At 40.3% G+C, this 60,084-nt stretch overlaps 1 protein-coding gene and 3 pseudogenes across 1 annotated transcript; 3 read left to right on the top strand and 1 right to left on the bottom strand.

The window, feature by feature from the left end:
- The first annotated feature begins 16,369 nt into the window (after positions 1-16,369).
- On the top strand, positions 16,370-17,355 carry LOC133061246 (olfactory receptor 7E178-like; annotated as a pseudogene).
- Positions 17,356-28,881: 11,526 nt separating this feature from the next.
- Positions 28,882-29,826, top strand: LOC133061245 (olfactory receptor 7E178-like). Its single transcript, XM_061149235.1, has one exon. It carries the CDS (start codon positions 28,897-28,899, stop codon positions 29,824-29,826), a length of 930 nt encoding a protein of 309 aa, XP_061005218.1. The 5' UTR covers positions 28,882-28,896.
- A 9,050-nt stretch (positions 29,827-38,876) lies between these two features.
- LOC133061244 (olfactory receptor 7E178-like) lies at positions 38,877-39,807 on the top strand (annotated as a pseudogene).
- A 7,315-nt stretch (positions 39,808-47,122) lies between these two features.
- On the bottom strand, positions 47,123-48,055 carry LOC133062752 (olfactory receptor 7A10-like; annotated as a pseudogene).
- Positions 48,056-60,084: the final 12,029 nt, after the last annotated feature.

Below are 60,084 nucleotides of genomic sequence, written 5' to 3'. Positions count from 1 at the left end.
AGTCATAATTCTTCTTGATTTTGCATGGCATATGAGTATACCATTCTCACATTCCTATGTATTATCCAGGATCATAAAGACAATGTATTGATCACAGACAGTCTTCTTTCTATCAATGCAAAATAATTGTAGCTCTCTTCTTCTTATTATTGATTATTTCTATACTTTGCCTATGATTTTTCCCGTTATTTAATAAGAGTATCTAAACGCTACCTTTAGGTAGATATTCTTTAGGTAGACATTAGTATATTTGGTATATTTTAGTAGACATTTAGTTACATTTAGACATTTTAAATAGACAGTTAGTGTATTTTTGTTTCTTAATGATTGTGGCCAGATTTTTTAACATGTAGGATGAGTAAGATCCTGCTCAAATTTTAAAATTTAAGTGGTACACTATTAATATTGATTTTTCACATTGAACTTTTCTAAGAAAACTGACAAATGCTCCTCAGGAATAGAATGGAGAGTACCTACCACAGCAAAGTTGATCCTCAATGTTTCTGATAATTCCTCTTCCTAGTCCATCAACCTTCTCCCCAATCATACTAAATAACCAGACAGAAAGGGACAAATATTAAATGATTCCATGTGTATTAGATACCAAACGAAGTCCAATTCATACTACTGGAGGGCAGAGTCATGCATAGAGAAGATTTGGGAGGAGGAATGGGTAGTTAGTGTTTAATACAAACAGTTTCAGTTGGGGGAAGATGAAAAATTCCTGGAGATGGTTGATGGTGATGGTTGCAAAACAATATGAAGGCACTTAATGCCACTGAACTGTACACCTAAAAATGGTTAAGATGGTCTACTGACAGATGAATTGATGAAGATGTGGTATACATACACGATAGAATATTAGAGCCATTAAAAATAAAGAAATCAAAGCCACAGTCATCAAGACAGTATGGTACTGGCACAAAGACAGAAATATAGATCAGTGGAACAGAATAGAAAGCCCAGAGATAAATCCACGAACCTATGGACACCTTATCTTTGACAAAGGAGGCAAGGATATACAATGGAAAAAAGACAACCTCTTTAACAAGTGGTGCTGGGAAAGCTGGTCAACCACTTGTAAAAGAATGAAACTAGAACACTTTCTAACACCATACACAAAAATAAACTCAAAATGGATTAAAGATCTAAATGTAAGACCAGAAACTATAAAACTCCTAGAGGAGAACATAGGCAAAACACTCTCCGACATAAACCACAGCAAGATCCTCTATGACCCACCTCCCAGAATATTGGAAATAAAAGCAAAAATAAACAAATGGGACCTAATGAAACTTGAAAGCTTTTGAACTACAAAGGAAACTATAAGTAAGGTGAAAAGACAGCCCTCAGATTGGGAGAAAATAATAGCAAATGAAGAAACAGACAAAGGATTAATCTCAAAAATATACAAGCAACTCCTGCAGCTCAATTCCAGAAAAATAAACGACCCAATCAAAAAATGGGGCAAAGAACTAAACAGACATTTCTCCAAAGAAGACATACAGATGGCTAAGAAACACATGAAAAGATGCTCAACATCACTCATTATTAGAGAAATGCAAATCAAAACCACAATGAGGTACCATTACACGCCAGTCAGGATGGCTGCTATCCAAAAGTCTACAAGCAATAAATGCTGGAGAGGGTGTGGAGAAAAGGGAACCCTCTTACACTGTTGGTGGGAATGCAAACTAGTACAGCCACTATGGAAAACAGTGTGGAGATTTCTTAAAAAACTGGAAATAGAACTGCCATATGACCCAGCAATCCCACTTCTGGGCATACACACTGAGGAAACCAGATCTGAAAGAGACACGTGCACCCCAATGTTCATCGCAGCACTGTTTATAATAGCCAGGACATGGAAGCAACCTAGATGCCCATCAGCAGATGAATGGATAAGGAAGCTGTGGTACATATACACCATGGAATATTACTCAGCCGTTGAAAAGAATTCATTTGAATCAGTCCTAATGAGATGGATGAAACTGGAGCCCCTTATACAGAGTGAAGTAAGCCAGAAAGATAAAGAACATTACAGCATACTAACACATATATATGGAATTTAGAAAGATGGTAACAATAACCCTATATGCAAAACAGAAAAAGAGACACAGAAATACAGAACAGACTTTTGAACTCTGTGGGAGAATGTGAGGGTGGGATATTTCAAAAGAATAGCATGTATACTATCTATGGTGAAACAGATCACCAGCCCAGGTGGGATGCATGAGACAAGCGCTTGGGCCTGGTGCACTGGGAAGACCCAGAGGAATCGGGTGGAGAGGGAGGTGGGAGGGGGGATCGGGATGGGGAATACATGTAAATCCATGGCTGATTCATATCAATGTATGACAAAACCCACTGAAATGTTGTGAAGTAATTAGCCTCCAACTAATAAAAAAAAAACTAGAAATATTATAAAAAAAATAAAGAAAGAAATCATTCCATTTGTAGCAACATGGATGGATCTAGAGATTATCATTCTAAGCAAAGTAAGTCTGAAAGAGAAAGACAAATATAATACAACTTATATGTGACATCTGAACTACAACACACATGAACATATCTAGGAGACAGAAACAGACTCACCAACATAGAGAATAGACTTGTATTTTCCAAGGGGGAGGAGAGGTGAGAGGGAAGATGAGAAGTTTGTGATTAACAGATCCAAACTATCATATAGAGATGGATACACAACAAGGTCCTGCTGTATAGCACAGGGAAATATATTCAATATCCTGTGATAAACCACAATGGAAAAGAATGTGAAAAGTATATATACATATATACAACTGAGTCACTTCGCTACACAGCAGAAATTAAACACAACTAAGTAAAACATCTACACTTCAATAAAGTTTTTTAAAAATGATTAAGACTAAATTTTATATTATTTTACCACAAAAAAAAAAAAAAAAAAAAACTCCTATCAGGGATGAGAACATTTTGCTCCAATGTTGGGTGTTAGCGTTCAGCAATCTCTAGAGGGATCTGCCTCTAGGCAGGCAGCCCACATCCAATTACTATATGATGTGGCGGTGGAAGCATTTATCTTCTTTGCCCCAACTCCAGGATGATCCAAGGGATCATCCTAACTCCAGAGCTCCCTGGAGGTTTTCAGAGGCCTTTGAGGGGCTTCAACTTGGCTTGTTTTTTTCTATTGCCTTTCCTCACTGCAAAGAGTTTGCTAAACCACAAAGCCTAAGGAAACAGTCCTCACAAGCCTGTCCTCATTTCAGATACCAGCACAAGTTCAGGAGTTCCCAGGGCTAGCCTCACTTCAGGCCATGTGTGCATGCTCAGTTGCTAAGTCGTGTCTGACTCTTTGTAATTCCCAGGATTGTAGCCAGCCAGGCTCCTCTGCCCATGTGATTTCCCAGGCAAGAATATTGGAGTGGGTTGCCATTTCCTCCTCCAGGGGATCTTCCTGACCCAGGGATCAAACTTGTGTCTCCTGCATTGGCAGGCAGATTCTTTACCACTGAGTCACTTGTGGACTGTAGAACTGGGGCACTGAATGACTGTGGCTTATTCGAACATTGATGGAAGGACTCTATCGTGAGCCTAGCTGCTCCTCTAGAGCAACTAGAGGAATTTCTGACTACATGGCCAGGAGCACTATGGTGGCATCTGCAAAAAATACCCCAAACAGTGCAAATCCTTCCACATTCCAGTTCTTCTACAGGAAAGTTTTCTAGAAAAGATGAAGTTTTAATGGATTGGAGATGAGGCTGGAAAAAAAAGGAATATCTCTACAGTCTTACCTTTCTCCAAGTCAGCTGTCCTGATAGAGGGTAAGTTCTGTGTGGTGGGTAGCTTCAAAGATGCTCCCAGTGAAACCAGCCACCTGTGCTCATGCTCTTGTAGATACCTGTCTCTTTGAGTGGACTGGAAACAGTGACTTGCTTCAGGGGTGAAACAGATCACCAGCCCAGGCTGGATGCATGAGATAAGTGTTCAGGGCTGGTGCACTGGGAAGACCCAGAGGGATGGGATGGGGAGGGAGGCAGGAAGGGGGATCGGGATGCGGAACACATGTAAATCCATGGCTGATTCATGTCAATGTATGGCAAAAACCACTACAATATTGTAAAGTAATTAGCCTCCAACTAATAAAAATAAATAACAAAAATTAAAAAAATAAAAAATAAAAAAATTGTATCAAAGTAAATATACAATGATGAACTAATGTAAAATAGTAAATGGGCAGCCAAGAAACAATAGTTCATTCATTAAATGATTACTGAAATATTAACAAAAAAACCCCCAGAATTTGGAAAACTATTGGGCTGTCCCTTCAGACCTTAATGTGTAGAAAGACTCAGCTTTTATCTTGCCAACACTCTCTGGCCATCTCACCGCCTTGCTCTGGTGAGATAGAAGCCAGTTGCCATATTGTCAGAGGTCCATTTGGTAAGAAGCTAAGAGAATTCTCTGGACCTCAAAGGGCTGAATCCCAACAGACTTGTAAGTGAGGGAAATCAGATACTTTTCCAGGCAAGCCTTATAAGGACTGTAGCCCTAAAACATTTTGAATGTAAATATCTCTAAGGCCTCTTGAAGAGTTTAAGCAAAGTAGCAAGTTACCAGATAAATATGTCAAATAAAGATTTGTGCAATGTGAAAATGTACTTCAACTGAGTAGTAAAATTAGAGCAAAAATTTTAAATTAATTTCAATTAAAAATTTTAAATTCCACCTAAATTAGAACTTGAACTGTCATTCAAAATAGCAAAAACCATACATCTCCAAGGCATAAAATCTAAAACTTCAAAGCAAGACTACATAAAAAGTAGGAAGTTTTCAGAGACAGAAATCTTAACTAAAGAATTAGAAATATTGTCAGAATCCTGTTATGGAAGACCTAAATCTCTCTAGTTTACATGATGAACTCAATAAATGTGCAGATATGAAAGTCACATATTCCCTTCTCTTATTAAATAGAATGTGTCTGAATTTTATGATGAGGTAAACAACCTGGAAGTCAGAAGTGAGGAGAAGAGATCAGCCTCCTCCTGAGAAGAGGACAGGTCTAGATTCTTCCTAAAACAGTCAGTTTCTCCTCTTCCTCCTCCTTTAAATTAGCAAACCCTCAGAGACTGTGAAACAACGGACCAAGTTGGCTAATTATCTGCTATGTACATCAAGGTCTCAAGGCTGCACCACAATAAATAATCAGCCTGTGCTTCCCAGACCTTCAGTTAGCCAGCTCCAGTCCAATGGGCTCCATACCTGTGTGTCCCATCCCCCCAGAGTTGTTGTCCGCACCAGGAGGCCCACACCTGAGTCTGCCTTGCTGCCAGTCCTGAGGACAAGCCTCAGCCCTCATCCAACACCAGGTGAAAAAGGGGCAGCTAGTCTGTATCCCCTCAGTCCTGCCCCAGCAGAGACGCAGCACAACCCAGTGAGTGCCAAGCGCAGTGGGAGACGCTGAATGCAGGAGGGATTGGGGGAGCCTTGCTTTCTCATCAAAGCAGTGGGGCAGTTGGGTTAGCTAGTGGGAGGGCACAAAAATACATAGATTCAGCTCAGAGGCCTAGGAAATTGATGTTGTTACTGGTGGGGATCTTAGAACTCTTATTTAAGTACTTATTTTCCTCCCTTCTCTCTACCTTGGGCATCTTTTCTACCTGAACAAGAAATAGGAACCTCTAAACTATACCCTAAGTACTCCAGATCATGAAGGGGATGGTCATGAAAATGAACAGTAACCACAAAATTATAAACTTTTACGTAGGGATTCCACATGCCAGGAGCTGAGTTAAGATTTCACATAGCTCATTTCCTTTTACCTGCATTATCACCTCCCAAATATGCTTTAGCATCATTTTACAGTTAAGGATAGGAACACAGGACTTTAATGCAATTTTTTACTAGGCTCTGGGGTAGAAATGGATTAAATTCAGATTTGTATGTAGACAGTGAAATTCCATCCATAAGGCATCTAGACAGCAGTCTTTTCTGCTAACTCAACCTGTATTCAAAGAGCTGAATTTAGAAGAAATGCAGTCCTCCAAAAGGGAAAATTGACCTGAAAATTCTGAAATTGTCATAAAAGGCCAACTTTAGGTTTCAGATGTGGCCGTGGTCCTAAATTTCTCAAGTATTCATAAGAGGGGTGGATCTGATGAGAAATCAACCCTTCACAAATGTTTCGGTTTTGCGACAGCTTTAAGAAGTTTATCAACCCACTACAAAGATAGCAAAAAGCAAACTTTCTTCCTTTCATCCTAGGCAGAGATGTCCTGCTCACTGGACTCTTTCCTTTGGGGGTTCATGGTAGACACAGTGGAAAGAAGGGGTGGTACCTGCTGCATCAACTATAGGAGAGAAGGTTGAGCTGATGGTGGGAATCCCACGAAGATTCCGTTTATAAGGATTCAAGACAGTTCTCTCTCTTGAGCCAGCTCTTGGATTTTTGCTTCTGTATCCACTTATTCCTTCATTCTTAATTTATATCCTCTTGATCTCTAAGGGAGTACAGAGTGAGGGTGTTGGACTTTATTCTTAGGTAAGAAACAAGAAATAGTTTAAAGGTATACCTTAGAACGTTTGGGAGACACCTCTGATCCCCTACTTAAACTCTCTGAAGTGGACACAAACAGTGGCAAAGTTCAGCACACAGGCCTCAGAGACTCACAGTCAATTTTGAGTCATATCTGCTGTATGTATTTAAATGACATTGAGAAAGATCTTAATATCTTTCAGCCTGAACGTTGTCATCTAAATTGATATCAGTCGATAGAACTGTGGTGCATAAGAATGAAACAAAATGAGTATTAAGCATGTGACTAAATGTGTGAAGGATGCATTATAGCAATACCAGAGTAAACTAGGTATCTTTTTTATTTTTTTGAGTTTCACTTAGGTATTTATTTCCAAAGCATACAGATTTTAAAAATATAACCTAATTCTTAATTCACATAAGAATTCACTAGTTCCAAATCAATTAATTTTAGAGAAAAGAATTCAGTATCTTGCCCCAATTAGCCTCCAACTAATAAAAAGAAATGAAAAAAAAAAAAATAAATAAGCTAGGTATCTTTATCATCATCAGCAGCAGCAGCAGCATCAAGGCTAAGTGCCATATGCTGCGATCAGAAGTTTTTTTTTTCTCTAAATCCTGAGAGAATATATTTTTTTTTACAATTTATTTATTTATGGCTACACTGGGTCTTCACGGCTATATGTGCTTTCCCTAGTTGCGGCAAGTAGGGGTAATCTCTGCGGTGCATGGGCTTCTCATTGTGATGACTTCTCTCATTGCAGAGCAGGTGCTCTAGGGTGCGTGGGCTTCAGGAGTTGTGGCTTACTGGCTAAATTACCCCGAGGCATGCGGGAGCTTCCAGGACCAGGGACTGAGCCTGTGTCCCCTGCATTGGTAGACAAATTCTTAACCACCAGACCTCCAGGGAAGTCTGAACATTTTATTTTTGTTCTGCAAGTAGAGTTGAGTGCCTGGTGGGACACATCTGAGTTTCCCTCATTTCTTGAATTCTCAGAGCCTCCCCTTGCTTGGCACAGAACAAGATACAAGAACAAAACTCTCTGTTAAAATATTAAATAGACCTTTCTTTGGTTCTCAAAAAGAGTGTGGGCAACATGACTTCCACACACTGGGCACTTTCCTGCTTGTTTTGACATTCCTTCCAGTGAAGTCTTATAGGACTAGACAATAGATGAATCAGTGTTTGTAACCCTCTGTGTCAATTTCTACAAGAATTATTAGGTTCTATTTAATAGAATTTAAAACATGAGGTTATTTAAAAAAAAAAAAACAACACTGGGTCCTAAAAGAAATTACCATATGTAAGATAGGTAGCTAGTGGGAATTTGCTATATGATGCAGAGAGCTTAAATCAGGTGCTCTGTGATAACCTGGAAGGGTGGGATGGGGTGGGAGGTGGGACAGAGGTTCAAGAGGGAGGCGACATACGTATACCTATGGCTGATTCACACTGATGTGTGGCAGAGGCCAGCACAATATTGTGAGACAATTATCCTCCAATTAAAAATTAAAAAGAAAGAAAAATGAAAAAAAAGAAAAAGAAAATAAACAGCCCTTTTCAGAAAAAAAGGAGAGCCGGAGAGAAAGGGAAAAAAAAGGGAAATTAATCTGATTGTGTGGTCTGAGACATATTTTAGGATCTCCACTCATTTTATGAAAGACTTCCCTGAACCATGATAGTTTTCTGTGCCTCTGCTATAGGATAGAATATAAGATTATTAAGCCTTTATTAGGATTGTACTTCATCAACACCTAACTACTCCAGGGATGTCTCAAATTCTGATTTAAGAATCAGAATTGAATATTTATTAAGCACTGACCTCTGTTAGAGGCCACTATTGGGGATCAGGATGTGGTGTATGCTAAGTCGCTGCAGTCATGTCGGATTCTTTGCAACCCCACGGACTGTAGCCCACCAGGCTCCTCTGTCTATGGGATTCTCCAAGCAATAATACTGGAGTTTGTTGCCATGTCCTCCTCCAGGGGATCAGGATGGGTCACCCAAAAATATACCAAAAAGATGTATTGATTGGTATGAACTGAAGTTGTTTCTGGAGGAGCTGATATGAGAAGGAAACTCTGTCCTTCTCTGTCTCCATGAAAGTAGGAAATGAATCCCTCTTATGAAAGGTGTACTCCCTGCATTTGGAGATAGAAGGGCCCGCTTTATCATCAGAGATGGAGAATTTGGAGCCTAGAAACCTATATATACAATACTGTATATCTGTTTAATTTACTACCCCAAGCCCAAACTATTTAGATTCTTCACTAATTAAGCACCCAAATACTAAGATTCTTTGTCTTGCCAGTTCCTCACCAGTTTATTGTTTCTTCCTCTAAGGAGTATAAACGTTGCCTGCTCTGGACACTTCTTAGGTCCCATTTCTATGAAACCTCCAAGTGCATGAATTCAAATGTGTTTCTTTTTCTCCTATTAATCGGTCTTGTGTTGATGCTATTATTATTCCATGCACAGGAACCCAAGAGGGTAGAAGGGGTAATTTCTCCTTCCTTGATAACCCACATCTCCTACAAGTGGATGTTATTCATCCAACTTCAATGTAAGGAGTACCAGTGCCCAGAGGTGGGGAGATTTCCACACACTCCATGTTTAATGGGTGAAAAATGTGGGACTCAGACAAAGGTCTGTTGATTCCCATCCTAGGGCCCTGTCCCACCAGAGTGCATTGATTGATTACTTTCTTTCCAATCATGCTTTAGTCCCAGATGACCAAATGGAAGCAAATAGAATGATGGATTCATTCTAGTGTGATTTGGTGGGTCCATCTGTGAGTTAGCAGAATGCATCAAATGGTTTTCAGGGGACTTTTTGCATACATATTATGGGTCATAAAATTTTCCATAAATGGTAATGCATTTTCCAGCCCATTTTGAAAATTTGACACATGGAAATAACAGTGGCTATACAAAAAGGGAATTTTCACGTGGCTCTATCATGAAAAACTATTGCTAGTCAGATTTCAGGAATCTTTTTTATTTAATTTTGAAAATCAGAATGTGTACTTGATCTTGTCTGATTTTTCCAATTATAGGTAATTAATAGTAAAATTGCACAGTTTTCAACTTTTACAATTGAAATGATAATGTGTGCATATCTTTTGGAAATTCTCATTTGTGTATTATGAAGGATGGTACACAAATTTCCCTAACTGAAAACTAAGCTTATCCCTCAAGATATACTATGCTCATTTTATGTAGTGAAACAAATGAATGTACTTCAGTTCAGTTTAATTCAGTTCAGTCGATCAGTCGTGTCTGACTCTGCGACCCCATGGACTGCAGCACGCCAGGCTTTCCTGTCCATCACCAACTCCCGGAGCCTACTCAAACTCATATTCATCATGTCGGTGATGCCATCCAACCATCTCATCCTATGTCATCCCCTTCTCCTCCTGCTTTCAATCTTTCCCAGCATCAGGGGCTTTTCCAATGAGTCAGTTCTTCACATCAGATGGCCAAAGTACTGGAGTTTCAGCTTCACCCTCAGTCCTTCAAATGAATACTCAGGACTGATTTACTTTAGGAATGACTGGTTAGATCTCCTTGCAGACCAAGGAACTCTAAAGAGTCTTCTCCAGCACCACAGTTCAAAAGCATCAGTTCTTCAGTGCTCAGCTTTCTTTATAGTTCAACTCTCACATCCATACATGGCCATTAGGAAAACCATAGCTTTGACTAGATGGACTTTGTTGGCAAAGTAATGTCTCTGCATTTTAATATGCTGTCTTGCTTGGTCATAGCTTTTCTTCCAGGAGCAAGTGTCTTTTAATTTCATGGCTACAGTCACCATCTGCAGTGATTTTGGAGCCCCCCAAAATAAAGTCTGTCACTGTTACCACTGTTTCCCTATCTATTTGCCATGAAGTGATAAGACTGGATGCCATGATCTTTGTTTTCTGAAGGTCGAGTTTTAAGCCAACTTTTTTTTTTTCACTCTCCTCTTTCACTTTCATCAAGAGGTTCTTTAGTTCTACTTCACTTTCTGCCATAAGGGTGGTGTCACCTGCATATCTGAGGTTATTGATATTTCCCCCAGCAATCTTGATTCCAGCTTGTGCTTCATCCAGCCCAGCATTTCACATGATATACTCTCCATATAAGTTAAATAAGCAGGGTGACAATATACAGCCTTGACGTACTCTTTTCCCAATTTGGAACCAGTCTGTCATTCCATGTCCAGTTCTAACTATTCATTCCTGACCTAAATATAGGTTTTTCAACAGGCAGGTCAGGTGGCTTGGTATTCCCATCTCTTTCAGAATTTTCCACAGTTCGTTGTGATCCACACAGTCAAAGGCTTTGGTGTAGTCAATAAAACAGAAGTAGATGTTTTTTGGGAACTCTCTTGCTTTTTTGATGACTCAACAGATGTTGGTAATTTGATCTCTGGTTCCTCTGCCTTTTCTAAATCCAGCTTGAACATCTGGAAGTTCACAGTTCACATACTGTTGAAGCCTGGCTTGGAGAATTTTGAGCATTACTTTGCTAACGTGTGAGATGAGTGCAATCATGAGGTGGTTTGAAAATTCTTTGGCATTGACTTTCTTTGGGATTGGAATGAAAACTGACCTTTCCCAGTCCTGTGGCCACTGCTGAGTTTTCCAGATTTGCTGGCATATTGAGTGCAGCACTTTCACAGCATCATCTTTCAGGATTTGAAGTAGCTCAACTGGAATTCCATCACCCCCAACTAGCTTTGTTTGTAGTGATGCTTCCTAAGGCCCACTTGACTTCACATTCCAGGATGTCTGGCTCTAGGTGAGTGTGAGTGATCACACCTTTGTGGTTATCTGGGTCATGAAGATCTTTTTTGTATAGTTCTTCTGTGTGTTTTTGCCACCTCTTCTTAATATCTTCTGCTTCTGTTAGGTCCATACAATTTCTGTGCTTCATTGAACCCATCTTTGCATGAAATGTTCCCTTGGTATCTTTAATTTTCTTGAAGAGATCTCTAGTCATTCCCATTCTATTGTTTGCCTCTATTCCTTTGCATTGATCACTGAGGAAGGCTTTCTTATCTCTCCTTGCTGTTCTTCAGAACTCTGTATTCAAATGGGTATATCTTTCCTTTTCTCCTTTGTCTTTCCCCTCTCTTCTTTTCACAGCTATTTGTAAGGCCTCCTCAGACAGCCATTTTGCTTTTTTGCATTTCTTTTTCTTAGGGATGGTCTTGCTCCCTGTTTCCTGTACAATGTCACGAACCTCCATCCATAGTTCATCAGGCACTCTCTCTATCAGATCTAGTCCCTTAAATCTATTTCTCACTCCCACTGTATAGTCGTAAGGGATTTGATTTAGCAAATGTCAGCAAACTTGGAAAACTCAGCAGTGGCCACAGGGCTGGAAAAGGTCAATTTTCATTCCAATCCCAAGGAAAGGCAATGCCAAAGAATGTTCAAACTACCTCATAACTGCAACTGCACTCATCTCACATGCTAGTAAAGTAATGCTCAAAATTCTCCAAACCAGGCTTCAGCAATACTTGAGTTGTGAACTTCCAGATGTTCAAGTTGTTTTAGAAAAGGCAGAGGAACCAGAGATCAAATTACCAATATCCGCTGGATCATTGAAAAAACAGAGTTTTAGACAAAAAAATCTATTTCTTGTTTACTGACTACACCAAAGCCTTTGACTGTGTGGATCACAACAAACTGTGGAAAATTCTAAAAGAGATGGGAATACCAAGCCACCTGACCTGCCTGTTGAAAAACCTATATTTAGGTCAGGAATGAACAGTTAGAACTGGACATGGAATGACAGACTGGTTCCAAATTGGGAAAGGAGTACGTCAAGGCTGTATATTGTCACCCTGCTTATTTAACTTATATGCAGAGTATATGATGCGAAATGCCGGGCTGGAGGAAGCACAAGCTGGAATCAAGATTGCCTGGAGAAATATCAATAACCTCAGATATGCAGGTGACACCACCCTTATGGCAGAAAGTGAAGTAGAACTAAAGAGCCTCTTGATGAAAGTGAGAGGAGAGTGGAAAAGTTGGCTTAAATCTCAACATTCAGAAAACAAAGATCATGGCATCCAGTCCCATCACTTCATGGCAAGTAGATGGGGAAACAGTGGAAACCGTGGCTGACTTTATTTTTCTGGGCTCCAAAATCACTGCAGATGGTGATTGCAGCCATGAAATTAAAAGACGCTTGCTCCTTGGAAGGGAAGTTATGACCAACCTAGACAGCACATAAAAAAGAAGAGACATTACTTTGTCAACAAAGGTCTGTCTAGTCAAGGCTATGGTTTTCCTAATGGCCATGTATGGATGTGAGAGTTGGACTATAAAGAAAGCTGAGCGCCAAAGAATTGATGCTTTTGAACTGTGGTGTTGGAGAAGACTCTTGATAGTCCCTTGGACTGCAAGGAGATCCAACCGGTCCGTCCTAAAGGAGATCAGTCCTGGGTGTTCATTGGAGGGACTGTTGTTGAAGCTGAAACTCCAATACTTTGGCCACCTGATGCAAAGAGCTGACTCATTGGAAAAGACCCTGATGCTGGGAAAAGATTGAGGGCAGGAGGAGAAAGGGATGACAGGTTGGATGACATTTCCAACACAATGGACACGGGTTTGGGTGAACTCCAGGAGTTGGTGATGGACAGGGAGGCCTGGCGTGCTGTGGTTCATGGGGTCACAGAGAGTCGGACACAACTGAGCAACTGAACTGAACTGAACTGAAAGGAAAATGCATATACCATATTCATGACAATGTTTACCTTTGGGCAATTGAAGTTCAAGGGAATAAGATCATGCAGAAATAGCTAGAAATCCTCAGGTTTTATCAGTAATAAATATGAGTTCTAAAGTGATTATTATTAAATACTGATATTTTAATCTGGTAGTAAAGATAGTAATAATACATAACATTAATGCAACAGTTAATATACTGGTAATGGTTCTTACCCAGGCTAGATGTGTGTGTGTGTGTTTAGGTGCTCAGTCATGTCTGACTCTTTGTGGTCCCATGGGCTGTCACCCACCAGGCTCCTCTGTTCATGGAATTCTCCAGGCATGAACACTATAGTGGATTGCCATTTTCTACTCCATGAGATCTTCTTGACTCAGGGATTCTTGTGTCCCCTGCATTGGCAGGCAGTTTCTTTCCCACTAGTGCCACCTGGTCAGCATGCCCAAAGGGCTACAGGTAGAGATTCTGATCTAATTGGCTCTAGGCTGTGGTCTATCCATAGTTAAATTTTAAAAACTCAAAAGGATCAAAAAGATTAATCAGCTAGCACTGAAAACCACTATTAAAGTACTTTATTTTAATTTAAATTTTACAGCAACCTTGAAAGAAAGTGTAAGTGAAAGTCACTCAATTGTGTCCGACTCTTTGCAACCCCATGGACTATAGAGTCCATGGAATTTGCTAGTCCAGAATACTGGAGTGGGTAGCCTTTCCCTTATCCAGGAGGTCTTCCCAACCCAGGGATCGAACCCAATACTCCTGCATTGCAGACAGATTCTTTACCAGCTGAGCTACAAGGGAAGCCCAAGAACACTGGAGTTTAGCCTATCCCTCCTCCAGTGGATCTTCCCGACCCAAGAATTGAACCAGGATCTCCTGCATTGCAGGTGGATTCTTTACCAACTGAGCTATCAGAGCAACTCTGAGTCCAGTTCAATTAATATATCAACTTTACAAATATACAAACTACTCATGTATTGTTTTTCTTTTCTTATGAAGTCTTTTATTGGTAAATTTCAAGAAGTACATAGTCTCAATCCCAAGAAACAAGGTTAAATATTTTACCACTGTTTATCAGGGGTTGTCAGCTTCCCTGCCCAAGATGGAAAGTATATTTTTACCCTATTTTTCTGATATTAGCATTTAGCTTTTCCCCTTTTGATTTTTCCCAAATTACATCATGTTTTGACCTGTCAGGAGAAATGAAGACCTGAGTTGTCTTCAGGAAGATGAATGTAGGAGAAATGTCATTTCTCAATAAGGAAGAATGACTTGAAAAGCTGGTATGAGAGGACCAATGTAGCATTTGAGAACAGGTTTTGGTCTTAAATTTTTCAACGGTGTGTAAGAGAGTTGGATTTAATGAGAAATCAACCCTTCACAAATGTATAGGAAGAGATACATTGGAGTTTCCCAGGTGGTGCTAGCGGTAAAGAACCTGCCTGCCAATACAGCAGACACAAGATGTGCAGGTTCAATCCCTGGGTCAGGAAGATCCCCTGGTGAAGGAAATGACAACCCACACAAGTATTCTTGTCTGGAAAATCCCACGGAGGAATTTCGCAGACTACAATTCACAGTGTCGCAAAGACTAAAACAATTTAGAGACATATTTAAGAAGCTTTAATTAGCCACTACAAACAAAAACAGCAAAAGGCAAACTCAACTTCAGACCTTTCTATAAGAGTATATAGCACTTCAAAAATGAAAAAAATAAGCATTGATTAAAAGCAAATTATTCTTTAATAATTGGCATATCATATAGAATCAGGATCAGTGATGCTGTATTATTTTATGCTTTCAACAAAAATATATTTATCAAAATATGAAGCTCACCAAAGCCAAATATTTGTATTTGAGTTATATGTGAAGGAAATTTGACCTGACAACCCACCCCTATCTCCATGGAAGATAGATGACATAAAACCAAGTAAATATGGAAAAACCCTTGAAGATAATTTGCATAGAAATGCTCTCTCTGAGGAAATGGCAACCCACTCCAGTATTCTTGCCTGGAGAATCCCAGGGATGGCAGAGCTTGGTGGGCTGCCATCTGTGGGGTCGCACAGAGTCGGACACGACTGAAGTGACTTGGAGGCAGCAGCTATCTCTGAACATTTCATTTTAATTTAGGATCCAATTAACAAGATTCTAGCTCTTTAGGACTAAGATGCACATCAAGGAAACTTCTTGTACTGCATTTTGATAAGATACAGTATATTTGAGTGTTTCTTAGTGTCCTTTAATCAGGTTTTTTTAAAAAAGAGAGAAAAGAATACTTTCAATTTCATACACTTCCTTCAAAAGCAGGGGACAAATATATTACTGTGTTCATTAAGTTCTGTTCTCAAATTGTCATTACCTCTCTCCAATTCTTTGGCCTCATACCTTTAAAGTAGGTGTACAAAAAACTTGCCAGTATTTTGGGTGTCAATAAAGGTGTGTTCCAGCTTTATCATACTGTCCATGGAGTTCTCATAGCAAAAGTACTGGAATGGGTTGCATTTCCTTCTCCAGTGGGCCACATTTTGTCAGAACTCTTCATTATGATGCATCCATCTTGGGTGGCCCTGCACGGCATGTCTTATAGTTTCATTGATTTATGCAAGCCCCTTCACCACAACACGTTCGTGATCCTTCAAAGATTGGATACTTTCGAATTTTGGTGCTGGAGGAGACTCTTGAGAGTTCCTTGGGCTGCAAGGTGATCAAACCAGTCCATCCTAAAGGAAATCAACCCTGAATATTCATTGGAAGGACTGATGCTGAAGCTGAATCTCCAATACTTTGGCCACCTAATGCAAAGAGCTAACTTATTGGAAAAGACCTTGATGCTGGGAAAGATTGAGGGCAGCAGGAGAAGCAGGCAGCAGAGGATGAGATGGTTAGATAGCATAACTGACTCAGTGGACATGAATTTGAGCAAACTCCAGGAGATAGAGGAGGACAGAGGGGCCTGGCATGCTACAGTCCATGGGGTTGCAAAGAGTTGAACATGATTTAGCAACTGAACAACAATAACAAAATATGTGTTCACAGCTAAGAAGTATTGCTGAAGACCGTGGGATGTATGGTCTTCAAGCCTAAACACTTTGAGATCCACTTAAATCCAAAGCATAGACATTTATCTGGGTCCCTCTACAACTGATTCATTTATTCAATATTCTCTTCTTTTTCAAAAGGTGTCCCATCAACATGGAACCACAGAATCTAACAGGTGTCTCAGAATTCCTCCTCCTGGGCCTCTCAGATGATCCAGAACTTCAGCTCCTCCTCTTTGGGCTCTTCCTGTCCATGTACCTGGTCACTGTGCTTGGGAACCTGCTCATCATCCTGGCTGTCACCTCTGATTCCCACCTCCACACTCCCATGTACATCTTCCTCTCTAACCTATCATTGACTGATGTCAGTTTCAGCACCACCACCATCCCCAAGATGCTAGAGAATCTCCAGACACACAGCAAATCCATCACCTACGCAGGGTGCCTAGCTCAGGTGACCGTCTTTTCTCTTTTTGTATGTTTGGAGAGTCTCCTTCTGACAGTGATGGCCTATGACCGGTTGGTGGCCATCTGTCACCCTCTACACTACCTGGTCATCATGAACCCCCACCTCTGTGGCTTGTTGGTCCTGGTGTCATTTTCTGTCAGTCTTTTGACCTCCCTGTTGCACTACTTGGTAATGTCACAGCTTACCTTCTGTGTAGAAGTGGAAATACCTCATTTCTTTTGTGACCTTTCTCAACTCCTCAACCTTGCCTGTTCTGACACCTCCACCAATAACATATTAATCTATTTCATTGGTACAATCTTTGGTGGAGTTCCACTCTCAGGGATCCTTTACTCTTATACTCAGATTATGTCCTCCATTCTGAGAATCTCATCATTAGGCGGGAGGTATAAAGCTTTCTCCACCTGTGGCTCTCACCTGGTAGTTGTTTGCTTATTTTATGGAACAGGCCTTGGTGTGTATCTCAGCTCTGCTGCCTCATCTTCCCCCAGGAAGGGCGCAGTGGCCTCAGGATGTACACTGTGGTCACCCCTATGCTGAACCCCTTCATCTACAGCTTGAGGAACAAGGACATCAAGACTGTCCTCTGGAGAATTATCAGCAGAATAGCCTAAGGTCAACATCCATGCTATCTTCTTTCTATTCATAGGACTGGGAAAGGCAGCAAGGTCAGTCTTGTGCAAGAAGAAATTCTGATCTGCAGTCCCATAACATATATGTGTCTTTCTGGATCTGCTTCTTGCTTACACATTTTTTTCCTCTTCAGTTTAGTTCAGAAACTCAGTCATGTCTGACTCTTTGTGACCCCATGGACTGCAGCACGCCAGGCTGCCCTATCCATCACCAACTCCCAGAGCTTACTCAAACTCATGTCCATCAAAACATTGATGCCATCAAACCATCTCGTCCTCTGTCATCCCCTTCTCCTCCTGCCTTCAATCTTCCCCAGCATCAGGGTCTTTTCCAGTGAGTCAGTTCTTCACATCAGGTGGCCAAATATTGGAGTTTCAGCTTCAGCATCAGTCCTTCCAATGAGTGTTCAGTACTGATTTCCTTTAGGATTGGCTGGTTGGATCTTTCTGCAGTCCAAGGGACTCTCAAGAGTCTTCTCAACACCACAGTTCAAAAGCATCAATTCTTCAGCTCTCAGCCTTCTTTATAGTTCAACTCTCATATCCATACATGACTACTGGAAAAACCATAGCTTTGACTAGACAGGCCCTTGTTGGCAAAGCAATGTCTCTGCTTTTTAATATGCTGTTTAGGTTGGTCATAGCTTTTCTTCCAAGGAGCAAGTGTCTTTTAATTTCATGGTTGCAGTCACCATCTGAAGTGATTTTGGAACCCCCCAAAATAAAGTTTCTCACTGTTTCCACTGTTTCCCCATCTATTTGCCATGAAGTGATGGGTGCGGATGCCATAATCTTCATTCTCTGAATGTTAAGTTTTAAGCCAAATTTTTCACTCTCTTCTTTCATTTTCATCAAGAGGCTCTTTAGTCCCTTTTGCTTTCTGCCATAAGGGTGGTGTCATCTGCATATCTGAGGTTATTGATATTTCTCCAGGCAATCTTGATTCCAGCTTTTTCTTCTTAGAATAAGTTTAATGGAATTGAGAGCTTATTTGGACACCTCATATGAGTCCTTTCCCTTCCAGAATTCTGCATACACAGCAGTATGCCCTTTTCATTTTCATCATGCATTACTCAAGACTCTTCATCATGGGTAGTCTTGTCTCTATCTACTGAATAATCATAGTTCCCTCTTTCTCGGGAGGGAGAAATTTACTACTTATGTACTTTTTCTATGATTTTCTCCCCTATGTATTAGGTGAATTTAAATCCTAACTTGCTTCCCAGGTGATGCTAGTGGTAAAGAACCTGCCTGCCAATGCAGGTGACATAAGAGACACGGGTTTGATCCCTGGTCAGGAAGATCCCCAGAAGGAGGGCATAGCAACCCACTCCAGTATTCTTGCCTGGAGAATCCCCATGGAGGGAGGAGCTTGGTGGGCTACAGATCATAGTGCTTCAAAGAGTCAGGCATGACTGAGGAGACTTAGCACACATGCACACAAACCCTAACTTAATGACCAAGGCATCTAATATATTTTTACTCCTCAAGGATTTTTGAGCAAATGGGATGTCTATTTCATTTCATTTCCAAACCAGAGTATTTTGAAATTGAAACAGGACACTGTTAATATTAAGCTTGCATAAACATTTATCAACTGGAATTTTCCTAGGAAAATGGGGATGATGGAAGAGAGTAGATGGGAGAGAACCTATCAGAGAAAAATTGATTCCCAATCTTTCTAATGACTCCCCTTCCATTCGATCTAACTTTTCCCCAGTCATATTATATAACCAGACACAAAGTGACAAAATTTGAATGACTCCACAGATATAATAGTCAAATTCATAGAGAGAGAGAGTAGAATGGTGGTTGCCAGAGGCTTTGGGAGGAGGAGGAGGGGAAGTTAGTGTTTTTTAATGGGCATGGAGTTTCAGTTGGGGAAGATGAAAAAATTCTGGAGATGTGGAGATGGATGGTTGTGATGGTTGCAAAGCAATGTAAATATACTAATGCCATTGAACTGTATACTGTAAAATGATTAAAAAAAATACATGTCCTATCAGAAATGAGGGATATATTGCTCCAATGTTAGGTGTATTCAGCCCTCAGTAATCAATGCCTAAAGGAAGCTACTTCTGGACTCCTGACTGTATGGCCAGAAGAAGCATGGTGGGATCTGCAGAAGTACCACAACAGGGCAAACTCTTCTCTGTGCCAGGTCTTCTCCAGCGAATTTTTCTTGAAAAGATGATACTGTGATGGGTTGGAGACAAGGCTACTAAACACAGAAACATCTCTATAGTTTCAATTCTTCTTAGAGCCAATGCTCCTGAAAAAGTGTGAGGTCTATGTGAGGGTAGCTTCAAAGATGCTTGTAATGAACCCTTCCTCCTATATTGATGCCCTTGTATATCTGTCTCCTTGAGTATAGACTGGATACAGTGACTTCTGTTCAATGAATTGAATTTGGAGAAATATTGGACTGTCCCTTCTAACTTTAACATGTAGAACAGTTCAGGTTTTATCTTGCCAGCCTGCTCCCACCAACTGACCACCTTGCTCTGATGGAAGCCAGGTGCCACGCTGTCAGAGGCCTATATGGTAAAAAGCCAAGGGAGTCCTCTGGCCCTCAGAGGACTCAATCCTACCAAGAACCATGAAAGTGAGCTTGGAAACAGATACTATCCTAGTTAAACCTTGATAAGACTGAAGTCCTGACCTATACTTTGAATGTAGACTCTCTGAGACTCCTTGAAGTGTTCAAGCAAGCTAGCAAGTTTCCAGATAATATGTCAAAATTCACAGTTGTGTAAAATATCACAGTGGCTCAGTGAGTAAAGAATCTGCCTTTAAGGCAGGAGCCACAGGAGACCCAGGTTCAATCCCTGGGTCAGGAAGATTGCCTGGAAGCAGAAATGGCAACCCACTCCAGTATTCTTGCCTGGGAAATCCCATGGACAGAGGAGCTTGGTGGGCTATAGTCCATGAGGTCATAAAAAGTCAGAGATGACTGAGCATGCATGCAATAACATACAACTACTGAACAGAAAAATTAGAGCTAGAATATTAAATTAACTAGAACTTAAAATTTAAAATTCTGTAATGTTAGAACTAGAGTTGGAACTCTCACTCAAAGTAGAAAAAAGAAAAACCCATGAATCTCCAAACATAATATCCCAAAACCCTAAACCAGAACCATAGAATTAAAAATAAGGTTGCCCAAGACAGAAGTCTTAATTAAGGAAATAGAAAAGATCATGTTTTAGAAGATGTAAATCTCTCTAAATTACATAACTGATTCAGTGGATCTGCAGATTAAAAAGTCACATTGTTTTCTCTAATTGAAAAAAAATAGTTGTCTGAATATTATGATGAGATAGACATTGTGAAAGTCAGAGACTGTGAGTAGAGGTCAAACTCCCCTGAGAAGAGGACAAGTCTAAATCTCTCACTGTTCTCCTTTTCTTCCTCCATGAAATTAGCAAGTCCTCAGAGACTGAGAGACCTTGGACAAATCTGGCAAATTATGTGCCACCTGCAGTGAGGTCTCAAGGCTGCATAACTGTAAGTAAGCCTGTGATTCTCAGCTCTTCAGTTAGCCAGCTCAAGTTCAATAGGTTTGATACCTGTGTGTCTCACCCTCCTGGAATTGCTGTCTATACCAGGAGGCCCATACTTGAGTACATCTTGCCTCCAGTCCGAAGCCTCAGTACTCATCCAAGAGCAGGTAGGGGAGGGGAAAGCAAGCTGCATCCCTCATCCCTGCTCCAGCAGAGACACAGCCCAGCCCAGTGACTGCCAATGCAGTGGATGACACTGAAGGTAGAAGGAATTGGGGGAACCTTGTTTTCTCACCATCAAGGCTGTGGGGCAGTTGGGATAGCCAGTGGGAGGGCACCAAAATGCAAAGATCAGCTCAGAGGCTTATGAAGTTGAGGTTGTTGGATATTTTGATCATCATAGAACTCTCATTTAAATTTCTATTTCCCCTGCACACTGGGTTTGTCTTCCATGGGCATCTGGTCTGCCTAATCATGCCATCAGTTCAGCTCAGTTACTCAGCTATGTCCGACTCTTTGCGACCCCATGAATCGAAGCACACCAGGCCTCCCTGTCCATCACCAACTCCCGGAGTTTACTCAGACTCATGTCCATCGAGTCGGTGATGCCATCCAGCCATCTCATCCTCTGTTACCTCCTTTTCCTCTTGCCCCCAATCCCTCCCAGCATCAGGGTCTTTTCCAATGAGTCAACTCTCCACATGAGGTAGCCCAAGTATTGGAGTTTCAGCTTCAGCATCAGTCCTTGCAATGAACACCCAGGACTGATCTCCTTTAGGATGCACTGGTTGGATCTCCTTGCAGTCCAGGGGACTCTCAAGAGTCTTCTCCAACACCATAGTTCAAATGCATCAATTTTTCGGCACTCAGCTTACTTCATAGTCCTACTCTCACATCCACACATGACCACTGGAAAAACCATAGCCTTCAGTAGATGGACCTTTGTTGGCAAAGTAATGTCTCTGCTTTTTAATATGCTATCTAGGTTGGTCATAGCTTTCCTTCCAAGGAGTAAGCATCTTTTAATTTCATGGCTGCAATCACCATCCACAGTGATTTTGGAGCCCCCAAAAATAAAGTCTGACACTGTTTCTACTGTTTCTCCATCCATTTCCCATGAAGTGATGGGACCAGATGCCATGATCTTAGTTTTCTGAATGTTGAGCTTTAAGCCAACATGAAGGAGATGGGAATACCAGATCACCTGACCTGCCTCTTGAGAAACCTATATGCAGGTCAGGAAGCAACAGTTAGAACTGGACATGGAACAACAGACTGGTTCCAAATAGGAAAAGGAGTACGTCAAGGCTGTATATTGTCACCATGCTTATTTAACTTATATGCAGAGTACATCATGAGAAACGCTGGGCTGGAGGAAGCACAAGCTGGAATCGAGATTGCCAGGAGGAATATCAATAACCTTACATATGCAGATGACACCACCCTTATGGCAGAAAGTGAAGAGGAGCTAAAAAGCCTCTTGATGAAAGTGAAAGAGGAGAGTGAAAAAGTTGGCTTAAAGCTCAACATTCAAAAACTAAGATCGTAGCATCTGGTCCCTCTAAATTGTCTCCTAAGTGCTCCAAATGATCATGAAGGTTATGGTGATGAAAATGATGACTGTAAACACAGAATCACAAACTCTTATGTAGGTATTGACATGCCAGGGCCTAAGCTTAGTTGTTTTTTTTTTTAAGCTTAGTTTTTAAGTAGCTTGTTTCTTTCCTTTTATATACATTACCAGCCTCAAAAGACAGCAATGTGCATTATCTTTATTTTACAACTGAGGATAAGATCACAGTATTTTAATGCAATTTTTATCAAGCCCTGTGATAAAAAGGGAGTAAAGTCAGATTTTAATGTAAACATTGAATATGGTAGGGCACCTAGACCGTATTCTCTCCTGCCAATCCAAACTGCATTCAAGGGTAAATTTAGGGAAAATGTAATCCCTATATGAGTTTATTGAAAAGTTCATAGTAATTTCTAGTTCCATTCTTGTGACTGCAAATGACATGATATAGTTCTTTCCTGAAATTGCTGAGTAATATTTCATTGTATATATCTACCACATCTTCTTTATCCACTCATCTGTCGGTGGATATTTAGATTGCTAGAGCCAGAGACGGTCATACTGAGTGAAGTAAGTCAGACAGAGAAAGACAAATATCATATGATATCACTTATATGTGGACTCTTTTTTATAAAATAGTACAAGTGAATTTATTTACAAAACAGAAATAGAGTCACAGATGTAGAAAAGAAACTTGTGGTTACCAGGGGGTAAGGGTGGGAGGGATAAATCTGGAGATCGAGACTGACATATACACTATTATATATAAAATAGATAACTAATAAGGACCTACTGTATAGCACATCTGCTCAATACACTGTAATGGCTTATATGGGAAAAGAATCTAAAAAAGAGTGATGTATGTATGTATGTGAATAACTGATTCGCTTGACAGTACACCTGAAACTAACACAACATTGTAAATCAACTATATTCCAATTAAAAAATCTTAAATAAGAATTCAAAAATTTTAAAAAAGCCCTTTAGCTGGCATACAAAGGCCAACTTAGCATTTGAGAACTGCTTTGGTCCTAAATTGTTCAACTGTTCATAAGAGGGTTGGATTTGATGATAAATCAACCCTTCCCAAATGTTTAGGATTTGAGACATATCGAAGAAGTTTTATTAAGCTATTAAAAAGGAAAACACCAAAAGGCAAACTCTCTTCCTTTTCATCCCAGGCAGAGACCCCCTGGCCTCCCCTGGTGGCTCAAATTATAAACAATCTGCCTGTAATGCAGGAGACCTGGGTTCGATCCCTGGGTTGGGAAGAAACCCTGGAGGAGGGCATGGCAACCTACTCTAGTATTCTTGCCTGGAGAATCCCCATGGACAGAGGAGCCTGATGGCCTACAGTCCATGGGGATCACAAAGAGTAGGACACGACTGAGCAACTAAGCCCAGCACAGCACACAGAGACCCCTGGTCACTGTACTCTTCCTTTTGGGTGTTCACGGTAGACACAATGGACAGTATGTGTGGCACCTGCTACATCAGTGATAGGAAGGAAGACTGAGCTGAAGGTGAAAGTGAAAAAGTAAAAGTGTTAGTCACTCAGTCGTGTCCGACTCTGCAACCCCACGGACTGTAGCCTGCTAGGTTTCTCTGTCCATGGATCTCTCCAGGCAAGAATACTCGAGTGGGTAGCCATTCCCTTCTCCAGGGGATCTTTCCAACCCAGGGATCAAACCCATGTCTCCTACATTGCAGGCCGATTCTTAACTGTCTGGGGATCTGAGAAAGTATCAGTTTGTGACAATTCAAGGCACTTCTCTCTCTTTTCTTTGATCTTGAATTTTGCTTCACTGTCAACCTGCTCCTTCATTCTTGTCATTTATAACCTCTGGATTTCTTTTTTTTCCCCCAAGGAGTAAGACTTGTATTTGCTACATACCCACTGGCAGCTACTTATATGCTATTTGCGTTGTATTTACAACTTATTTACATAGCATTTACATTGCATTAGGTATTGCAATTTCTAAGAGAGTATAGTGTCAGGGTGCTGATTAGGAAACAAGAAACAGTATAAAGGTATATGTTAGGAAGTTTGGAAGAGACTTCTCAGTCTCTGCTTCAGCTCTCTGAAGTGTAGGGAAACAGAGTGCACATTCAGTGCATGGGCCTCAGAAACCCACAATTTAATTTTGAATCTTACGCTCTATTTATTATCTGAATGACACTGGACAAGCTCTTAATATCTTTGAGCCTGAAACTGGTCATCAAAATTGATATCCAGTTGATACAACTACCTAAGTAAGAATGAAAAAAAGAAGTAAAAAGCTAGTGATTAAAAGTTCCCTGGATACACTTGCATTACAATAATGGCAGAGTAAATTTTAGGTATGGCTGTTATTATTATTATCATTGAGTCTAAGTACCAATTACTCAATTAAAATATTTTGTGATCTGAGGTTTGGTTTTTCCCAGATCCTGAAAGAACATTTTATGTGATAGTTCTTGTCCTTATGCAAATAGATTCTGAAGGCCTCCTGGGAAAACTGAGTCTTATTCATATCTGATTCCTCAGAGTCTCTCTTTGCTTGGCACAGACTAGGCTACAAGAACAAAAATCTCTGCTTAATATTGAATAGACCCTTCCTGGATTCTCAGAAGCACAGCGTAGGCAGTAAGGCTAAGGCTTCCATATGCTGGGTCATTCCTGCCTGTTCCTTCATTCCTTCCTAGTTTCTTGTTGTTGTTGCTCAGTTGCTAAGTTGTGTCCAACTCTTTGTGACCCCATGGACTGCAGCACAATATCTTATAGGACTAGACAAAACATAAACCAGTACTTGTATGCCTCTGTGTCACTTTCTAAGGGACCTATTGTTTTCCATTTAATAAAATCTACAACACTCAATTATTTTTTTCTTTTTAAAAAAATTATTTTAAGTGAAACGAAGATGAATTTTTAAAAAAAATTTTAAATTTATTTATTTTTAAATTGAAGGGTAATTGCTTTACAGAATTTTGTTGTTTTTCTGTCAAATATCAACATGAATCAGCCATAGGTATACATATGCCCCCTCCTTTTTGAGCATCTCTCCCATCCCCCTTCCCGTCCCACCCCGCTAGGTTGATACAGAACCCCTGTTTGAGTTCCCTGAGACATAACACAAATTCCCATTGGCTGTCTATTTTACATATGGTAATGAAGTTTCCATGTTACTCTCCATACATCTCACCCACTCCTTCCCTCTCCCCATGCCCATAAGTCTGTCCTCTATGTCTGAAACAAAGATGAATATTTTTAATGGTCAAACGTACAATTCACAAAAGAGACATCATATACCATTAGACACCTTAAAAATAAAGAAACATAAAGCAAAAATCAGAAGAAATATAAAGGAAAAGAAAAAATATATAATCATAGTGAGATATATTAACATTTCTCTGAGAATATTTTATCAAATGCAGAAAAAATAAGAAGAGGAGCATCTTGAATTATGTCATTAATAATTTGAATATAATAAATTTATATTTAATTAATCTATATTAATCATATCCTACACAAATATATTTAAATTTTGTATCTCATATGCTGTTATTAGATGTCCATAGAACATTTAGAAAAACTGGCAAAAAGATAAACATTATTAAATTTCAAAAAGTAGAATTCTTTTTTGTGTACAACATAATTATTTAAACAAATAGTGAATCATAAAAAATTTTTTAACTCTATTATTATTTTTAATTGGAGGGCAATTACTTTACAATGTTGTGATGGTTTCTGCTGTATATCAACATGAATCGGCCATAGGTATACATGTATCCTCTCGCTTTTGAACCCCCTCCCACTTCCCTCTCTATCACATCCCTCTAGGTTGTCACAGAGCACTGGCTGTGACAACATAAAAGTTTTTGTTTTTTTTTAAGCAGAATCAGTTAAAGAAAAAGGAAAGCTAATTTTATTGGGTGGACTGAGACATATATTAGGATTCCATTCATTCTGTAAATGAATTCCCTGGGACACGACAGGCTTCTCTCTCTCTCTCTCATATAATAGAATGTAAGATCATTAAAACTTTATTAGGATTGTATTTCATCAATAAGATAAATAGCCCAATAATGATTCAACTTCTGATTTAAAAGCCGTGACTGGGGACTTCCCTGGTGGTCCAGTGCTTCACCTTCCAATGCAGGAGGTTTGGGTTCGATCCCTGGTTGAGGAGCTAAGATTCCACATGTCTCATGGCCAAAAAACTAGAACAGAAATAATACTGTAACAAATTCAATAAAGACCTTAAAAATGGTCCACATTAAAAACAAGTTTAAAAAAAATAAATGGAATAACTGTAACTGAATATTTCTTAAGTACTGACCACTCTTATGTGCCACTACTGAGGATTAAGGAGGTTGGTCCCAAAAGGTCCTGCAATGGTTTATTGATTAGTTTCTACAGAAGTTACTTGAGAAGAAGCCAGTGCAAGGGGGAAACTCCCATGTCTCCTGGAAAAGCAGGGAATAAATCTCTGACGTGAAAGGGGCAATCCTGCATCAGGAGTGGGAAAGACCTCCTTATGATCAAAGATAGGGAATTTGGAGCCTAGAAGCCTGTATTTGTTGCTGTTCAGTCTCTCAGTTGTGTCTGACTCTTTTTAACCCCAAGGACTACAGTACACCAGGCTTCCTTGTCCTTCACTATTTCTTGGAGTGTGCTCAAACTCATGTCCATCGAGTCAGTGACACCATCCAACCATCTCATCCTCTGTCGTTCCCTTCTCCCCCTGCCTTCAGTCTTTCCCAGCATTGGGGTCTTTCCCAATGAGTCAGTTCTTCGCATCAGGTGGCCAAAGTATTGGAGCTTTGGCTTCAGCATCAGTCCTTCCAGTGAAAATTCAGGGTTGATTTCCTTTAGAACTGACTGGTTTGATCTCCTTGCTGTCCAAGGGACTCTCAAGAGTCTTATTCAGCACCAGAGTTCGAATGCATCAAATCTTCGGCACTCAGCCTTTTTTTGTGGTCCAACTCTCATATCCATGCTTGAAATGGGCACTCCTGCATCGGGAGTGGAAAGATCCCCTTATGATCAGTGAAAGGGAATTTGGAGACTAGAAGCCAGTGTTCAATTCAGTTCAGTTCAGTTCAGTCACTCAGTTGTGTCTGACTCTTTGCAAAGCCAATGTAAACAAATCTTATTGTTTCTTTCATTTTGCACCCCAAGCCTAAATCTGTTTAGATTCTTCACTCATGAAATACCAAAAGCCTACATTTCTTTCTCTCAATTCCTCATCAACTTACTGTTTCTTTGCCTAAAAAAGATAATAGCTGCCTGCTTTGGCCACTTCTTAGGTCCTATTTTAATGAGACCTCCATGTGCAGGAATTCAAATTTGTTTCTTTTTCTCCTGTTAATCTGTCTTGTGTCAATTTTGTTATTATCCCAGCCACAATAACTCTAGAGGGGCAGAAGAGGAAATTTCCCCTTCCTCCACACCACACACATTCTACAAATGGGTGTTATTGGCCCTACTTCAATGTGAGGGATACAAGTGCAGAGAAGTGGAGAGATTTACATATACTGCACATTAAGTGGGTGAAACATTTGGAACTCAGACAAAGTCCTCCTAATTCCCACCCCAGGGCTCTGTCTCACCAGATTATTTTCTTTTAAAACCTACATTAGTCCCAGATGATCAAATAGAAGTAAAACCATGAATTCCTTATTTTGAGATGTGGTGAGTTCATAGGTAAATTAGCAGAATGGACCAAACTGCTTGCAAGGGATCTTTATTGTATGAATATTATGGATGATGGAGTTTTCTATGGATAGTAATGCATTCTCTGGCCCATTTTGTAAATCTGAGTTATAATAGTTATAATAATGTCATTCCTTGTGCTCAGTTGCTCAGTAATGTCCAACTCTTTATGACCCCATGGACCATAGCCCACAAGGCTCCTCTGTCCACAGAATTTTCCAGGCAAGAATACTAGAGTGGGTTGCCATTTCCTCCTCCAGAGGATCTTCCAGACCCAGGGATCAAATCCAAGTCTCCTGCATCTCCTGCATTGGCAAGTGGATTTTTTACCACCTGAGCCACCTGGGAAGCCCCATCATTCCCTATATAAGGTTCAAAATTTCATGTGACTGTATCATGAAAAGACTATTCCTAGTCAGCCTTCAAAAATCTTTCTAGTTTTACACCTTGAAAATCAGAACGTGTGGTTGATTTTGTCTGATTTTTCCATTAGCATAACTTGTAGAGATAGTTATAGAAAAATATAATGTTTCAATTTTTAAAATGGAAGCAATACTCTTGCATGCATATATCTTTTGGAAATTCTCACTAGTGTAGTACACAGAGGATTGCAAGAATTTTCAGAGCTGTATCATAATAAATTTTTTAAAAAATATTTGTGAATTGATTAAATCCAAAGTATGGACACTATCTGTATACCCCTACAATTGTTTATTCAATACTCTCTTCTTTTTCAAAGGTGCCCCCTCTACATGGAACCACAAAATCTAACGGGTGTCTCAGAATTCTTTCTCCTGGGCCTCTCAGATGATCCAGACCTGCAGCCCCTTCTCTTTGGGCTCTTCCTGTCCATGTACCTGGTGGCCATGCTTGGGAACCTGCTCATCATCCTGGTCATCAGCTCTGACCCCCACCTCCACACCCCCATGTACTTCTTCCTCTCCAATTTGTCCTTGGCTGACATCAGTATCAGCACCACCACCATCCCCAAGATGCTAGTGAACCTCCAGACACACAGCAAATCCATCACCTATGCAGGCTGTCTAGCGCAGGTGACCTTCCTGTCCCTTTTCGCAGGTTTGGAGAGTCTCCTTCTGACAGTGATGGCCTATGACCGGTTGGTGGCCATCTGTCACCCCCTACACTACCTGGTCATCACGAACCCCCGCCTATGTATCTTGCTGGTTCTGGCATCATTTGCCGTCAGTCTTTTGACCTCCCTGCTGCACTACTTGATGATGTCACAGCTTACCTTCTGTACAAAAGTGGAAATTCCTCATTTCCTTTGTGACCCTCCTCAACTCCTCAACCTTGCCTGTTCTGATACCTCCACCAGTAAAATATTAATTTATTTCATTGGTACCATCGTTGGTGGGATTCCACTCTCGGGGATACTTTACTCTTATATTCGAATTATATCCTCCATTCTGAGAGTCTCTTCATCAGCGGCTAAGTCCAAAGCCTTCTCCACCTGTGGCTCTCACCTGTCCGTTGTTTGCTTATTTTACGGAACAGGCCTCGGGGTGTACCTCAGCTCAGCCGTCTTGTCTTCCCCCAGGAAGGGTGCAGTGCCCTCAGTGATGTACACTGTGGTCACCCCTATGCTGAACCCCTTCATCTACAGCCTAAGGAACAAAGACATTAAGAGTACTCTGTGGAGGATTATCAGCAGAATAGCCTAATCTCAATACCATGGTATCTTTTTTTGGCTCATGGGAGTAGAAAATTTAGCAAAACCAAACATGTGCAATAAGTGATTCTGTTCTGTGGTCACATAGCTTACATGTACCTATCTGGCTCTCTGCTCTGTTTACACAATTTTTCCTCTTAGAATATCTCTAATGTAATTGGGAAATTATCTGGATGCCCCAAATGAGTCATAGCCCTTCTAGGATTTTGCATAGCACATCAGTGTACCCTTCTCGTTTTCATTGCATATGACCCAGGACTCTTGGTCATGGGCATTCTTGCTCCTATCTTCACAAAATAAACATAATTTTCTCTTTCTTGTTACATACTGTTTCTATAATTTTCCTATGTTTATTTTCTGTGTGTTAGGTGGATCAATGGACTTGCAGATATGAAAGTCACATGTTTTCTCTAATTGAAATAAGAGGAAAAAAAATAAAAACTTGGAAGTCAGAGCTGAGGAGTAGAGGTCAAACTCCCCTGAGAAGCTGATGAGTCTAGATCCTTCCTAATACATTCGCTTTTCTCCTTTTCCTCCTCCATGAAATTAGCAAATTCTCGGAGTTTCAGAGACCATAGACAATTAATTATTTCCTAAGTGTATTGAGGTCTCTAGGCTGCATCACTTTAAATAGTCAACCTGTGCTTCCCAGCCCTTCAGTTTGCCAGCTCCAGTCCAATGGGCTCCATACCTGTGTGTCTTCTCCTCCCAGAGTTTTTGTCTGCACCAGGAAGCCCACACCTGAGGCTGTCTTGCTGCCAGTCCTCACCACAAAGCTTCAGCCCTCATCCAACACCAGGAAAGGGAGGGGCAGGTGATCTGCATCCCTCAGTCCTGGTCCAGTGGAGACAAGTGCAACCCAGTGAGTGCCAAGTGCAGTGGGAGACACGAATGCACAAGGGATTGAGTGGAGGGTGTGTGTGTGTGGCAGGGGCGGGGGCGGGGGGGGATGTTTTCTCATCACCAAAGCAGAGAACAGATAGGAGAGCCAGTAGGAGGGTACCAAAATGCATATATCAGCTCAAAGGCTTATAAAAGTTGATGTTGTTTTTAGTGGTGGGGATCCAAGAACTCATTTAAATTTCTATTTTCCTCCCACACTGTTTCTATCTTCCTTGGGCATCTTTTCTACCTGATCAGGAAATAGGTCCCTCCAAACTGTCCTTCTCCCTTGGAGAAGGAAACAGCAACCCACTCCAGTATTCTTGCCTGGAGAATCCCAGATAACTTAGAGTTTGAGAATGGCTTTGGTCCTAAATTGCTCACCTATTCATTAGAGAGTTGGATTTGATGAGAACTCCTCACAAATGTTAAGGATTTGAAGCATATCTAAGTTTTATCAAGCCACTATAAATAGAAATAGCAAAAAGCAAACTCTCTTCCTTTTCTTCCCAGGCACAGACCCCCTGCTCGCTGTGCTGTTCCTTTTGGGTGTTCACAGTAGGCTCGGTGGAGACCATGTATGGAACCTGCTACTGAGTGAGTCCTTTCCTAGGCAGGTTGACACGAAGTCTAGGGGTCCCCAAGGAGAGAGTGGTCTGGAATTCTCAAGGAGGAAGAAAGGACAATATTTTTTTGTCCCTATACATTCCTTAGGATTATATGACAATAATGTATCCTGCTTGAGGACAGTCTCTGGAAAAAACCTTCTGTCTGGCTAATTCTGTTATCTCAAAATGTAAATTATGGGAGTAGGTCTGGTGAGGTCTTTACAACCTCCAGACATTCTTTTGATTCACTGTAATAACTAATTTGGGAGTATATAACTCCATTGCTAATGCTAGCAAGGGGGTACTCTTTCTGCCTCCTTCTGATGTCTATGTCAGAAGCTTTCTCTATCCCTTTTATACTTTAATAAACTCTATTGCACAAAAACTCTGAGTGATCAAGCCTCATCTCTGGCCCCGGATTGAATTCTTCTCCCCCGGAGTCCAAGAATCCTGGAGTCTCTGCGTGGGTTCAGCAACAACCTTTCACTACATTGGTTACAGGAAGGCAGGCTGAGCTGAAGCTGGGGATCCTAGAAAGCATCACCTTAGCCAATTCAAGGCACTTCTCTCTCTTGCCTTTGACCTTGAATTTTGCTTCATTATCAACTTGTGCCTTCATTCTTGTAATTTATACTCTGTGGATTTCTAAGGGAGTAGAGTCGGGGTGCTGGTCAGGAAACAAGAAACAGTATAAAGGCATATACAATATTGTAAAGTAATTAGTCTCCAATTAAAACAAATTAATTTATTTAAAAAAAAAGAAAGTTGGGAAGAGATTTTTGAACCTATGTTTAAACGCTCTAAACTGTAGGGAAACAGAATGGACAGTGCATGAGCCCCATATACACACAAATTAATTTTGAATCCAACCAGTCCATTCTAAAGAAGATCAGTCCTGGGTGTTCACTGGAAGGGCTAATGTTGAAGCTGAAACTCCAATTCTTTGGCCACCTGATGTGAAGAGGTGACCTCATTTGAAACAACCCTGATGCTGGGAAAGATTGAGGGCGGGAGAAGGGGACCACAGAGGATGAGATGGTTGGATGGCATCACCGACTCAATGGACATGAGTTTGGGTAAATACCAAACTCCAGGAATTGTTGATGGACAGGGAGGCCTGGCATTCTGTGGTTCATGGGGTCGCAGAGTCAGACACAACTGAGCGACAGAACTGAACTGATCTGCTCCACTTTTTACCTGAATGACACTGAGTAAGCTCTTAATAACTTTGGGCCTGAAACTGGTCATCTAAATTGATATCCAGTTGATACAACTACATGAGTAAGAATGAAACAAAGTGGGTGCTAAATATTTCATGGATGCATTGCAGTAACAACAAAGTAAATTTTAGATATTGTTATTCTCAAGTTTAGGCTTCTTAAGTGGCTCAGAGGCAAAGAATCCACTTTCCAGTGCAGGAGCTGCAGGAGACTTGGGTTCAGTCCCTTGATCAGGAAGATCCCCTAGAGGAGGGCACGGCAACCCACCCCAGTTTTCTTGCCTGGAGAATCCCACAGACAGAGGCGCCTGACTGGCTACGGCTCATAGCGTCGCAAAGAGCTGGGACACGACTAAAGCGACTTAGCATGTATGCTGGGCCCTTCCTGCCTGCTTGCCCCTTCATTCCTTCCAGTCATGTCCTGTAGGCCTAGACAAAGCATAAAACAGGATTCATATGCCTCTGTGTGATTTTCTAAGGGACCTATCATTTCCCATTTAATAGAATCTACAATACTCTATTAAATTTTAACAAGTAGTGAATCATAATTTTTTTTTAAAGGAGAAACAGTGAAAGAGAAAGGAAAGTTAATTTAATTGTGTGGACTGAGACACAATTTAGGATTTCCATTCATTCTATAAATGAATTCTCTGAGACATGACAGACTCTCTCAACCAATAGAGTGTAAGATCATTAAACTCTATTAGGATTGTATGTCATCAATAAGCTAACTAGTCCAATAATGATTCAACTTCTGAATTAAAAGCTGTGACTGGGAACTTCTCCTGGTGGTCCAGTGGTTAAGGCTTCACCTTCCAGAGCAGGGGGTGAGGGTTTAGTCCCTGGTTGGGGAGCTAAGATTCCACATGCCTTACAGCCAAAAAACTAAAACAGAAACAATACTGTAACACATTCAACAAAGCCTTTTTAAATGGTCCACATTAAAAAAAAAAACTTAAAAAATTAGTAGATAAAATAAAAACCATTGCTGACTATTTATTAACTACTAACCTCTTAGGTGCCACTATTGGGGATCCGGGTGGACTGCTCCAAAATGTGCTATGATGGTTTATTGATTAGTTTATACTGAAGTTGCTTGAGAAGCAGATGCAAGAGGGAAACTCTGATCCTTCTGTGTCTCCTGGAAAAGCAGGGAATAAATCTCTCACATGAAAGGGGCATTCCTGCCCCAGAAGTTGGAGGACAACTTTGTTCTCAGAGATGGGAAATTTGGAGCATAGAAGCCTACACAAACAAATCTGATTGTTTTTGTCATTCTCTGCCCTAAGCCTAAATCTGTTTAGATTCTTCACTAGCAAAGTACCCAAAGCCTGTGTTTCTTTCTCTTGTCAATTCCTCACCAATTTATTGTGTCTTTGTCTAAAAAGGAAAAAACTGCCTGCTTTGGCCACTTTTTAGGTCCTATTTTTATGAGACCTCCATATGTAGGAATTCAAATTTGTTTCTTTTTCTCCTGTTAATCTGTCTTGTGTCAATTTTGTTACTATTCCAGCCACAAGAACTCCAGAGGGGCAGAAGAGGAAATTTCCCTTTCCTCAACACCACACATGTCCTACAAATACGTTGTTGGCCCTACTTCAATGTGAGGGATACAAGTGCAGAGCAGTGGGGAGATTTACACACACTGCATATTAAGTGAGTGAAACATTAAGTGGACTCAGACAAAGGCCTCCTAATTCCCACCCCAGGGCTCTTTCCCACCAGATCATTTTCTTTTAAAACCGATGGTAGTCCCAGATGATCAAATGGAAGTATAGCCATCAATTGCTTCAATTGGAATGTAGTGAGCTCATATCTAAATTAACAGAATGGACCAAACTGTTTGCAGGGGCTTTGTGGTATGAATATTAAGGATTGTATGGTTTTCTATGGATAATAATGCATTTTCCAGCCCACTTTGTAAATATGAATTATAGAAATATCATTCCCTATACAGGATGTAAACTTTCATACAGCTCTGTCATGAAAAGGACTATTCCTAGTCAGCCTTCAAGAATCTGTCTAATTCTACACCTTGTATATCAGAAAATGTAGTTGATTTGGTCTGATTTTTCCATTAGCATAACTTTTGTAAGTAGTTAATAGAAAAATTGTATGTTTCAAATTTTAAAACTGAATCAATGCTCTTGTATGCATATACCTTTTGGAAATTCTCACTAGTGTAATGTACATAAGGTTGCAAGAATTTTCATAGCTTTGTCATAATAAAAAACTCAAAAAATAAAGTGAAATTTATCCCTCTGAAAATGTTATGCATCATTTCTTTCATAAAAGGCATTTTATTTTAAATATAGTAGTGTGTACATGTCAATCCCCAAATCCCAATACTCTGGTGAATGAGAATTTATCTATGTTAGATAGGACCTAGGTAAGTTTTCAACAAAATTGCTTATGAATACATAGTTTAAGACTAGTGTTATGGAAACACTGAAAGAAAAATGTGTCTACCCAATTCATGATGTGTTTGCCTCTGAGCTGGTGAAGTGCAGGAGAATAAGATCGCTCAGGGACAACAAAACCCCTCTGTTTTCATCAGTAATAAATATGCGTTCTAAAGAAAGTATTGTCAAATATTTATATTTTAATATGGGCCGTGGGTAATATGAGGAAGAAATGGGAATCCACTTTAGTATTCTTGCCTGGACAATCCCACGGACAGAGGAGCCTGGTGGGCTATGGTCCATGGGTGGGAGAGGGTCAGACACGACTGAGCAACTAAGCATGAGCACTAGTGGGTAATACGGTTTTAACGATAACTAACATTATCGCGATGTTTATCAATTGCCTAACAATGTTTCTCTACCCTGACAATATGTTCATTTGCCCAAAGGAATTATGAGTAGAGATTCTGATCTGATTGGTTCTAGGTTGTGGCTAGTCCATAGCTAAATTTTGAAAGATCAAAAGGTAATTATATTGATCAGCCAGCACTAATAACACTGGTTAAGTATTTTATATTGATTTTAATTTGATTTCTTCCAGCAATCCTATAAGCTCAGTACAGTTAATATACTCATTTTACAGATGCACAAACTCCCCAGGTATTTGGGATATTAGTCTTTGGGGTTTTTTCCCCTTTTGATTATTCCCAAATGGCATCATGTTTTGACCTATAGGAGAAATGAAGGCCTGAGGTGCCTTCATGGAGCTGAATGTAGAAAAAAAATGCAATTTCTTATTAAGGAAGAATGACTCAAGAAGATCATAAGCTGATCTTAAGTAGGACAACTTGGGGTTTGAGACTTGGCTTTGATCCTATGTTCTTCAACTGTTCGTAAGAGTTAAGTTTGATGAGAAATCAACCCTTCATAAATTTTTAGGAGTAGAGACATAGTTAAGAAGGGTTACCTAGCCACTACACACAAAAACAACAAAACCAAGCTCAGATTTTTTCTTGAGAGTTGCCGGGAGCCAGCACACGAGATCCCACCCATGACAAGGTCATGAGGAGAAGACCTGACAAGCAAGGCTGATCAGGACCTCAGGGATTTCAAAAAGCTGCCCCAGTGCTCACCTTAAAGATGATCTCTGTCTTCCTGATGCTTGCTATATTAGACTACTCCTAATTTCTGTGACACAGGTAGAAGGCCTTGCCCGATCTCTTTCCAAACAGAATCAACTTAGAACTTTAATCAATATGTTCCCTAGAAGGTGGTATCCTATAAGATAATCCAGGATGAAAGGAGTGTTTCAATTTAGACCCCTTTGCTGGCATTCTAGCCTGCTTGGCAAATGCGTACTAATGCACATGACTGCTCATAACACCTTAATAATAAACAGCATAAAGAACCTGATCACACAAAAGGCCCTAATAGGCACAGAGGCCTTCGGGGGGTGAGGAAGCCCTGTTAGAGAACAGAAAAATATTATTATAAAAGTGGTTATAGTTAAAGATTTAGAAAAATAAGAGTTTAGAATTGCTAATTCTAACCAGGAATGCTAAACAGGGGCTGCCTCACCAGAGCTGCAGAGTCTTTGTGTGGTAAACCTTTTAGATACATTTAACTGATAACTTCTGCAAAAGGACTGACCTTTGTGTTCATTAAAGAATAGATTACGGAAAACAGCTTTGCATTCACCTAGGTCATAAAATGTCAATAGGCTCCAAGGCCAGAAGATAATGTATAAGACTCTCACAAAGAAGTATGCAGAAAACACCCTGGTTTCCTGAAGGATAAGCCGATGTAATATTAAACTATCTTCCCCTTAAAAAATGTGCTAACTTAGAATATAAAAGCTATGGTAAAAAAAATAAAGATTTGCCAGACTCTGCTACACACTCCCAGTCTGGTCTCTCTCTCTCTCTTTTTCTTGCCGACGCCGTTCATCCTGAGGGTACCCCTGGATCTTGCTGAGGCTGGACCCCAGCAGAGAGTGTCTAACACTGATAGAGAAAAACTGCAAAAGTGAAAAAAGTTCAGAGTATTTATTAAAATTTAATTATCAAAAAAGCAAGAGAGTTTCAGAAAAAACATCTACTTCTGCTTTATTGGCTATGCCAAACAAAGCCTTTGATTGTGTGGATCACAATAAACTGTGGAAAATTCTGAAAGAGATGGGAATACCAGACCACCTGACCTGCCTCTTGAGAAACCTGTATGCAGGTCAGGAAGCAACTGTTAGAACTGGACATGGAACAACAGACTGGCTCCAAATCGAGAAAGGAGTATGTCAAGGATGTATATTGTCACCCTACTTATTTAACTTATATGCACAGTATATCATGAGAAATGCTGGGCTGGATGAAGCACAAGCTGGAATCAAGATTGCTGGGAGAAATATCAATAACCTCAGATATGCAGACGACACCACACTTATGGCAAAAGCGAAGACCTAAAGAGCCTTTGAAAGTGAAAGAGGAGAGTGAAAAGTTGGCTTAAAACTCAACATTCAGAAAGCTAGGATCATGGCATCTGGTCCTATCACTTCATGGCAAATAGATGGAGAAACAATGGAAATAGTGCCAGACTTTATTTTCTTGGGTTCCAAAATCACTGCAGATGGTGACTGCAGCCATGAAATCAGATGCTTTCTCCTTGGAAGAAAAGTTCTGACCAACCTAGACAGCATATTAAAAAACAGAAACATTACTTTGCCAACAAAGGTCCATCTAATCAAAGCTATGGTTTTTCCAGTAGTCATGTATGGATGTGAGAGTTGGACTATATAGAAAGCTGAGTGCCGAAGAACTGATGCTTTTGAACTGTGGTGTTGGAGGAGACTCCTGAGAGTCCCTTGGGCTGCAAGGAGATCCAACCAGTCCATCCAAAGGAAATCGGTCCTGAATATTCACTGGAAGGACTGATGCTGAAGCTGAAACTTCAGTACTTTGGCCACCTGATGTAAAGAACTGACTCATTGGAAAAGACCCTGATGCTGGGAAAGATTGAAGGCAGAGGAGAAGGGGATGACAGAGGATGAGATGGTTGGATGGCATTAATGACTCAATGGACTTGAGTTTGAGCAATCTCTGAGAGTTGCTGATGGACATAGAAGCCTGGCATGCTGCAGTCCATGGGGTACAAAGAGTTGGACACGACTGAGCAACTGAACTGAACTGAATTATTATTTAATCCCTGGTACATCATATGTTTATACTATCCTCAGGATCAGTGACACTTTTAATGAAATACATATACTTTTAGCAAAAATATATTTATCAAAATATGAAGCCCACCAAGGCCAAATATTTATATTTCAGTTATACTGAGAACACTTTGACTGCCACATTTGAATGAGCACTTATCTCCATGGAAGATGGATGTCATTAAACCACATAAAGATGAAAAACCCTTAAAGATAATTGAAATATAGAAAGGTTATCTGACTATAATTTATACTATAGTGAATGTGGTTTGATCTCTTCAGGACTACATTACAAAGCAAGGGAATTTCTTGTACAGCATTTGGATAATAGCAGTACATTTGAGTGCTTTTTAGTATCCTGTAATTAGAATAATTTTTTAAAAGGGAAAAGAATAATTTTTATTCAATATTTTTCCTTCAGAAGTAGGGGGCAGATATTTTACTGTGTTCATGGATTTGTTATCTTGAAATGCCTTTATTTCTCTTCTATTCTTTGGCCCCATGCCTCTAAAATAGATGTATAAAGAAATCAGTGAATATTTTGACCCTAATGAAGAATCACTCACAACTGAGAAACACTGCCAAAGGTGCTAAGGGGTATGATTATCAAGTGTAAATATTTCATTTGTAAATTGCTTCAATCAAAAGTATGGACTCTAATCTGGGTGCCCCTACAATCATTTTCTGTTTTCAACACTCTTTTTTTTCTAAAGGTACCCCATCAGCATGGAACCAGAGAATGTAACAGGTGTCTCAGAATTCCTCCTCCTGGGTCTCTCAGATGATCTAGACCTGCCGCCCCTCCTCTTTGGACTCTTCCTGTCCATATACCTGGTCACTGTGTTTGGGAACCTGCTCATCATTCTGGCTGTCACCCCTGACCCCCACCTCCACACACCCATTTACTTCTTCCTCTCCAACCTGTCCTTGGCTAACATCAGTTTCGACACCACCACTGTCCCCAAGATGCTAGTGAACCTCCAGACACACGGCAAATCCATCACCTATGCAGGCTGCCTAGCTGAGGTGACTGTCTTTTCTCTTTTTGCCTGTTTGGAGAGTCTCCTTCTGACAGTGATGGTCTATGACTGGTTGGTGGCCATTTGTCACCCCCTACACTACCTGTTCATCACGAACCCCCACCTCTGTGGCTTCTTGGTCTTGGTGTCATTTTCCATCAGACTTTTGAACTCCCAGCTTCACTACTTGATGATGTCACAGCTTACCTTCTGTGCAGAAGTGGAAATGCCTCATTTCTTCTGTGACCCTTCTAAACTCCTCAGTCTTGCCTGTTCTGAAAACTCCATCAATATCATATTAATTTATTTCATCAGTACCATTGTCGGTGAGATTCCACTTTCAGGAATCTTTTGCTCTTATTCTCAAATTGTTTCCTCAATTCTGAGAGTCTCCTCATCAGGTGGGAAGTACAAAGCCTTATCCACCTGTGGTTCTCACCTGTCAGTTGTATGTTTGTTTTATGGAACAGGCCCTTGGGGTGTACCTCAGCTCAGCTGTCTCATCTTCCCACAGGAAGGGTTCAGTGGCCTTGGTGATGTACACTGTGGTCACCCCTATGCTGAACCCTTTCAACTACAGTCTAAGGAACAAGGACATCAAGAGTGCCCTCTGGCGGATTATCAGCAGAATAGCCTAATCCCAACGCCTGTGCCACCTTTTTTTCGGTTCATGTAAGTAGAAAATGCAACAAAATCGAACATGTGCAATAAGTGATTCTGAATCTGAAGTCACTTACTCTAAATGTACCTATCTGCCTCTCTATTTTATGTTTACACAATTTTTACTCTTCATAGCATAGCTCTAATGGAATTGGAGAATTAGCTGGATGACCCATGTGAGTTATAACCCTTCTGGGATTTTGCATATCGCATCAGTATACCCGTCTCTTTTTCCTTAAGTATTACTCAAGACTCTTGGTCACAAGCAATCTTGTTTCTATCATCACAAAATAAACAGAGCTCTCTCTTTTTCTTGTTATGCGTTGTTTCTGTAACTTTCCTATGATTATTCCCTATATGTTAGGTGGATCTAAACCCTACCTTAATGACCAAGATATCTAATATATTTTTGCTCCTTAATGATTTTTGAGTAAATAGAGTGGATATTTTATTTCTAAACTGGAGTATTTTGAAATTGAAATAGGACACTATGAATATTAAGTTTGAATAAGCACTTATCAACTGGGTTTTTCCTGGGAAAAGTGGGGTATATGCTTCCCAATCAGTAGATGGGAGGGTACCTATCAAAGCAAAGTCAGTTCCCAATTTTGCTAATAATTCTCCTAAATTTTTGCTAAAAATTCTCCCATTCCATCTAACTTCTTCCCAATCATATTAAATAGCAAAACACAAAGAGACAAAAGTTGAATGATTTGACACCTAAAGTAGTCAAAATTATAGAGACAGTGGGTAGGATGGCAGTTTCCAGAGGCTTTGGAAAGAAGAATGGGGAATTAGTTTAGTGGAAATAGAGTTTCACTTGGAGAAGATAAAAAGTTCTGGAGATGGATAGTGGTGTGTGTTTGCATGCTCAGTTGTTCAGTCATGTCTGACTCTTTGCAACATCATGGACTGTAGTCCACCTGGCTCCTCTCTCCCTGGGATTTCCCAGGCAAGAATACTGGAGTGGGTTGCCTTTTCCTCCTTCAGGGGATCTTCCTGATCCAGGGATCAAACCCATGTCTCTTGTGTCTCCTGCCTTACATGTAGATTCTTTACCACTGAGCCACAAATGCTCCTGAACTGGACACTTAATATGGCTAAGAGGGTAAGAAAATAATAGCAAATGCAACAGTTAACAAAGGATTAATTTCCAAAATATATAAGCAGCTCATACAACTCAATACCAAGAAAACAAACAACCCAATCAAAAAGTGGGAAAGAGACCTAAACAGACATTTCTTCAAAGAAGACTTACAGATGGCTAACAAACATATGAAAAGATGTTCAACATTGCTCATTAAAGAAATGCAAATCAAAACCACAATGAGATATTACCTCATACCAGTCAGAATGGCCATCATCAAAAAGTCTACAAACAATAAATGTTGGAGAGGGTGTGGAGAAAAAGGAACACTCTTACACTGTTTGTGGAAATATTAATTGATACAGCCACTATGGAAGACAGTATGGAGATTCCTTAAAAAACTAGGGATAAAACCACCATATGACCCAGCAATCCCACTCCTAGGCATATACCCTGAGGAAACCAGGGTTGAAAAAGACACAAGTATCCCATTGTTCATTGCAGCACTATTTACAATAGCTAGAACATGGAAGCAACCTAGATGCCCGTCGACAGATGAATGGATAAAGAAGTTGTGGTACATTACACAATGGAATATTACTCAGCCATAAAAAGGGATGCATTTGGGACAGTTCTGATGAGGTGGATGAACCTAGAACCTATTATACAGAGTGAAGTGAGTCAGAAAGAGAAAGATAATTATTGTATTCTAATGCATATATACAGAATCTAGAAAAATGGTGCTAAAAATTTATTTACAAGGAAGCAATGGAGAAACAGACATAGAGAATAGACTTATGGACATGGTGAGAGGGGAGGAGAGGGTGAGATATATGGAAAGAGTAACATGGAAGCTTACATTCAGTTCAGTTCAGTTCAGTCGCTCAGTCCTGTCCAACTCTTTGAGACCCCAAGAACCGCAGCATGCCAGGCCTCCCTGTCCACCACCAACTCCCAGAGTTTACCCAAACTCCTATTCATTGAGTCGGTGATGCCATCCAGCCATCTCATCCTCCATCATCTCCTTCTTCTCCTGCCCCCAATCCCTCCCAGCATCAGGGTCTTTTTCAATGAGTCAACTCTTCGCATGGGGTGGCCAAAGTATTGGAGTTTCAGCTTCAGCATCAGTCCTTCCAGTGAACACCCGGGAATGATGTCCTTCAGGATGGACTGGTTGGATCTCCTTGCAGTCCAAGGGACTCTCAAGAGTCTTCTCCAACACCACAGTTCAAAAGCATCAATTCTTCAGCTCTCAGCCTTCTTTATAGTTCAACTCTCACATCTATACATGACTACTGGAAAAACCATAGCTTCGACTAGACAGACACTTGTTGGCAAAGCAATGTCTCTGCTTTTTAATATGCTGTTTAGGTTGGTCATAGCTTTTCTTCCAAGGAGCAAGTGTCTTTTAATTTCATGGTTGCAGTCACCATCTGAAGTGGATTTTTTAAGCTGGGGGAAGCTAATGGAAAAGTGCCAGAAGATGTTAGGGAAGGGAGGTGGGTTGATAGGATAGGCCATTTGTGTTTGCTAATTGCTCCTTTTCTTTTTGGGACTTCCCAGGTGGTGCTAGTGGTTAAGAAGCCACCTGCCAATAAAGAAGACAGAGGTTTGATACCTGGGTCAGGAAGATCCCCTGGAGGAGGAAATGGCAACCATTCTTGCCTAGAGATTCCTCATGAGAATCCCCATGGACAGAGGAGCCTGGCAGGCTAGAGTCCATAGGGTCACAAAGAGTCAGGCATGACTAAAGTGACTTAGCACACATGCACACTTTCTTTTTAACTGGAGGATAATTGCTTTACAATGTTGTGTTGGTTTCTGCTGGACAACAAAGGGAGTCAGCCATAATTATACATATATCCCCTCCTTCTTGACCTCCCTCCCCACCTCCCATCCTACACCTCTAGGTTATCACACAGTACCAGGCTGGGCTCCCTGTATTGTACATCAGCTTCCCACTAGCTATCTATTTTACACATGATAGTGTATATATGCCAATGCTACTGTTTTAGTTGCTGCTTTTTTAATTTAGGCTCTTACACTCCCACAGAAGCAGGGAGACAGGGGAACTAATTTTCTTGATGATTACATTTCAAAGGGAAGGCTTTGTGAAAATCATTCTCTGGTTGTAAAAAGGATGAGAGACTTGGAGAAGATTTATCTGCATTTACTAATAAAAGAAGCAGACTGGACTTCCCTGGTGTTTCAGGGGTTAAGGCTCTGTGCTTCCACTGCAAGGGGCACGAGTTCAGTCCCTGGTCAGGGAACTAAGATTCCCACATGCCCATGGCATGGCCAAAAAGAAAGGAGTAGAAAAAGAATTTAAAAGTTTTCTAATGTAAGTACTCTAAGAAAAGAGAGTGAAGACAGATTGGTAGAAACTCATTTAAGCTGAGGGGGAAACTTAAGGTAGTCTTAGCCAATGAATATCCAACATTTCCATTGTTGTTACAACTTTGCAATTCTTGGGGTTTTAATTGTTGTGTAGGAAGCTAACCTCCACACTGAGCAGGGGTTTTAAATTATGCTTACAAGTAACTTGAGTTATAAACTCAAATGTCAGTGTTAACAGTGAGAGGCAAGGCAATAAATCTGGAATTGTACAGTCACAGGTAAGCACACATCAGGAGCATTGTTAGATTTAGCTAACCAAAAATATCAAAAGCAAGTCAGCAAAAGTCAGAAGGAGATATATGTATACAAAAGCTGATCCACTTCGTTGTTCAGCAGAAACTAACACAAGAGTGTAAAGCATCTATGCTCAAATTAAAAAACAAAATTGAAAAAGATGCATGTACCCCAATGTTCATTGCAGCACTCTTTATAATAGCTAGGATGTGGAAGCAACCTAGATGTTCACTGACAGATGAATGGATAAAGAAGTTGTGGTACATATATAGAGTGGAATATTACTCAGTCATAAAGAGGAACAAATTTCAGTCAGTTGTCATGAGGTAGATGAATCTAAACCTTGTTATACAGAGTGAAGTAAGTCAGAAAGAGAAAAACAAGTTTTGTATAATAATATATATACATTTATATATATACACATTTATATATATATATATATATATATATATATATATATATATAATGTAGGAAAATGGTACTGATGAACGTATTTGCAGGGCAGGAATACAGACTCAGACATAGAGAATTTATGGACACAGAAGGGAAAGAAGAGGATGGGATGAATTGAGAGCAGCACTGAAAAAGATGTATTACCATATATAAAACAGATGGCCAATGGGAAGCTGCCGTATAACACAGAGAGCCAACCAGGTGCTCTGTGACAGCCTAGAGGGATGAGATGGGGTAGGAGGTGGGAGGGAGACTCAAGAGGCAGGAAACATATGTATACTTATGGCAGATTTGTGTTGATGTATGCCAGAAACCAACACAACATTGTAAAGCAATTATCCTCTACTTAAAAATAATTTTTTAAAAAAATAGTCAGTTCCACAATTGAAAATAATGATTCTTTTCCCAGTTGCCAGACCCAGTCTCTCAGTCACAAAGCCTAGAGATTAAACGGATTAAATAGGAGATGAGATCCCCTTTTGGAAGCCCATTCTGGTTCTTCAAAATGGTAGCACTCTTCAAGGACATAACTTGGTGACCAGTTGATTCCACTGGACTCCAGTCCCCGTATGAGCAGTGATTCTTCTTTACCAAGTTGAATATTTATGTGTTTATGTTTGCCTTCTCTGCCTGCAATGCCTTGGCAAACACACCATCCAAAGAGCACATCATCCAATTTTGTCTTTTTAATATTTATTTATTTATATTTCTTTTTCGTTGTGCTGGGTCTCCCTTATTGCCTGTGGGCTTTCTCTAGTGGTGGCAAGCAGGGGCTACTCTCTAGCTGCGAGAGTAGTGATAAGTGTGGCCTTCTCCTTGTGGTGACTTCTCTTGCTGTGGAGCACAGACTCTAGCATGGATGGGCTTCAGTAGTTGTGGCTCATGGGTTCTAGAGCACAGGCTCAGTAGTTGTGGTACACAGGCTTACTTGCCCCACAGCATGTGAAATCTTACTGGACCAGGGATCAAACCCATGTCCCCTCCCCTGGCAGGTAGACTCTCAGTCACTGGACCACCAGGGAAAGTCCCATTTAATTTCTTCATGGTGAAAAATATGAAAATAAACATTCATCAAGACATCTAGTAGTTTGAACATATTCTGTACCCCCTGAAGCTGCTCAGCATCAAGTATCTCCAGGGTGGCAATTCTGTGATTCAATTCCTACTCTTCTGAATTCTAATCCAGCACTCTGTCCTGGCACAATACCTGAACATATGTCCCCTTTCATCCAGATTTTGTCACCATCTGGATCTTGTGTTTCAACTTCAGTAAATTCACCTAGAGTGAGGCAGCTAGACCCAACAATTTATTAGCAACTGACCTGTTCTAATATTCTTGCCCTTGCACTTTTTCTGTCCTAGTGATAAACGTTCATACCTTATTTTGGAAGCATACTAAATATATGCACAAAAGTTCAACCACGTTGAAAGTCAAATAAATAATTTATTTGTCAGTGTATTTTCTGTTTGGACATAGAGCATGGTCTGATAAACGCTGAAATCCAGGATTTAAGCTCTATGAGGGCAAAGATTTTTGTCTTTATTTTCCTCCCTTCACTTCTGTGTTCCAGATATTTGCATCAGCCTGGCACAATGAGCACCGCTCAGAAAATACTGTTGAATAAATGAATTTGATAAAAACTAGCAATGATATTGATAATAAGCACTATTTCATAATTCTTATTCAGCTATTCTGAGTCTGTACTTGAAGTGGCTGGTATCAACCTGCAGGACTAGAAATCCAATCCAATTTACAGTGATGGACAAGTACAAGGAGGGATGCAAAGAGTAGAACTGAGGTTAATAGAGACAATACTGTAAGAGGTGAACACAAAGTATTCACTAAACAATTCTGACCAAAGTCCCTTGCAGTGGATGAATGAGGAACAAAACTCGATGTGACTAAAAGGCAAAATTTCTTGTTGGAGAGAGTGTGGAGAAAAGGGTACCCTCCTATACTGTTGGTGGGAATGTAAATTGGTACAGCCACTATGGAGATTCCTTAAAAAACTAAATATAGAAGTTCATATAGAATATATGATCTCACAATCCCACTCCTTGGCATATAGCCAGAAAAAAACAAAAAGATACATGCTTTTCAATGTTTATTGCAACACTATTCACCAAAACCAGAACAAGGAAGCAAGCTAAATGTCCATCAACAGGGGAATGAATGAAGATGTGTACTTACATATAATAGAATATTACTCAGCTATGAAAAAGAGCAAAATAATGCCACTTGCATTTACATAGATGGACCTAGAGATTATCAAACCAAGTGAAGTAAGTCAGACAAATATACAGTATCACTTACATGTGGAATCCAATAAAAATGATACAAACAAACTCACAAAACAGAAAGACTCACAGATCTCAAAATCAACTGCATGGTTACCAAAGGGGGAGGGAGGGGAGTGATAAATTTGGGAGAATGGGGTTAACAAATGTACAGTACTATGGATCAAATAGGTAACTAATGAGGACATTCGATATAGCACAGGGAGCTCTACTCAATACTCAAATGATCTATATGGGGGAAAAGTCTACAAAAGAATGGATATATGTGATGTATAACTCATTCGCTTTGCTGTATAGCAGAAACTGACCATTTTTTTTTTAAATATTCTGTGGTAACCTATACAAGAAAAGAATCTGAAAAAGAACAGATATAGGTGTATATATAACTGATTCACTTTGCTGTATACCTGGAATTAAAACAACATTGTAAATCAACTATACTTTGATAAAATTTTTTTTCAAATGAGGCAGGATTTCAAACACTTGAATGACATAACAATATACTGAGTAAATGCAAACTTAAGCACAGATCTACCTTCTAAAATTCATTCAGTAGTCATTAAAAAACATTTTATTTACATATGTAAAATTATTAAATAAGGGCTATTTAGGTCTGATATTCTAAATTCATGAAGTGTGTTTCTAAGACAATCCTGAAACTGTACAATGAACTGAATGCAAGATTTCAGTATTAAAGTGTATGTGCTCTATTTAAATAAAATACGTATGTACTCAAATCACCCACTCACAAACAAAAGATGTAGTATTTCTTTAGCCAACTGTTGCTATCACTGTCAATTCAACCCCTGGACTCAGTGTTCCCATCACTGAACACAGAGTGTTCTGCCAAAGACTTTTTGTAGAACCTTCTTGATGTCCCTGTTCCTCAGGCTGTAGATGAACAGGTTCAACATGGGGGTGACCACAGTGTACATCACCGAGGCGATCATGCCTCTCCAGGAAGATGAATCAGAACTGAGATACACACCAAGGCCTGTCCCATAGAACAAAGAAACCATGGACAGGTGAGATGCACAGGTAGAAAATGCCTTATATTTCCCATGAGCTGATGGGATTCTCAGAATGGAGGAGACAATGCGGGTGTAGGAGAAAAGGATCCCTGAGAAGGGAACAATGCCGAGAAAGCCAATCACCATATACAGCAGGATGTAATTGATGAGTATGTCTGAGCAGGCAAGTGTGAGGACCTGAGCAAGTTCACAATAAAAGTGTGGAATGACCCAGTTGGTACAGAAGGACAGCCGCAACATCAACAGACTCTGGATCAGGGAGTGTGATGAGCTGGTGAATCAAGACACAAGAACCAGCAGGCCACAGAGGCAAGGGTTCATGATGACTGTGTAGTGCAGGGGGTGACAGATGGCCACAAAGCGGTCATAGGCCATCACAGTCAGCAGAAAAGTGTCCATACCTCCAAAAACCATGAAAAGACACATCTGGGTGATGCAGCCTGCATAGCTGATGGATTTGCTCTGTGTCTGGATGTTCACAATCATCTTGGGGACTGTGGTGGAGATGAAACCTATGTCAGCCAAGGACAAGTTGGAGAGGAAGAAGTACATGGGGGTGTGGAGGTGGGGGTCTGAGCTGATGGCCAGGATGATGAGCTGGTTCCTGAGCACAGTGACCACAAACACAGATAGAAACAACCCAAACAAGATGCGCTGCTTTTCTGAGTCTTGGGAAAATTCCAGGAGTAAAACTTCTAAAACACGTGTTTGATTTCCTGGTTCCATGTTGCTGATGCACCAGCTAGATGATTGAAGAAGGGGGAAAAATGAAATAGCCACTGGACAGACTCTGGAGCCCCTGTACTTCTTTAATTTCTTAAAGTGAAGGATTGGGTATAAAAGCATTAACATGGCAAAGCTTCAGAATCCTATATTGCTATTTCTTCTATGGAGCAGTTCAACCATGTCCACTGACCTTTGGGATACTCTTCCATCATCCTAACTCTGGCTTGTTGTTGATGATCAGTTTCTAAGGCATATACGACTCTTTGCAACTCCACAGACTGCAGCCTACCAGGCTCCTCTGTCCATTGGATTTCCCAGGCAGGAATACTGGAGTGGGTGGCCATTTCCTTCTCCAGGGGGTCTTCCTGATGCAGGGATCAAAATCACATCTGCGGCATCTCAGGCAGATTCTTCACCACTGAGTCACCATGGAAGCCTCTATCTCTGGCTTAGGATCATCAAATCTAAAAAGTTAGAGCAGGACTTTCCTGGTGGTCCAGTGGATAAGAATCCACCTGCCAATGCAGGGAACATGGATTTGATCCCTGGTCCAGGAAGATCCCACATGCTGCAGCACAACTAAGCCCATATGCCACAACTGCTGAAGCCCTCGTGCCCTAGAGCTTGTGCTCCACAAGAAAAATTACTGCAATGAGAAGCCCACTCACTGCAACTAGAGAAAGCCCCGTGCAGCACCAAAGACCCAGTGTAGAGAAAAATAAAGAAGTGCATTAAAAAAAATTTTTTTTTCATTAAAAGCTGAGGGCAACTTTGGACCTTAGATAAAAATGGTTCATGCTCACTCTAACCCAAAAGTGGAACATGAGGCCCAGTGGAATACAGTAACTTGATCTATGCTACTTGCCTTTTCTGGGAGCCAGAAAGGGGTCAGGTAACCATGCCTCACAGGTGAGGAAATATGAGAGAATATCTCAAATATTTGGACCCAGTCCTACGGGATGAGTAGAATTACAGTCTATTTCTTATGGAAAAATAAAGAAAACATTTTCACTAAATAATAAAACACGCTTACAAATGTTTAGGGGCTTCCCTGATAGCTCAGTTGCTAAAGAATCTGCCTGCAATGCAGGAGACTCTGATTTGATTCCTGGATCAGGAAGATCCCCTGGAGAAGGGATAGGTTACTCACTCCAGTATTCTTGGGCTTCCCTTGTGGCTCAGCTGGTAAAGAATCCACCTGCAATGTGGGAGATCTGGGTTCTATTCCTGGGTTGGGAAGATCCCCTGGAGAAGGGAAAAGCTACACACTCCAGTATTCTGGCCTGGAAAATTCCATACAGTCCATGAGTTGGCAAAGAGTCAGACACGACTGAGTGTCTTTCACCCACAGATGTTTAATGCCTGATATACCAAGGACATTGAGGGCAGGAGGAGAAGGAGGCAGCAGAGGATGAGATGGTTAGATGGCATCATTGTCTTAATGGACGTGAGTTTGAGCAAACTCCAGGAGATGGTGAAGGAAGCCTGGCATGCTGCAGTCCATGGGGTCACAAAGAGCTGGAAATAACTGATTCTCTGAACAACAAATACCATGGACAATTAATATCTTATAGAAACAAGGCTATGTGCTTTCTGGACATTCATCAAGTGATGAAACACCCTTCATCTGTGAAGTTATGGGACTGGTTAAAATGTCCAAGGAAAGTGAGGCCATCAAGTCTTAAACCATTTCAGTACCATTAGATACTAGGATAGTTACAAACAAAACTTTGTTCTCTATGGTGCTCATTAAATATTGGGAGGAAAGAAGTTGCACCAGGATATTTACATATTATCCTGAAAGGATGAGTCATATGTGGCACCCACATTAAAGTGATGCTTAGAATGGAGCTAAGAAGATGAAGACACTCATCTAGAGCCCAACTGCCCTCTGCTTCTCACCACCCCTGGTCCTGAGGGTCCTGTACCCAGAATAATGGGTCCTATACCAGCAATTAGGAATAACATAAGATCATACAATGATTGATAGTGAAGGGCAGGGAAGCCTGGCATGCTGCAGTCCATGGAAACACAAAGAGTAGATGCGACTTAGTCACTAAACAAGAATACAGTGATTGTCAGTGTTCTCTTTGCCTTGTTACAAGTCTTTCTGCATACTTGCTATTCTGTAATGCTCCTAATTACAAAGGAGAAAGACCACCATTGGCTGTCATCACTGTCAATCTCCTTGCGTTGACAAAAGTCTCCTAAGTCTCCTTAGGAAGATGAAGGATGGGTGAAATGGGTGAAGGGGGTCAAAGTGTGCACACTTCAGGTTAAGAAATAAATAAACCATGGAGTTGTAATGTACAACATGCTGACTTTGAATATTTGAAAGCTGCTAAGAGAGTAGACTTTAAAAGTTCTCATCACAAGAAAAAAAAATTTTTTTTTCTTCTGTTTGTGATCTTGTGATTTGGTGTTAACTGGCTTATTGTGGTCATTTTGAAATATTGAGTGTTGAATGTCTTCCAATATTGAATCATTATGGTGTACATCTGAAAATAACACAGTGTTATATGTCCATTGCCACTCAATAATTAAAAAAAAATTCTGGGAGGTGGGTCATAGAGGATCTTGCTGTGATTTATGTCGGAGAGTGTTTTGCCTATGTTCTCCTCTAGGAGTTTTATAGTTTCTGGTCTTACATTTAGATCTTTAATCCATTTTGAGTTTATTTTTGTGTATGGTGTTAGAAAGTGTTCTAGTTTCATTCTTTTACAAGTGGTTGACCAGCTTTCCCAGCACCACTTGTTAAAGAGGTTGTCTTTTTTCCATTGTATATCCTTGCCTCCTTTGTCAAAGATAAGGTGTCCATAGGTTCGTGGATTTATCTCTGGGCTTTCTATTCTGTTCCATTGATCTATATTTCTGTCTTTGTGCCAGTCCCATACTGTCTTGATGACTGTGGCTTTGTAGTAGAGTCTGAAGTCAGGCAGGTTGATTCCTCCAGTTCCATTCTTCTTTCTCAAGATTACTTTGGCTATTCGAGGTTTTTTGTATTTCCATACAAATTGTGAAATTCTTTGGTCTAGTTCTGTGAAAAATACCGTTGGTAGCTTGATAGGGATTGCATTGAATCTATAGACTGCTTTGGGTGGAATAGCCATTTTGACAATATTAATTCTTCCAATCCATGAACACGGTATGTTTCTCCATCTGTTTGTGTCCTCTTTGATTTCTTTCATCAGTGTTTTATAGTTTTCTATGTATAGGTCCTTTGTTTCTTTAGGTAGATATACTCCTAAGTATTTTATTCTTTTTGTTGCAATGGTGAATGGTATTGTTTCCTTAATTTCTCTTTCTGTTTTTTCATTGTTAGTATATAGGAATGCAAGGGATTTCTGTGTGTTAATTTTATATCTTGCAACTTTACTATATTCATTGATTAGCTCTAGTAATTTTCTGGTAGAGTCTTTAGGGTTTTCTATGTAGAGGATCATGTCATCTGCAAACAGTGAGAGTTTTACTTCTTCTTTTCCTATCTGGATTCCTTTTACTTCTTTTTCTGCTCTGATTGCTGTGGCCAGAACTTCCAACACTATGTTGAATAGTAGTGGTGAGAGTGGGCACCCTTGTCTTGTTCCTGATTTCAGGGGAAATGCCTTCAATTTTTCACCATTGAGGGTGATGCTTTCTGTGGGTTTGTCATATATAGCTTTTATTATGTTGAGGTATGTTCCTTCTATTCCTGCTTTCTGGAGAGTTTTAATCATAAATGAGTGTTGAATTTTGTCAAAGGCTTTCTCTGCATCTATTGAGATAATCATATGGTTTTTATCTTTCAATTTGTTAATGTGGTGTATTACATTGATTGATTTGTGGATATTAAAGAATCCTTGCATTCCTGGGATAAAGCCCACTTGGTCATGGTGTATGATTTTTTTAATATGTTGTTGGATTCTGTTTGCTAGAATTTTGTTAAGGATTTTTGCATCTATGTTCATCAGTGATATTGGCCTGTAGTTTTCTTTTTTTGTGGCATCTTTGTCTGGTTTTGGAATTAGGGTGATGGTGGCCTCATAGAATGAGTTTGGAAGCTTACCTTCTTCTGCAATTTTCTGGAAGAGTTTGAGTAAGATAGGTGTTAGCTCTTCTCTAAATTTTTGGTAGAATTCAGCTGTGAAGCCATCTGGTCCTGGGCTTTTGTTTGCTGGAAGATTTTTGATGACAGTTTCGATTTCCTTGCTTGTGATGGGTCTGTTAAGATCTTCTATTTCTTCCTGGTTCAGTTTTGGAAAGTTATACTTTTCTAAGAATTTGTCCATTTCATCCAAGTTGTCCATTTTATTGGCATAGAGCTGCTGGTAGTAGTCTCTTATGATCCTTTGTATTTCAGTGTTGTCTGTTGTGATCTCTCCATTTTCATTTCTAATTTTGTTAATTTGGTTTTTCTCTCTTTGTTTCTTAATGAGTCTTGCTAATGGTTTGTCAATTTTGTTTATTTTTTCAAAAAACCAGCTTTTAGCTTTGTTGATTTTTGCTATGGTCTCTTTAGTTTCTTTTGCATTTATTTCTGCCCTGATTTTTAAGATTTCTTTCCTTCTGCTAACTCTGGGGCTCTTCATTTCTTCCTTCTCTAATTGCTTTAGGTGTAGAGTTAGGTTATTTATTTGGTTTTTTTCTTGTTTCTTGATGTAAGCCTGTAATGCTATGAACCTTCCCCTTCTCTATGACCCACCTCCCAGAATATTGGAAATAAAAGCAAAACTAAACAAATGGGACTTAATGAAACTTAAAAGCTTTTGCACTACAAAGGAAACTATAAGTAAGGTGAAAAGACAGCCCTCAGATTGGGAGAAAATAATAGCAAATGAAGAAACAGACAAAGGATTAATCTCAAAAATATACAAGCAACTCCTGCAGCTCAATTCCAGAAAAATAAACGACCCAATCAAAAAATGGGGCAAAGAACTAAACAGACATTTCTCCAAAGAAGACATACAGATGGCTAACAAACACATGAAAAGATGCTCAACATCACTCATTATTAGAGAAATGCAAATCAAAACCACAATGAGGTACCATTACACGCCAGTCAGGATGGCTGCTATCCCAAAGTCTACAAGCAATAAATGCTGGAGAGGGTGTGGAGAAAAGGGAACCCTCTTACACTGTTGGTGGGAATGCAAACTAGTACAGCCACTATGGAAAACAGTGTGGAGATTTCTTAAAAAACTGGAAATAGAGCTGCCATATGACCCAGCAATCCCACTTCTGGGCATACACACTGAGGAAACCAGATCTGAAAGAGACACGTGCACCCCAATGTTCATCACAACACTGTTTATAATAGCCAGGACATGGAAGCAACCTAGATGCCCATCAGCAGATGAATGGATAAGGAAGCTGTGGTACATATACACCATGGAATATTACTCAGCCATTAAAAAGAATTCATTTGAACCAGTCCTAATGAGATGGATGAAGCTGGAGCCCATTATACAGAGTGAAGTAAGCCAGAAAGATAAAGAACATTACAGCATACTAACACATATATATGGAATTTAGAAAGGTGATAACGATAACCCTATATGCAAAACAGAAAAAGAGACACAGAAATACAGAACAGACTTTTGAACTCTGTGGGAGAATGTGAGGGTGGGATATTTCAAAAGAACAGCATGTATACTATCTATGGTGAAACAGATCACCAGCCCAGGTGGGATGCATGAGACAAGTGCTCCGGCCTGGTGCACTGGGAAGACCCAGAGGAATCGGGTGGAGAGGGAGGTGGGAGGGGGGATCGGGATTGGGAATACATGTAAATCCATTCCATGGCTGATTCATATCAATGTATGACAAAACCCACTGGAAAAAAAAATAATAATAATGAAAATAAATAAAAATAAATAAATAAAATAAAATAAATAAAATAAAAAAAATAAAATAAATAAAATAAAAAAAATAAAAATGATCACAGAATTTTTCAGAGATGTTAAACAAAAAAAAAAAAAAAAAAAAATTCAAGGCCGATAGTTGCCGGGACCAGCCGGCAAAGAGAACACGTCCAGACCGCAACAGCATGGAAGCCTGAGAAAAAAGCCGATAGTAAAGAATGGGGTCGAGAGGACTGAATGCTCTTGAGGCAAGTCAGTGATTTTATTGAGTAAAACAGCTACCTTTATACTAGTACAAGCAGAAAACATAGTTCATAAAAATGCCATCTGGTTTTTGTCACATCAATACAATTCTTTGTCTTAATTGATTGCAGAAGCTTACATTCCTTTTTTCACATTCCAAGATAGACTACTAAGTGAAGGTCACTACTGTTTTTCTCAAGGAAGAACAAAGGAGACCCAGCAAATGTTTTACTACTTTATCATGGGGTGGCGGGACAGGGAATGGCCTCTTTCAAGGCTTTCCCAGGGCCTTTTTGGGCCTTGAGCAGGCCAGCTCCCCACAGATAGTGTTTTGGAAAGATAAAAATGACCATATCATATGCAAATTCTTTAACTATACATGAGTATCTTCATTCAATCTGACTCTTTAAGGGAGGTGGGCAGTTTGTAATTGTTGGTAGTGGCTTCTGATCAATTGAAAGGCAGTCTTATTTCCATGACTCATATTTGAAGTATAATAGTGTGTAAAAAGATTCTCTTGACTTTTAACAAATGTGGATTGTTCTCTTGCATTTCAACTTGAGCATTTATTGAGCAGAGTCTTAGAATGTATATAAGAATGCCTCAGATTCTGGGTATTCGCTGGAGTGCGCTGTGCAACTTAATGGATCAACTACCTTGGAAGTGAGGAAAGTAATTTTATCTCCTACTGATCTATTGTGTGCTTCCCAAGTGGCATTGGTGGTAAAGAACTTGCCTGCCTATGCAATATACGTAAGAGATGAAGGTTCAATCCCTGGGGTGGGATCGTAGACCTATTGCAGAGTTCTTAGCACATCAAGAACTTCCTACGACTATAGTTGAGTGAATTAATAAGTAGATGAGTTTCTCCATCATTGCAGCTCATCAAAGCCTCTGGGTGTCTATGCCTCGCAAACTTTCAGCAACTATTTACCTCAAGGGAAATTACTAAATGGAGAGAAGATAAAAGAAATGAGATGTTAATATTAATAGAAGAAAGAAAGATAGAAAAGGAATATAAAGTTTCCGCTCATTAAATAACCAAATTCAGGCTTCCCTGTTGGCTCAGTGGTAAAGAATCCGGCTGTCAATGCAGGAGACACAAGTTTGATCCCTAGCCCAAGATGATTCCATATGCCACGGAGCAACAAAGACCATGCACCACAACTACAGAACCTGTACTTCAGAGCCTGGAAACCTCGAATACTGAGCACCTAGAGCTGATGTTCTGCAACAGAAAAAGCCACCACAATGAGAAACCCATACACCACCACTACAAAGTAGCCCCTGCTTGTTGCAATTAGAGGAAAAAGCCTACACAGCAACAAAGACCCAGCAGAGCCAAAAATAAATTAAATTAAAAGGGCAACATGCTCATTCTCAATGTTGACCCCTTCCTAGTCCAAATAATTTAACCTATTTGCTCTTGCCTTGATTCTACTTATTCTTTCATCTGGGATCTTTCTTCTTTATGGTTTTAATTTTTTATTGAAGTAGAGTTGATTTAAAATGCTGTGTTAATTTCTGCTGTAGAGCAAAGTGATTCATTTATACATATATATGCATTCTTTTCTATATCCTTTTCCATTATGGTTTATCACAGGATACTGAACATAGTTCTCTGTGCTATACAGTAGGACCCTGTTGTTTGTCCATTCTGTCATCTGGGATCTTTACCCAGGAAAGTATCAGCAATTGCTTTTCTACAGTCCTTTTCTGCAATACCAACATACGTGTCTCTGACTTCCTGTCCTAATTATCAAAGGGCACAAACAGAAGGTAACTGAGAGACTAAATAGGGAAATTACACATTTACAAGAAATTTCACAAATGATGAATTATCACACAGCTATTTTGCTGCAATCACAAGTAAGGATACTCATCATCCTTGGATTTCCATTCCTGGAATTTCTTCAACATTTATATTCTGAGTCCTTTTGCTTTCACGTGAAATTTCTAAATACCTTTAATTTCTGAATGAGGGGATCCTTCCTTTTTTGTGCTCTTCCCTCAAACACTTGAGGATCTCCTTCCAGGGCAGAGCAATGGTGTGTGTGCGTACTTAGTCATTCGACACCTGCAACCCCAAGAACTGTAGCCTTCCAGGCTCCTCTGTAAATGGGATGTTTTCCCAGCAAGAATACTGAAGTGGCTTGCCATTTCCTCCTCCAGGGGATCTTCCTAACCCAGGGATCAAACCCTCATCTCCTGTGTCTCCTGCATTGCAGGCAGATTCTTTATCACTGAGCCGTCTGAGCAATGGCAGGTAAGAGGATAAAGACACTCATTGCTTTACCTCTGGTTATAGGGCCTCATTGAGTGACTTCACTTTCACTTTTCGTAGGGCCTCAGGATCTGAGAAGGAGAGGGCCAGAGGATAGGCAGACACTGGACAAATGCCTCCTCTCTCCATCTTCTCAGCATTACCTCATGGGTGACCCTCATCCTTTCAGGATCATACATAAAAATCCTGGTGCAATTTTGCTCTTCTTATAAAAGTATTTAATGAACACCATGGAGCATAGTACTTTCCCAGATAGTGCTAATGGTAAAGAACGTGCATGCCTGCCAATGCACGAGATGTAAGGGACATGGGTTTGTTCCCTGGATTGGGAAGATCCCCTAGAGGAGGGCAAGGCAATCCACTCCAGTATTCTTGCCTGGAGAATCCCATGGACAGAGAAGCCTGGCAGGCTACAGTCCATATATATAACTGAGGTGAGATGTCACTCTGTCGTGGCAACTTCAGTCCTGAATATTCATTGGAAAGACTGATGCTCAGCTGAAGCTCCAGTACATTGGCCATATGATATAAAAAACTGACTCACTGGGTAAGACTCTGATGAAGATTGAAGGCAGGAGGAGAAGAGGACGACAGAGGATGAGATGGTTGGATGGCATCACTGACTCAATGGACATGAGTTTGAGCAAGCCCCAGGAGTTGGCGATGGACTGGAGTTCTGGTGTGCTGCAGTCCATGGGGTCGCAGAGTAGAACATGACTGAGCAACTGAACTTAACTGAACCCTGAACACCCTTCCCTCCAGCATGCAGAACCTTTGGAAAGTACAAATTGGTTCCAAGCAGAGCCTAAGTTGGACAGTGTATGAGACCGATAGGCCATCTGTTTTCTATCTTTCCTCAAGAGTTTAATCTCTTACAACTGGGAAGAAAGTAGGGGTAGCTAAATATCTTTTTTTTTTAACTTTTAAATTTATACTGGGGTATGGCCAGTTAAAATGTTGTGATCCTGAAAGGTGAACAGAGAAGGGACTCAGCCTTACTTGTACATGTATCCATTCTCCTCCCAAACCCCCCTCCCATCTAGGCTGCCACATAACATTGAGCAGAGTTCCATGTGCTCCACAGAAGGTCCTTGTTGGTAACCATTTTAAATTTAGCAGTGTGTCCGTGTCTATACTAAACTCCCTAAGTATCCCTTCCCTTCCCCTCTGGCAACCATGCATGAATGCTAAGTTGTTTCAGCTGTGTCTGACTCTTTGCAGTTCTATGGACTGCAACCCACCAAGTTCCTCTGTCTGTGGGATTCTCCAGGCAAAAATACTGGAGTGGGTTGCCATGCCCTCCTCCCAACAACCATAAGGGAACTGAATATCTTGAGTCATGGAGATTGTATCTTTCTCTAAGTCAATGCCTTCGAAATGGCAGGGCCTTCAATTGGAGTAACTTGATGCCTGTTGGGACAGGAATAAAGTCAAGTCCTGTGGTCTTGGAGACAGCTGCAGTCACACTTGGCAGTAATAGAATGCATGTTCAGGGGAGCCACAAGTGCCATAATTCACAGAAACATGGAAACCATCTGCTTCACGGATTGAAAATAAGGAGACCGGAACTGGGTGAGTGCCTTGCAGAGGAGGTGAACAGTTTACCACCTTCTTTCTCTCCGTCTCTTTCTGTGTCTTACCGATTTAAGAGCTTTGCAGGAACTCTGCTATTCTCCATGTAAGCTCCCTCAGTAAAGCCATATTTAAAACAGTTGTGGCAGTTTTAAGACATGGCTCGCAAATTTTTTATATTCTTCTCCCTGGTGGCTCAGCGGTAATGAATCAGACAGCAGTGAGGGAAGTCTCAATTCGATCCCTGGGTCAGAAAGATCCCCTAGAGGAGGAAATAACAACACACTCCAGTATTCATGCCTGGGGAGTCCCAGGACAGAGGAGTCTGGTGGGCTACAGTCCATGTGGTTGCAAAGAGTTAGACATGACTAAAGCAACTGAGCACACATGAAAGTGAAGTCCATGTCCCCTCGCTTGAATCAACTTGTAATTCTAAGTATGAATTGTAGTTGAAACTATTAATATCTACTATCTCTAAAATCATTGTCACCCAGGCTATAGAAATGTCAGTTTCTTAGCTTTAAAATGGGGCCAATAAGAATTACAATTTTACATAATATTTTTATAAGTTGAGAGTCAAAGATCCCAGCTATATATTCTCACTTGCTCTGACATTCACTGGCACAGGTATAGATCTCTTTTCTTATCTCTGTTGACTCTACACAATTTAATTTTTATGTCATGCAAGCAATTTCTCCATGGACTAAGGGTGGGGAAAATGGGGAGATATTGGTCAAAACCAGGGCATGCTGCAGTCCATGGGGTTGCAAACAGTCAGACACGACTGAGTGACTGAACTGACTGGTCAAAGGATGCAAACTTCCAGATAGATGATGAATAAATTCTGGAGATCTAACTATAGTCAGAGCTTCCTTGGTGGCTCAGACAGTAAACAGTCTGCCTACCATGCAGAATACCCAGGTTAGAAAGATCCCCTGGAGAAGGGAATGGCTACCTACTCCAGTATTCTTGCCCAGAGAATTCCATTGACAGAGGTTACAGTCTATGGAGTCACAAAGAGTCAGACACATCAGAGGGGCTAACACTTTCACTTTTTCAAATGGGAAGGGAATTCAAAAAAAAGGGGATATATATCCATGTGTATGTATAGCAGATTCACTTTTCTATATAGTAGAAACTAACACATTGTAAAACAACTATACTCCAATGAAAATTAATTTTTTAAAATGTATTTGTTCATTTATAACAGCCATTGTTGCAAATGGTTCTGTACATGAATATGTGGAAGGGAAGTATGTAAGATCCCTAGCTAGAAAAATACAGATATATCTTTAAAATAGTAAATAATTTTGATCTTTAAGTGAGAGGTAACATTCAATGGCACATGGAAACTTTAAGAAATAGCAATTAATGAACATGTAAAAATTTCTACTATAAACCACAGTATTTAATATTATTTTGAGAACTCAAACAAACACACAAGATGAAAACAAGAGCAGGGGGATAAACATTTTTAAGTGACAACAAATGTATCATAATTTGTAGATCAGATGTTGGAGGTGAAGATCTCTCAAACCTCTGAAGACACAGCCTTGAGATAGTCCTTCATCACTCATTTAAACAAATCCACAAGAGGAGTTGTTTTCAAATTTTAGCCACCCATAGGATCCACTCGGGTGGCTTATTAAACACAAGTAGCTGGGGCTGACCCTGGAGATTCTAACTTATCATCAATAGATCTGGGATGAAGGCCAAAACTGTGCATGTCTAACAAACTCCCAGGTGATGTTGATGCTGCTGATCTGGAGACAAAACTATGAGAAACACTATTCTTTGTGTCCCTAGGACTCTGTCTAATAAGTTTTCCCTCCATTGCTTACATCTCCCTCCTCTATCCCACCCCCAGCCTTTACTTTGGTACCCTGCCTCTTTCAGATGACATCATGGAAACCCCTAGTTGCCTTGGTTGTTTTCCTACAGTGCACATTTTCTTCCAGAAAGTTCAGGGAGATTATCCAAGAAGGGAATTCACACCTTATGTCTGGGAAGTCCAAGATACTTTGCCTTGGGGACACTGAAAGCTTATTTTAAAAGTTTCCAGGTCTTTGGTAGCTGAATTCTCAGACTAC

This window comes from Dama dama, chromosome 9 (genome assembly GCF_033118175.1).
Source record: "Dama dama isolate Ldn47 chromosome 9, ASM3311817v1, whole genome shotgun sequence".
In the NCBI taxonomy this organism is placed as follows: Eukaryota; Metazoa; Chordata; class Mammalia; order Artiodactyla; family Cervidae; genus Dama; species Dama dama.
Note: the sequence above shows the minus strand (reverse complement) of the source record. Positions and strands in the feature narration are given on the sequence as shown.

What these genes read in the sequence shown, in the direction of transcription:
- LOC133061245 (XM_061149235.1), top strand. Translation starts at nt 28,897, where the DNA reads ATGGAACCACAAAATCTAACGGGTGTCTCAGAATTCTTTCTCCTGGGC.